A 72,089-nucleotide genomic window follows, 5' to 3' on the forward strand; every position below is an offset into this window, starting at 1 on the left:
AGGCATCAGTGTAAGATATGTACACACACACACACACACACACACACACACTTATCAATAAAAATCTGAACATTTAATGATAAAAATCCCTGCCATTTTCTTCAGAATATAACAATATATATTTTTGAAAGACCAAGCATTACATTCAAGAGCAGTTATCTGTTCTTTCTACTCCACTACGTTTTTGAACTGGACTGAAAAGTAAAAGTATTTTTTATTATGGTTTAATACTGTCAGAAGGGTGAAGCTTTATTTTTTAAACGTTCATAGTTTGAGCAAATACAAATATGCAAATAAAAACAGCTATGAAAACCTTTCACAGCTCATCCAAGCTGCTTCTTATGTTCTGGACAGATGCTGGTGGACACTGCCTTATAACCGACAGAAGGGGGAGCTAAATACACTGAAACTACTCTGAAACTAACACACTATTTACAGTGTCTGTTTGTTGTAGAACCCACAGGTGGTGGAGCAGCACAGAGAGGCCACAGGTGGGCCCCTCTGTTGAGGACACCTGGAACATGTGTCGCTCAGAGAGATGGGAGCCTGGTGCTGCTCCACATAATTATCATCTGCACCAAACTGTACAGCCGTAGTGAGTGGGTGTCCCCCTGGCGACTCATGTACATGACCACAGTCGCATTGTCTGTTTTCACCAGTACGTGTTGACCCTGGAGAAAACGTAGGAAGTGTTTCAGGGCAAGAAACACAGCCCAGAGTTCCAGCACATTGATGTGCATTTGGGCCAAATATGGGGCCCAAATACAGTTCACTGTCCTGTCGGACAGGGTGACCCCCACCCTGACAAGGAGGCGTCCATTCTCATGGTCACTCTTGATGACACTATACCCAGCGAGACCCTGCGCAGAACGCCATAACGCAGCATGAATCCACCTTCACTTTGCGTCTGGGACACAAATGTAGCACTGTGAGCCAACGCTGGAAATCTCTCATTAGTAAACCCAAATGGAGGACAGAAATGAATGAGACCAGCAAGGTGAAGGCATGTCATGAATGTGACAGTCACGCTCTGATGAAACAGTGTGAGGCACCGGGCGAGAGAGAGAGAGTTCACACCATGTGAAATGGAGTTTATGCCCAACCCCAGATATTCTGTGTGTTGTTTGGGTTTTAGCCGGCTCTTGGCATAGTTTATACTGAAACCTCTCACAGCTCGTAGCGGAGCCAGGGCTGCCTTTATATTTGCTGAACATTCTCAGTGCCAGCAACAGCCGAAGGGAATGACCTGGTACGTGTACACCTTCCTCCTGTGAGCAAAACAGAGAAATTTCCTGTGTGCTGGGTGCACAGGAATATTAAAATACGTATCTAAAATACGTATTGAGCGACAGAGCACATTTAGGTCAGCATTCTGAACTTGAATATCCAAAAGTGTTGGTTTAAAACACATGGGCCTTTCTTCAGGAACAGGAAATAGCGAGAGTAAAAGCTTCGCTAACAGTCATTTTCTGGTACAGGCCATATTGTTTGCTTGTTTAACAAAGATGTGATGAACTGGTACCAGGCCGCGAAAGCACTAACCTCCCCCCTCCCATATGTTGCGCAGATCGCATCTCCTACCGTGCGCCGTGTGGACCGTGCCTCGAACCCAGAACTGAAACCAGGACAAACCAGAACTAAATTAGAACAAAAACCAGGACTAAACCAGGACTAAACCAGGTCTAAACCAGGATTTAACCAAGACTAATTATAACTCTACAGCCTCTCTACAGCTCGAATACAGACTGGACTGGTCTGAGAATACAGACCTTTTCTACAGAAAGGGACAGAGCAGACTGTACTTTCTTAGAAGGCTGAAGTTCTTTAACATTTACCAGGAGCTAGTGCTGATTCTGGTTGGTTCTACCAGACAGTCATCTACAGTGTCATCTTCAAAGCTGTGGTCTGCTGGGAAGGAAGCCTCATGAAGAAGGACGCCAGACTCACTCACATCTGTGTCTGAGAAGAGGCCCCTACAACATGTTTTCTTCCATCTCCGTTTCTATGAATATGCTTGGATACAGCGCTCTGTGAACAAGCAGCTCCTGTAGCTATGGCCTTTTGTGGATGTCCAGTCAGCAGCCTTCCTCATGTCTGTGTAGCCCACTGATCCAGACAGAGAGAGCATTTACAGACTCAGGAAACATTTGAAGGTGTTTTAAGCTGATTGAGGTATGACGCCATATTGAACTTTTTCACAATATTCAAATTTTTAGAGACACTGAATTTTGGGTTTTCATTATGTGCAAGCCATAATCATCCAAATAAAAAAACATAAAAAATTAAAGCTATATAATATGTCGGTTTCACTTCTAAAATTAGCAGAAATATATATATATTAATTTTTTTCATCATATTCAAATTTTTCGAGATGAAATGAGTATGTTTACCACAGGTATTTCCCCACCAAGCCATAACTGGAAAAATAATTGTTTATTAGATGTTAGTTACAAAGGTGGGCACATAGTCCAGTAGGAAATATTTGCATGGCTATCAATCAATGTCCAAGGTTTGGATGGAATGACACCAAAGGCAAATTAAGAACAACAATAAACCAGATAAGAGTGAAGACAGAAACACATTTGGCATTATGCTTCAGTTCACTTCTGGGTTAAACACATTTTCATATTTAAATTCAAACTAACTTAGAATATCTACTGTAGAAGAGCGCAGAGCAGCAGAGCGCAAGAGGGGAGCAACTCAACAACAAGCAATCAACTACTGCAGGAGGTGAGACGTGTTTTTAAAGTTTAAAGAAGACCTACTGTGCTTGTGTCAGCTATATAGTTACAATCTATGACGCTCGTGGATTATTATGTTTTAATTTGTACATTTTAAATCGCAATATTGATCTAAAAAGAACTTAATGCAAGAAAGAAGCTGCCCAGTAGGAGCCGACACAACAAAGAGCCGTGTTAATCCTCTGATAGACACTGTAGCAGATTTTTTTTTTTTTCATGTATACCAAAATAACTACGCAACACTGCCCAATCCTACACGTAGCCTACCACAGATAAAGAAAATTATATTGGAGAACAAAGTAAGTAGAGAGTAGTGAAATGGCGTCTTGAAAATAAGCATTTAAAGATTGCTCAAACGTGCACCAATCTCTCCAAATACAACTTTGGGTGAGTAAATGGTGAATGGAAAGCCCTGAAAAGTCGATTTTGCTAAATAGATTTGCTTTAAATAATGGTCTGTGTAATCCTTCCGTCACCCAGATAGTTTCTGAAATATGTCCGATTGATTGAATTTTCACTAATTATCATTATTTTGTTCTTTTTTCTGTAGTCTGACTGTACTCCACAGCAGCAAACTGGACCCAAGATGATTCTGATACTGATTGGTTTGCTCAGTGAGTATTTCCTATTATTATCCAACTCATTTTATTTAATTTTTTTGTAATGCTTTTGACACTGTCTTTGGTGTTACTTAATATACTTAATGATTTGCTTTGTATCAATTTAAAAAGGTGACATACTTACAATCAGATAATCCTGAGTATCTTTTATGGTGTTGTGGAGTTAACTTGCTCCTGCGTAAAATACTATGCAAGTTAAGATGATTTAAATTAAGAATGTATTATCTTAATTTGATTTTCTTTTTCTATTTTTCTTTGGAGCATAAACAAAAGTGTGAAGTCTGTGATGCTGAGGCTTTGTTTGACCTCTGCTGTCTGTTCCACTCTCATTTTAAGAGTCTGATTACACAGAGGAAAGTCAGGTTTCTGCCTGAATCTTTTGGAGTAAATTAAGAAAAGGTCTAGTCGGTGCCCTGGGAGTGGCCTGAGAGACAGTAGACTGAGCATTTGTCAAAGCTGAAGCAGATCTCTCTAACACATGAGATTTAGAGACTTGTGATTAGGCAAAAAGAGTCCAGACGGAATTCATATCAAAATGTGTGTGTATTTTGGGGTTATTTTTGTATTTGTGGGTTTGGAGTACAAACTGGTCCAGATTCTCCTCAGAATGGTTGATTTGACTGAAAATAAGTGGGTTACAGATTTCCTTTAATGTTTTACATAACAGTAATTCCCTTTTATCAGAAGGTGGACAAACTATTATTAATGAATAAGAGAAAAGTGCATGGGCCCTCAGAATGGTAAAGGGCTTTAAAGTACAATTCACTAGCTAGGACCACATCAACAACGGCACAGTGCGAAGAAGTTTATTGATAATGTACAAAGCGAGGCAGAGATGGCTGGGTTGAGACTATGGGTGGAGGCTCCGTCTCAATCTACAATTGGCCCAGCCCGAACGGGACCCCCCTTGTACGGGTCTTATGACTGAAAGACAAAATAGGGGATGGGAGGGTGGGGTCGAGTTAGCCGAGACACTGGGATGATGGGAAAGGCTGCTACATACAGGCTTCTGGGAAATTCGAGGCGTGGTCGAGGTGAGTTGTGGTTCGCTGGTGAGAGGAGAGGGCGGCTGAGGCCTGGTCCTGCTCCTGAATCTCACTTAATCTTATTAACTACATTTATTTACCAATATAAGCCTACAAAAAGTTGTTTTATATTGGTAAAATAGTTTCACTTGGTTTTGTGGCAGGTGCAGACTGATACCTGTGTTTTTAATAAAGAGGGAGAACAGTCTGGTCCCTGCTACTCTCAGATTTGTTTATTTCAGTGACACGTGTGAAATGAAGAAACTTACTGGTCACCTATTATTTAGAACAAAGTTATATTTTAATAGATAACAACAGTAACACTTAATAACTACACCTTATTTAGCCTTAATAAAGCATGAACAAAGACTTAATTCATAATGAACAAATACTTAATTAGTCATTCACTCAGAGTCATTAAGGCTTAATAACTACCTAATTACTACTTTAATTAACACTTAACTTGCACTTAATTAGCCTGTGCTGTAAATAGTTATTGATAATTATTTCATACTTAGTTACTCATGAACCAACCATTTGTGTGTGTATTTGTAAACACATATTTAAATACACATTTGAGCATTTTTTCATCATTAGTGTTATGAGAGAATGATGCTACAATCCAGTGATAATTCAGGCATATATCTGTAAGTTCAGTCTTTTTGAGAGCTTTTCTAATTAGTTAAGACTAATTATGCTTTATTAAGTATTTCTTAAGACTGGCCTAATTCCAGAGTAATCATTATGGAATATTCACATTATTTTGTCATGTGATAATGATTAAGAAAAATCTGAATTCCACCCTGAGTTCATGATTAATTCAACCAGTAGCTAATACTTTTTTTGTAAACACTTCTGAAGTGAAAACTATTTGTACTCAGCGAAGTATTTCTTAAGGTACTAAAGGATCCATTATATAAGCCTCGAGTGTAATAACTGACTTTTCACTTCAACAGAGGTGACAACCAGCTCTACATAAAAAAAAAGCCAAAAAACATAGATACAAATTATCTGGGTGTGTATTCATTTTTTCAGATCTGTGGAGAGGCGACGCCACTCACAGTCAGAATGCCTGTTTTTTCTTTTCTTTTTGAGCTATAAAACCACGTGTATTTGAACAAATGTGAGGTAGAGCTGTTTCATGTCACACAGTGGAACATTTTAAGTCGAGCAATGACATTTCCATAGAAACAAGCAGGTGACGGACCCCAACCAAAAAGTGACACAGTGCCGCTTTAAGATAAGAAAAACACAACTCTTTGCATTTAAAATAAGAAAATCTAATAATGCTTGAAATCAGAAAAACACATCAGATCATTTTTGTCAAATTGAATCTAGTCAAATAAAGTCAAATGTTCTTAATTTAAGTCACTTTGACTTCATTGCTCTTTATTGTTCTTTATTATTATTTATTATTATCTACTGTATTTATTGGAGATTTCTAGGAGGACTGCACTTGTGTACTGGGACACTTCTTCCAGAACATTACTCCAATTAGAGAGTAGAAACAGACACAGGAACGTATTTTTGGAGCTTTAATGTCCTTCAATCTTTTTAGCTACATCTGTCAGAGATGCAGACACAAACCGGACAAACCAAAGCCACCAGCAGTTGGGACAAAAGCAGGGCCCAGAGTGTGAAACAAAAGTAGTGGCTTATAGTCCGGAAATTACGGTAAACAGCTTATGTTCTGCAGAAGCTGAATATGAAAATCATTATACTCTTAAAGTGCGTTCTCTTTCCATATTCAAAGTTCATTCATTCATTGCTCAGAGTTGCCTGTTTCATTTGCTTTACACTGGATGCCCTTCCTGGTTCATCAGCACTCTTCATTTGTCCAGGTTTGGGACTAGCTCAAAGAAACATATTGTGTTTGTGTCTGCTATATCACAATATTCATCTAAAGCAACTAAACGTCATCACAAACATCACTGTCATCATAACAAAGAGCCGTGCAGCTGTCAAAACCTCTGATGGAAAACTGTAGAGCACACGAGCAAGACGATGATTTTTAAAAAACTTAATGCCAAAAAAACTACACAAACGGTGCAATTTCGAGTATTTTATAGCATTTTAGAGGTGTACAATGCCACAAACTCAATAATATCAGCCAGTATAGCCTATACAGTGTTGGGAGTAACAGATTACATGTACCAGCGTTACGTAATCAGAGTACAAATTATGAGTAATTGTATATATGTATGTATATATATATATATATATATATATATATATATATATATTATATGTATATATATATATATATATATATATATATATATATATATATATATATATATATATATATATATATATATATATATATATATAAAGTTAAATGTCAAACCGGAGCTACTGGCGCTGGTGAAAACAACCTGCCATAGGCTCATGATGTCTGCACTACTGTCCTGTAGTGACCTGCCACACAAGAGGACACGCACACACACAAACACAAACACAAACACAAACACACACACAAACACACACACAAACACAAACACAAACACAAACACAAACACACACAAACACAAACACACACAAACACAAACACACACCTTCATCATCGTCACGTCTCCTTCCATAGTTACTGCGCGAACACCGCTGTCCTCCCGTGCGCCGCGTGTGGACTGTTTTCTCTCGTACAGGCTGCAGGTAGGACTCGCAGGCTCCCTCCTGTGAGCCTCTAAAACCAGGACTAAACCAGGTCCAGGACTAAACTAGGACTAAACCAGGACTGAACCAGGTCAGGACTCTAAAATCAGGACTAAACCAGGACTCAGGAACCAGGTCAGGACTAAACCAGGACTAAACCAGGAGGACTAAAACCAGGACTAAACCAGGACTAAAAACCAGGACTAAAACCAGGTCTCAGGACTAAACCAGGACTAAAACCAGGACTAAAACCAGGACTAAAATCAGGACTAAACCAGGACTCCAGGACTAAAACCAGGACTAAACCAGGATCAGGACTAAACCAGGACTAAAATCCAGGACTTAAACCAGGTCTAAAATTCAGGACTAAACCAGGACTAAAAATTCAGGACTAAACCAGGACTAAATCCAGGACTAAACCAGGTCTAAATTCAGGACTAAACCAGGACTAAATCCAGGACTAAACCAGGTCTAAATTCAGGACTAAACCAGGACTAACACCAGGACTAAACCAGGTCTAATATCAGGACTAAACCAGGACTAAAACCAGGACTAAACCAGATCTAAACAATATGACACCTAACAGTAGGTTAGACGTCTGTTTTGATGAATTATACTCAAAGGAATTCAATCTGTTATCTTTTTTTTGTTTTTTTTGTTTTTAGGTCTGTGTAGTTTGTCGGTGTCTCAATACTACGTGTACCACTTCATAAATGAGTCTAAATCGTGGGAAGACGCTCAGTGCTTCTGCAGAGAAAACTACTCAGACCTGGCCACAGTGGAGAGCATGACTGACATGAAGACACTCTTAAAAACTGGAGATGGAGCTGAAGCCTGGATCGGACTCAACAACAGAGCACCTGGGGAGAAGGACAAGAGAGAATGGCACTGGTCTCTGCCTGGAGTAGAGTTTAACAAGGAACAAGAAGCCTGGAAGGACGATGAACAACATGACTATGGTGGACTAGAGAACTGTGTGTATGTTGACAGTTCAAAGAAGTGGTCCGATGCTGGCTGTGAGGTTCCACGCTGTTTTATCTGCTACAACACCACCAGTGGTAAGAAGTGGGCTCTGGGCTGTAGAAATAAGGGCAGTCATTAAAAATAAGGTCATTAAAAATATATATTGACTGAATACAAAATAATAAGTACAAAATATATGGGCAGAACTTACATAAACTATCTGTGTAAGTAGATAAACTGACAGAAGTGAGGCTGCCAGTCTGCACCATGGGCCCCTCACACCAACACCAACACATGCACATACATCTTTCATATTTTCATACGCAGCAAAGTGGATGAAGTGTCTTGCCTAAGGACACAATGAGTTTTTGTCACTAGCGCCTCACTGTGGCACCTGGTGTTTCCAGTACTAACCAGACCAGACTCGGCTTAACTGAATATTATCTTTTTTTTCCAAAAAGATAATATTCAGTTTTAAATGGTTAATTAATGGAGTATAAAAAGATGAAAAGGATACTGGTGGAGCAGAGAACTGTGTGTTTGTGACAAAGATTCAAAGAAGTGTTATGATGAGACGAAGAGCAGATTTATCTGCTATAACAGTAAGAAATATAGTTACAGAGTTCATGACTAAAAATGTTATTTATTGATTTGAAACAAGGAGAGTGGACAGAAAACAATGACATCAGAGAGAAAAGATGCTCTGTGCCAGATTTAGACACAAGCTCCTTTCATCTGTAGTCCTTGGACACGTACAGAAGACATTAAAGAGCCTGTTTACTTTAAATCACCTCTAATAACATCAACAACAGTGACTCTTTAAAGGTGCACTATGTCATTTTTTGGTTGGGGCTCCATCACCTGCTTGTTTCTGTGGAGATGTCATTGCTCTGCCTGGAATGTCCCACAGTGTGACGTTAAACAGTTCTACCTTACATTTATTCAATTATTATTTTCAATTATTCAGGTGGCATAACTTGGTCTGGTTTGGTCCCGTTGGAGCCTCCACCAGAAAAGTTACACAGTGCACCTTTAAATAACTACAATCATTAAACATTTGAAACCATCAAAATAAATGAAGACTCAGTCTCATAAAGACAAAGTTTCAAATTCATCATAATGTTTTTAAAAAATACTCAAATTCACTGTCATCAAAATCCTCTAAAATGTACAATTGTCCAATTCATCACAATTATTATCCTCTAAAATACAATCATCATCAACATTACCATCAAGACAAATGTCATGAGTGAAATACAACTCTTCAAGTACACAACACATGTACATGTACACAACACATGTACACAACACATCCACATGTACAGCACAATCAGTCAGAATGTTCCAACATTTAAAGAAGTCTGATGTTGACTGTCTGCTCAGAAGCCACAGTTTCATGACAAAGTTTTAAAATCTGCAGTTGAAGCATGTTCTAGTTTTTTGCTGCTGTGTAAAGAAAGTCGACTGTGCCATTATAAAACCTTTAAAGGGGATGGTCCGATCAGAACTTACACATGAGTGAGATGTTCTAGTCATCTGCTCTGATCTTAACTGAAAGAAGGAATAAGAGAAGCATTGTGAAGAATTGTATGCAGCATCTCAGTTTATCTTTTTAAGGTCTTCTCTGCCTGGGACCAATAACGTAAACAAGAAACAACATTGCATGAAGAAAAGCCTTTAATGTCTGAGTGTCTGGGGAGTCTTGAATATGTCTACAGTTTGTAAGATTAATTTCATAACTTTATTTAGATGTTTCATTTGTTTATCAAAGGACAGAACCAAATCCAAACAACACAGCAGAAATGATAAAGACACACACATTTTATTTCATTTTAAACTCTAAAATAAAGCAATTTGCTGTACTTTTGATCTTTAATCTTTGAATTGTTTTGATTAAAAATACAGGTCCATTCATAACATACAATGATTGTAAAAACTGGACTGCGGCTCAGCACTTCTGCAGAGATCAGCACACAGACCTGATCAGTGGACCGGACCAGTTAAATCAAATGGAAATAGGGACTAAAAGCTGCACATGTGGAAACAACCAGTGGTGGATCGGTCTGTCCAGAGACACCTGGGTCTGGTCTGATGGAAGCAAATCCTCATTCAGAAAGTGGAGCATCAATGATCCACTTTTGAATAAAAGCTTCACCGATGACAACAAGAACTGTGTGAAAGTGGGACCTCAGAGAACATTTATCCGAGATTATTGTAACCAGACCAGACCCTTCATCTGCTACGACAGTAAGTTTACTTAAAGTGCATGTGACAGTTTTATGTTTTTTCTAAATATGACTTTATTTTGTGTGAGTCAAGCAGCAGTTTGTGAAGAAAAGGTGAAACAAAAAGGTTGAATTACAGGATGTAGGCAGTGATCTATGCCATCCATTTTAAAGGTGCACTATGGAGGTTTTCTGGTGGAGGGTCTTGAACCTTCTTGTCCCTAAAGATATTGTTTTGCCTGGAATGTTCCACAGTATGGCATTAAACTTATCTCCATGGAGACAAAGCAGGTGATGCCACTAAACTCAGTATTTTACAGCAATAAAAACACTTGGATATAGATTTATCCAACACAGACGTGGAACATTCCAGACGAAGCAATAACATCTCCAAGCCAATGACCCACCAGAAAAGTTCCACAATGCCCCTTTAATTACAGTCTTTCTATTACATGTGATTGTTTATTTTATCTGGGAAACACGGCCTGTTGTCTGTCCAGACCCTTTCATCCTGGTGAAAGAGAACAAAACCTGGGAGGAGGCTCTGTACTACTGCAGACGAAATCACCGTGACCTGGCCTGGTTCATCGACCACACTCACCTGAAGAACATGGCCCAGCAGAGAGCCAAGGTGGCCGACAGCGACGCCGTGTGGGTGGGGCTGCACTACACCTGCTTTCTGGAGGCTTGGATCTGGGTGAACGGTCACTACGTCTCTGACACCAATGAGAACTGGAAGGTTCCAGGAGAGAGTCAGTGTGGAGTGGCTGGAGCCATGGAGAGAGACGGAGACAACAAGTGGGTCAAGAGGAATTCCAAGGAAACACTCAACTTCATCTGTGTGCGCTAACGGACTATACCTGATTTCAAACCATGTGTGAAAAGCATGTTTTAGTTTAAACTTTTTCACCCTGTCCACTTTTCCTCCCACTGATTTATGGAGCTCAACAGTCCTGTCCACTTAAGAGTCCGTTTTGTAAATTTTCCATTCATTTTTCCTGCAGACATTTCAAAAAATTCAAATATTTACAAAAGAAAGTTCAACTCACTGCTGCTGCTCAGGCATAAATCCTTCAAATGCAAGGTTGTTTTTTCTTCTAAAATTATTCTATCAACACAGACATTTACATCAACAGTCTGGTGTAATAATAGATTTGCTTTGGGTGTTTTGTGGAGTGAGTAAGACTGTTTTTAGTGGCAGGATAACAGTGGCCATTGACATGCACTAGCCTAGCACCAGCGAACTCTGCAAATACAAGGACTGAATGGCATATTTCAAAAAGTGTCTCCACACATCTACAGTACTCTGGCTCACTAGGAAATGAGGTCCTATTTCCAAAATTCCAAACTGTCCCTTTAAATATGACATTAAGTACAATGTTCTGAAAAGTCACATTATGATCGTTTAAACAAAAGAGGATAAAAAGCTATCCTTTCCTGTCTTCTCTTTGTGCGGGAGTGCCCTCCAACTCACAGATGAGGTCAAATATCTTGGAAGTTATGTCCCCAGTGACCTCTCAGATGATAGTGAAGGCTGTATCAAGTGGTGGTCTGAATATTGGTTAATGAAGTTACACATTGAGTTGAAGCTTAAACATTGAAACCTTATCTGTTAAAAAGTACTATTGTGTGTCCTAAATAATGGGCACCCCCACCTTTGAGAATATTACTGAAAGTGCTGAGGTTCTGTAGCAAAAGTGAAATGTTTGTAAATTGTGGTGTGAGACCCTGTGCTGTCACAGTCAGATGTTTTATTTATTCATTTATGTGTAGAGCCATGAATCTGAGTAATCAAATCATTGAAGCTCTAGTGTGTCCTGTGAGGAGCTCTGTCAGATTCACTTCTAAACTGTGGAGACACTGGCGCTCTTGTCTGTAAACATTATAACATGCACTGTATTTAACTTTTTTTCTTACTATTTTCTTTTTAATACTATGCACCGGATGTTGCGTGTTCTTAATAAAGACTGAATTCACATGACAGGTTTTCATGTTTTTTCTAATTATTACATCACTGCAAAAAATCATATCTCGGCAAGTAATGACTTAAGAACATTTTACTTTATTTGTGTAGATTCAACTTGAAGTAAAATGATCTACCATTGGAATAAGCATTTTTCTTAATTCAAGCAACATTTGATTGTTTCTTATTTTAAGTGTATCAAGATATAGTTTGATATTTTACGTTCAAAAAGTCTTGTTCCACTGGTAGATAATGTTACATGTCAAGTGAAATTTATTCAAATCATGACACAACTTTCTTAATTCAAGTCATCTTAACTTGGATAGATAGTTTTTGCCATGTTAGTTTGGATAGAAGAAAGAGATATAGATATAAATAGATAAAGTTTCACTGAGTTCTAAAACAAATCCCTATAGAGGCTTTGCACCGTCACGTGACCCCTATAACAACGGTTCCTACGCTGCCATGACATCGGGCACACTATGCCATTGACTTCAGCAGCATCGGAGAAACATGAGCAGGTTTTGTTGTGTATTTGGTTGTTCTAGACGCTCTGAACGGGATAAAACGATTCGTTTCTTCACTGTTCCTCTGGAAATTACTCATGAGGGAGCTCAAACAAGAGAATTATCGAAAAAAAGGCTATGGCTATCAAAAATAAACCACGAAGAGATTTCCTATGTTACCATCAAGACACCCGAAGTTTCATCAAGGTATTTGCTATTTAAATTGTTTCATAGCTTATTTAATGAAAGAAACACATTTACTGAACTAAAATGTAAAAAGAAAACATTTGCAGTGTGAGTGGCAGTAGAAACTTTTATCCAGAAAAACCTGCACTAGTTTACGATTCAACGAACCCACACTGGGCTCCTATGATCAACATGGCGCACGAGTCGAAGAGTCTGTGAGCCGAACCTCGAAAGAATCGACCATGAAAAGATCCTCACGAATGTTAGAAAGATCCACTTGCAAAAAGTGATTAATTCTAAAAGACATAGTTGTGGATAAGCAAGACGATAAAGAAAACATGGGTCCTACGACGAGTGACATGTTTATATGTGCTGGAAGATACAGTTTCTACTGCCACTCACACTGCAAATGTTTTCTTTTTATATTTGAGTTCAGTAAATGTGCTTCTCTCATTAAATAAACTATGAAACAATTTAAATAGCAAATACCTTGGTGAAAGTGACGTGAGTGTGTCTTGATGGTACCAGAGGAAATCTCTTCACGGTTTATGTTCTCTAGCCATAATTCCCATCTTTTTTTTCGATAATTCCCTTGTTTGAGCTCCTGATGAGTCATTTCCAGAGGAACACTGAAGAAACAAATCGTTTTATCCCATTCAGAGCGTCTAGAACAACCAAATACACAACAAAACCTGCCCATGTTTCTCCGATGCTGCTGAAGTCAATGGCATAGTGTGCCCGGTGTCATGGCGCCTTAGGAACCGTTGATATAGGGGTCACGTGACGGTGCAAAGCCTCTATACACAAAATTCCATCCAACAGAGACAATTTACGCAGAAGAAACACAATTTTCAAACCATTTAAAACCTCATTTGACAAAATTCAAGTGTAACCATACAGACCCTTTAACAATACGTAAACAAAAACATTCTAAATACCAGAATAGATGCAACTGGAGGCAAAAGTGACTTGGGACATAAAGTGATTCCAATGGGGAGACCAGGATTAATCACAGAATATGATCAAATATGAAAATACAAAGGAAATTTGGCAAATGAAAACCACTCTGATAGATGTGAGTGATATCAGAGCCTGGTTTAAACACATTTACAATTGTGTTAGGCATTCTCTGTTAATGTAAGAAGAGATTATGTTAGACACTAAGCATTTTTGGCTAAGGTAAAGTCCAGATTTTGAGGTTTTACAGAAATATTGAATCCACTACAGTTTTTTTACTTCATCTACATATACATTACGTTTCATCATAAATTATACTTTTTGTGAGACTTCAGTACAGTTTTGAGGTTAGTAAATTGTAACTCAAAATTTGTTTATTTTAAGTCTTAAATCCATTAGCATTTAGATCTGTTCTGCAGTTAATCACTGAAAATATATTCTGTCTGTTTCACTTCGCCTTCAGTCGCCTCCATCCCACAATTTTGAACATTCTGATGACGTAGGATTTTAAAGGATCTATAGATTTAATTGTGCTGCCTGTGTCCAACCGGGAAGATTGTAAACTTCACCAAAATTGCTGAAATAAAGAAAGCAAGATTATTAGTGAAATCTTTAATGTGATCATGTAAACTTCAATTTAATAAAAAGTGTAAAAGTGTCAAAATGGACTCTTGTGAGCTTTAAGCCATGTTATAACGTTAATACCTTCTTTTGTTTTGTTTCATTCACACATGTTTGAGTAACCCTTTATTATTATTAGTCACTCTATATCTCCAAAGCTCAAAACACACTCAAAACACTGTATTACCAGATGACATCAAAAGGTGGAAGAGAGTGTGTAACTGTAACAGGTTATTGTATTGTTCATTGATTGATGTTTGCATCTATGCTAAATGTAAGGTTAGTTAAAAATAGTAGTAATAGTAGTTGTAGTACTAACCAGAGCTGGGACCAAGTCGTTGTTTTGCAAGTCTCAAGTAAGTCTCAAGCATTTGGCCTCAAGTCCGAGTCAAGTCCAAAGTCAAATACAGGCAAGTCTAAGTCGAGTCTCAAGTCACTGGCCCATAAGCCTAAGTCAAGTCCAAGTCGTCAGCTTCAAGTCATTTCAAGTCTTTAAACCAAAGTATGAAATAGAGCTTAGATTTTTGCAATTTATGACTTTTAAGATAAATTGTACTCATAAAGTCAAAGATATATATATATATATATATATATATATATATATATATATATATATATATATATATATATATATATATATATGAGTATTTATGGCATATGTAAGAGATGTAGAAATGTAATTTTTTCCTTTTTAAATGTCTTGACAAGTTCTTAGTGTGAATCATTACGGTCAGAATAGAAAGAATTCAGATTTAAAAGTGCTTCTCATGTCACTGACCTTCAAGTCCAATAGTCCATTTTATCAAGTCCTAAAAATAGTGACTCAAATCTGACTTGAGTTCAAGTTACTTGCATATTTTTCATCGGTAACCCTATGGCAGAAACTGTCAAAATAATAAATGAAATAAATGAAATAAAATAAAGACAGACAAATCTTTTTTATTGGTTTATTTTACAAGAACAATTGAAGGCATGTTACAATATCACCTTATATATGTTGTATTATTTCAGATATTTTGTCATATAAACTGTATCATTTAAACAGTTCTCACAAAAAGTGTAGCTATATCGATATCAAACATCAAGAATTGAAGGCATATGAAAGCAAAGTAAAATAATTATAGATAGCACTGTTAACCGTATTATGATTCATGTTGAGTAAAAGTATTTGGCATTTAATTAAATACAACAAAGGACTGATCATTAAACATTTTTAAAAGTCATATGAAGGTAAAATGTAGGATCATTATTTTTACCGACCCCACAGATTGTCAACAGAAAGCTTTTATCATGAACTTATTTAAGATGAACCAAAAACATAATAAATTAAAGAATGTAACTTCAACATAATGCTGTAAAGTTAAAAAACAAGTGCAATTCTTTTAAAAATGTTTCTCTGGTAAATTTAGTTAAAGGTTTGCATGTGCTTGTCTCCATAGAGATGTTTTCCCTTGGCCTAGAAGGTTCCATAGTATGACATTAAATATTTTCCAGCATGGAGAATAACAAGTGATGCGATCTGGCCAAGTTACAGGCCAAATCTGTGGAGAGGTGACCCTGCTCACAGTAAAAAGACATGCTTTGACAAAACTTTACAAAGGTGAGTGGATCTGGAGCTGGGTCCTGTCTCCCTAATTTCAGAGAACGTGATTGACAGGCGGATTAACCAATCAGACAGAAGCATGATTCATTTGCATAAAAAACAGCGCAGATTTTTACAGAATCAACAATCAAAAGTATTATTTATCTCAGGTAAAACAAGTTATATATTATGCTCTGGATATTGCGAGATTTTTAAGAGGTGTGTTCCGCATTCGAGAGACACACGTGACAAATTAGCAGCTGCGGTTGTATCGACTCAAGTTTGGACCGAGGTTTTTTACGCTCTATTGTCAGATTCATGTCCGTGGAACTGGCTGGTCAAGGAAAAAGTTTAATGTTATAGTGCGGAACTTTCCAGGCAAAGCACCTACACGCGTGGAGACGAGAAACCACCAGAAAAGTTACTCAGAACACTTTTAAATCACCGTTGCGATGACTTTATTTCACTTCGGTAATGACGAGGGGCTCTGCGTTTTGGCCGTTTAGTTTCAGATGTGGGCTGAAATACGGTAACATCCCGTCATCAAAGCTGCAGTTGGTGAAGGAGTAAATATGAGTTTGATTTGTGACATCGTAAAAAGACACCAGCCCTTCCTCATAGTCTAAAAACACCCCCACCTTCTGAGGCTTGTTTTTCAGCTCCACACTGAAAGGGGGCGCTGTCAGGGCCGCATACTTATCCCCCTCGAAGTGAACTAGAACCCAGTACCCGCCGTCTGGGCTCAGTGTCAGCTTGCCTTTGCGGTTCGCTTTGACCGACGCTACGCCCAGGTCCCATCCGCTCTTGGCCCCCACCTGCACCTCCCAGTAGGCCCTCCCCGACCTGACGGGACTGGCCCCTACGATGCTCTCGTACAATTCAAACCGCCCCCTGCTGACCGGGAGGTGCGGTTGACACTGTCCGCCGTCTTGGACCATCTTTCCGTCTTTGGACACCGCGAGCCATTGGTGCGCAGAGCTGTGGTCCAGCTTCACGTCCACTGAGACAGAGAGCAGAGAACTGTTACACTACAGAACGCGTTTTGATCTGATCTGTTATAATGTTTTCTACGGAAGCCGAGAGGGGTCACAACAAACGCAAACGCCGCAACAAATACAAATATGACAACACCACAAAAAGCCACAACACACCAAAAAAAGCCAAAACGGAAATGACCACGGGACTCTATTTTAATGCAAACGCCGCAACAAATACAAACGCCACAACACAAACGCAAATGCCACAACACATTAAAAAGCACACAAAACAACACATTAAAAAGCCACAACACATTAAAAAGCCACAACACATTAAAAAACCACAACACATTAAAAAGCCACAACACATTAAAAAGCCACAACAGAAGTGACCGCGGGACTCTATTTTTCGACGGACCGATCAAGCGGCAAGTGAAGAAGAAGAACTATAACGTGAAAAGTAAAGGAACGGAGAAGTTGGAAACATCAGTAAAAGTAATTTATTGTTTTATCATTATTCGTTTCACGTTTTAGTTCTTCTTCTTCACTTGCCGCTTGATCGGTTCGTCAGAAAATAGAGTCCCGCGGTCACTTCCGTTGTGGCTTTTTAATGTGTTGTGGCTTTTTAATGTGTTGCGGCATTTGCGTTTGTGTTGTGGCCTTTGTATTTGTTGGGGCGTTTACATTAAAATAGAGTCCCGCGGTCATTTCCGTTGTGGCTTTTATTGGTGTGTTGTGGCTTTTTTTGTTTTGTTGTGACTTTTTGTTCTGTCATCGCATTTGCATTTGTTGCGGTGTTTGCGTTTGTTGTGACCCCTCTCGGTTTCCGTAGTTTTCTCATCAAAAACATACCAGGAGTTTTGTTTTGTTTCACTGACACATGTTTAACACACAAACCCTGCATATTCAGCCCAGAAAACAACCTGTGCTAATTCAGAAAGTGCTCTACTGTGTTTTTAAACTCAATACATCTTCACTAGAATCATTTGGATCATTTCAGCCCTGGAACTGCCAATCTTTACTGAACAAAATGTAAAATGTAGCTGTTAACTTGAAAACTACCACTTCATGATCCCCAGGTTAGGGAGACCAATGACCATGTCCCTGTTTACTTGGGACAGTCCCAGTTTTGAGTCCTGCATCCCCTGTCCCAGCAGATTTATACAAAACCAGTAATTTGTCCCAGTTTTATACAAGAAATGTCCTAGATGTCCCTACTTTTGACCAATTTGACCCCTGCCATCAGTAAAGAGAGGCATAGATTGACATTTGTTTAGGTAAAATACAGAAAAGCTGCTTAAAAATCACCAAAACACAAAGAAAATGTGACTATACTGACACGTTAGTTCTGAATAGGCAGAACAATTTTTCTTAACTACGGTATGCACTTGTTTCACAGTTTTATTATTACCAACCACCACAAACCAAGGGTGTCCTAGTTTTTGATTCTGAAAATCTTCTCACCCTATACAAGATGGAATAGAGCATTTTAATCTTTGGAAATGTAGACTAATAAACCGGGTTTACTTAAACATGTGTGACTGAAACAAAACACCAGTTTGGATCTGTTTTTGAAGACGTAACAATGTCTTAACATGGTTACAATCTCCAAAAAATCAATTTTGCATAATATGTGCTTGCAAAGGTCTAAAGTTATTCCTTACTTTCCTGCGCTTACCTAAAATCCTAATACATGCATCACGAATTTCAGACTTCCGGTCATTGTGCAATGCATACTGGGAAGGATTTTCCAAAAAAGTGAGCATCAACCCGCCATGTTTGTTTTCCCAGTGGGATGCGTCTGTTGACAAAGCCAGTCTTTTCTAGTCTTTTGAACCATATTGAAACAGTCTGAACGGAGGTTTCACATAGGTTCACACAGATCTGATTCCCTTTTGCATTTATGGAGTTCACAAACTTTCCGAAGCCCATTTCTGGAGCCAATTTCCGGTGTTAGGACATCCAACAACCACACAATTAGAAAGTCCGAATCCCATAACGAAAAAATGTCAATATCAGAACCAGAAACAAAAGTGATATGGTTCAAAAGACTAGAAAAGACTGGCTTTGTCAATAGACGCATCCCATTGGGAAAACAAACATGGCGGTTAGATGCTCACTTTTTCGATAAATCTTTCCCAGTATGAATTGTGCAATGACCGGATGTCTGAAATTCGTGATGCATCTATTACCCTAACATCAACTAGCATGCTAACAGCGCACGTTTGGATATGCTGACAATAACCTGCTTCATAACTGCATGCAGACGGAACACAGCTGTCTTATTCTGACAAAAAGAGCTGCTTCTACAACAAAAGCTAATTCTGTTCATCTGCATGGACCTCCTGCCTCTTTCGCATAATTCAAACAAACTTTACCTGCAAACACTGGAGCTCTTTCAAGTTCTGGAAAAAAAACAACAACCACAAAGACACAAAATGAGTGACTGCATCGACAAATACAAGATTCCAAACAATGAGAAGAGCTGTAGAGACATTTTGAAATACCCAAGTCCATCTTGATCTGGTTTAGTCCTGATGTAGACTTGGTTTGGTCCTGTTCTAGTCCTGGTTTAGTTCTGGTCTAAATCGAGTTAAGTCCCAGTTTCGTTCCAGTTTTGAAACAGGTGCATGTGAGCTAACTGTAAGCACCGCTCTGTCTGAAGCGCTGTTGCTCAAGTTAGACTTAAATATGAGTTTTGTTTTAACACAGTCTGAACAGAAAGAACTGAAACTACAACATGTGAGTCAGTCTCTAACTGCTGAACATTCTACCCATAGAAATACATGCAGAACACCCCCAGCTGGCGTGTGTGTGCAGTGAACAGTTTTACGTTTGCAGATCTACAAACCTAAAGCAGAGAGTTTGTCCATTTCTTCTTGAATTTGCTCCCTCATGGTGGAAATTGTGGTTTGAAGGGTCCCGAAGGCGAAATCGGTGTTGACATTTATTGTTTTGAAGTCTTTAATCTTTAGCTTTGACAGCGTTACAGCCTGGTGATAAAAACAAAATAATAATAATAATTAGACAAACATTTTCCACACAAATACACCTGATATCAGTTTCTTTCTTACATCCAAATCTGCAGCAGTGTCCACTTCCTTTATGGCATTTTCAAGTTTTACAATGTCCTCCTGAATTTTCTGGATCAAACCTTTGGACTCTCTTTTCAGTTTTTCTCTCCTAAAATACAAAGGATGTATAAAAAACATAAAAAATGTTAAAGATATTATGCGAAATAGACTCTTGCAAACTTGTTATAATGTTGTTTCCTCCTCAAAAACAGACCTGGAGTTGTGTTTTGTTTCATTCACACATGTTTGACTAACTCCTTATTATTAGTCTGTCTACATCTACAAAGCTCAAAATGCTCTGTTCCACCTTGTGATGTCATGTTTTTAAGTTAACAGATACCTTTTATTCAGTAGAGATCTTCAATTCCAGGTCTGAAATAATCCTTATGATTTTAGTGAAGGTGTATGGAGTTTAAAAACATAGCGAAGCACTTTGGTCTGTGTACCATTCGTTCTTTTTCATTTCAATTATAAACCAGACAGAATAAAATATCAAAATACTGACGGTTTGTTTGTTTGACACTAAAATTAAATAATGAAATAACAAACTATTTTCCCATTTTATTGTTTTTCATTCTTAATTGAAATCCAAATGAATGGTACATGGACCCACTTCCTATATTACCACATGACATCACAAGGTGGAACAGAGAGTTTTCAGTTTGATAGAAGATAGCAGGGTTTGTGTGTTAAACAACTCCAGGTCTGTTGGTGATGAGGAAACAACATTATAACATAGATCAGAAAATACGGTAATACGAGCCCTTTAAGATAAGATAAACCTTTACTTGTCAATCAATAGATGCATCACAAATTTCGAACTTCCAGTCATTGCGCAATTCATACTGGAAAGGATTTTCCGAAAAATTGAGCATTAAACCACCATGTTTGTTTTCCCAGTGGGATGCGTCTATTGACAAAGCCAGTCTTTTCTAGTCTTTTGAACCATATCGCTTTTGTTTCTGGTTCTGATATTGTCATATTTTAGTTTTGGGATTCGGACATTTTAATTGTGTGGTTGTTGGATCTTCTAACAGTGGAAAACGGCTCGAGAAATGGGCTTCGGAAGTTTGCGAAGTCTATAAAAGCAAAAGGGAATCAGATGTGTGTGACTGCAAACCTCTGTTCTGTTTCCCTTCCCAATGGAATTGAAAAACAGTGAAAGGTGAAGGTGATGGGCAGTACTGATCCACAGGAAGGACCAAAAAGGAAACCTTTGACTGCCTAAATCATCCCGAGTTTGCAGCGAACATTTTGTATGTGGAGCAACATCAAAGTGGGAGCCCATTTGTTAAGCGAGAGGTACAGAAGACAAACAGACTGAGCTCAGACTTTCTTGTTCTTGTGGTTTTACAGCAACATCACGTCTTGGTCGCTTTACAGTGGAAGGTGTTTCTTGGTGAACAGCTGGTGCCTTTTGTTTTGGCGTTGACATTTTTAAATTTGTAACCAAGGTGGAGCGAGGGATCGAGATTTTGCTTTGATGTTGATCCACATACAAAATATTCACTGCAAACTCAGGATGATTTAGGCAGCCAAAGGTTTCCTTTTTCATCCTTCCTGTGGATCAATCCTGCTCATCGCTTTCACCTTTCAGTATTTTTCAATTCCATTGGGAAGGGAAACAGTTTGAACGGAGGTTTGCAGTCACACACATCTGATTCCCTTTTGCAGTTATGAAGTTCGCAAACAAATTTCTCGAGCCCGTTTTCCGGTGTTAGGACATTCAACAACCACACAATTATGATGTCCGAATCCCAAAACTAAAATATGACAATATCAGAACCAGAAACAAAAGCGACATGGTTCAAAAGACTAGAAAAGACTGGCTTTGTCAACAGACGCATCCCACTGGGAAAACAAACATGGCGGTTTGATGCTCACTTTTTCTGAAAATCCTTCCCAGTATGCATTGCGCCTTATAGTCCGGTGAGGTTTATATGTGAAAACATTTTGAAAATAGACCACTCAATGACAGTGCGCCTTATAATCCAGAGCGCCCTATAGTGCAGAAAATACGGTAGTCGTCTGTATTACTGAAGGGCTTTAGTTTGACTCACCTTTTCTCTATTGGCTGCAGAGCTCTCTGACGGGCCTCCTCCACCAAGTGAATCACATTTGAAAATACATTGTCAATCTCCAGCCACTCTTCATCCAAACTGCCCTGGAAGGTACAAAATATAGGGTAAATATTCAGGTTTGGTAAAAGGTACTTAAAGGTACAAACTTTTTGGTTGGGGGTCTGTCTCCTGCTTGTTTCTTTGGCTATGTAATTTCTCTGCCTGGAATGTTCCACAGTATGAGCTCTATTTGACGTTTATTCAATCACAGGTGGTTTTATAGCTCAAAAATACCTAGAAAAACAGACGTTCTGACTGTGAGGGGCGTCATCTCTCCACAGATCTGACCTGTAACTTGGTCTGGCTTGGTCTCCAGGAAGATAAAAAGGTTTAATCTCATACTGTAACATTCCAGACTAAGCAATAGCATCTCCATGGAGAAAAGCATTTGATGGAGCCTCCACCAGAAAAGTTACACAGTGCGCCTTTATGTAAAATTGTTGGTATCTGTACATTAATTAAAGGTGCATTGCGTAATTTTTCTCATAGTAGATGAGTCGAATTATTTATTACTACTCAAGTTCAAGTATGGCCTGGTTAGAGCTAGTTTGATCGGTCAACTTTGAGTTTCATTACTGATGTTTTTATTACACCAAAACACAGAATAACATGTCTCTTTATCCTACTTCTACTACTACTATCACTACTACTACTACTACTACTATTACTACTACTACTACTCACCTCGCAGGCCTTGACACTTGCCCTGATCTCACACAGTTTTTGGTCTCTGCATCGAATCTTCTGTTGCAGTTCGGCTTTCATCTTGTCCCGTTGAAGCTTAAACAATGCAAAACATATAATATTACTATAAAACGTGAAGCGACCTATTATAATTATAACCTATTCTGCAAAATGGAATGTTCTGAGCTTTAAGCCATGTTATAGTTGTTTCTCATTTACCCTCTGAAGTTGTATTTGGAGTGATTCGTGCATGTTTGAGTCATCTTTATTTCTCTAATCTTTGAAGACGGCAGTTTGACGTTTCATCTCCATCGGAACACGCCCACTGTTCTGGACTTACTTCGTTATCCAGTTTTATTTTCTCAATCAGTGATACGTGTAGGATTCAGCAGTGTCATGTATTCACTTTGGTACAAATAAAAAACATCTGCTACTCTTGTGTATCCATAGGAGGGGCCGATATTATGATGTTTATGGCGACGTCAGCTCCCATTGGGCACCACAGTTTTTAACGCGGAAATCAGTGGACTTGTTTCCTTTTTTAAGTTGTTTTAGCGCAATATTGCAATTTTAAATGTTGAAATGATAGCATATTAGTAATGATCCATACATTATAGGTGCCATTGACACACACGCACAATATGCCTTCTTTAAAAAAACTAAATAAAATAAATTCTCTCAATCAATCATAAAAAGTTCTGTCTATGTACATTAAAGAATTTAAATTACCTGTTGTAGTTTCTCTGCCTCCTTCTGGTCCTCCACTGGGGGCACTATAGTTTGGGGGGTGGTGGTTGGAACTGTCAAGGACGTTTGAGCCTAAAATTGAACATTCAAAAAGTTTGTGAATATGAAACAACAGTAAAATGATATACACACACACACTGTCTATGGCTGCTTTGGACTGTACCTGGGCTGCACCTGTATGGAAATTAAGCGCTCTCCTGATCCTGTTTGGTTGTGCTGCAGACTGGTCAGAGTTCTGCTTCGGGGTCTCAAAATCTGTCAACACATGTATGTAAATACTATCAGACTAAACCAGGTGTAAATCCATCTAAACCAGGTTTAAATGAGAAGTAAACCAGGTCTAAACGAGATCTAAACCAGGTCTAAACCAGGTCTAAACAAAAATTTAAAAAGGTCTAAACCAGGTCTAAACCAAGTCTAAACAAGAATTAAAAGAGGTCTAAACCAGGTCTAAACTAGCCAGGCTGGCTCACTCAATTTCATTTCTCTCCAGCAAGTAGGTCAGAAATCGGAATACAATAGATGGTTCGCAAAAACCCCAGAAGTGCGAGTTTGGGCACCAGCCAATCAGCGAAGAGTCATGTATTATGTGTTGACAACGATTCCCAAGATCGAGGATTTAAAGCCAGAACAAAGAGAATGTTTGGTGAATTTTATCAAGGGGAAAGACTTTATTGTTTTTCTTCCTACGGGGTTTGGGAAATGCTTAATATACCAGTTAGCCCCGTTAGCAGCACATTACATACATCACGACCAAATAGCAGAGACTGGTTAAATGATAAAAAGTACCTGCCTACTGTAGAGCGAACGAAATCTAACGCTGCGAGGTCAGATGGTTTTTTACGAAGTAAAACGAAGTAAAGCTAAGTAAAACCGGCTGATGAATTAGGTTAGGTCTAGACCAGGTCTAAATAAGAATTAAAAGAGGTCTAAACCAGGTCTAGACAAGAATTAAAACAGGTCTAAACCAGGTCTAAACCAGAATTAAAAGAGGTCTAAACCAGGTCTAAACAAGAATTAAAACAGGTCTAAACCAGGTCTAAACCAGAATTAAAAGAGGTCTAAACCAGGTCTAAACAAGAATTAAAACAGGTCTAAACCAGGTCTAAACCAGGTATAAACCAGACCTAAACGAGAACTAAACCAGGTCTAAATCAACTGATAGATACTGACCGCTGCACACTCCTCAAATTAGTAAATGACTGAAATATGAACGTATGAATTTGGATATCCAGTTGTCTATCCATCACAAGTTACAAGTTACTCACTTTCAAATTAAACTTCAAATACTTATATAATTCTTAACGGTCCTGTATTATGCTAAACCGACTCTTGTGATCTTTAAATCATGTTTTAATACTGTTACCTCCTCAAAAACATATCTGGAGTTGTATTTTGTTTCATTTGCACATGTCTTTATTTTACATCAACTTGTGATGTCATGAAGTGGTAGTTTTCAAATGAACAGCTACCTTTTGCTTTTAGTTCAGTAGAGATTGGCCACTTCATGTCTGCAAATTTCTAAATGATTCTAGTGAAGGTGTGTGGAGTTTAAAACTACAGTGGAGCACTTCCTGAGTGTTTTTAGTTTGCGAGAAGAACTCAGCGTCAGTATGCAGGGTTTGTGTGTTCAACAGGTGTGAATGAAACAAAACACAACCCGAGGTCAGTTTGTGATGAGGAAACAACATTATAACATAGACGAGAAAACTGTGTAATATGGGCCCTTTAATATAAAATTACAGGACAGTATATAGCCCTACATGACTCGGGTTCATGCTGAGGTGGAGTTTTTGGGCTTGCAGGTCCTGAGTGTGATTCTCTTTGGCCATTCTGTAAAAAATTAAGATTAAAAATAGATAAATGAACATGAATTTTCAGTTATGATTTGAATAAGTTCTATTTGTACATTGCTGTGATACCTGAGCGGCTCCGGTGGTATTGGCAGCAGGCGGAGTCACTGTAGAGGAGAGATAGATATTACACTATGTTCAGATCTAGATCAATACCGATTCTCAACATCATTCTAACTAAAGCTATTTAGGAAAGCTTCATTTCTGTCCTCTCAATGTGACTTTTTTAGTGTCGATACTTGCTCAAGTGAGTATCTAGTTTTGATTCTAGTTTTAGTATCGATTAGGATCTGATTTTCAATACTTGTGACAGCCCTAGTGAGCAGTAAGCGCAGTAAAAGCTCTGTTTGATTTGAACATGATTTGAACTCTTCATAACTGAGCATTAATATCTGCTTTTGTACCTATATTCTGGTTTTCTTTCACTGCAGCTCCAAATGTTTTTGGGCCTGGCTGGGATGAGGAGGGGGTCTGGAACATCGCCTGTCCAAAAAGAGTCATAAGTTTAAATAAAAGTCAATTATATCATGGCTTTATCTGTAAATAATTATGTAACATTACCTGTTGTGTACTTGTAAAGGGCAGTGGCCGCTGCGTTTGGGGAAACTCATAGTTCTGCTGCAGCTGTGGAAAACCTGCACCAAAGAAATTATTTTTTTAATTCTCTTTTTTTATTATAATGACTTTATTTTTTCTGTATCTCTGTGGGTTCCAAGTTTACATGAGAACATCTACGAATAAAAACAATTAAATATTTTATCAGAAGAGCCTTTCGTTTAGACAGTATTTTTGGGGCTTAAAAACACAAAAAAACACATCCTCCAGAGTGGAAAAGTTGAAGAAGCTCCGCCGTAGTGTTTCTGTCTACACTGCCCAAGTCGTTAAAATCTGGTCAGATCTGCTCACGTCGCGTACGCGTTTACGTCACATACATCACCACCTAGCGTCACCACCGAGCCGCCTGGCATGCATACCCAATCGAATTCCACACACATTTGCGTCACCGTATACACGCAGATTTCCTCTCGAAAACGCTCATCTAAAAGCGGAATAAAAACTAAAGAAGCGATGCCACTTTTGTGTGTTCTGTTCAGACCGTCATCATATAAACGTAGCCTTAGTTTCAATTGTAGTTTTAGTATCAATTAGGATCTGATTTTTGATACTCATGACAGCCCTAGTGAGCAGTAAGAGCAGTAAGAACTCTGTTTGATTTGAACATTTTTACTTCATATTAGAGATGGGCATGATTAGTCGATTAATTGCTAATTGATCATTAAGCATTTCATCGATTACGTTCATTTTAATCGACAAACCGAATGTAGGTTGCTGTGCGTAGCGCAGGGTGACCAAACGTCCATGTCCGGGGACAAACAGGGGTTCGTACATGTAGTTCTCTGCACTCAGAAGGAGTGAGCAAACACAAACAGTCTGTCAGCCTGCAACGTGTCGAACCGCAAATGTGTACTTAACGATGACTTGTACAAGAAATTTCACGCTTTCCATTCTGGTCGGGACAAGTGTGAGTCCATGTGCACAGTGTACAAAGCAGCACATATGTTTCGGTGTCCAGTGGGAAAAAGCTTTGCCAGGTGAAAGTAGCACAATGTCGATGACGAGTCCCCACCTCCCTCCCCCCGTACGGTGTCCTGGTTTTAACAAACGCAAATCTGGTCACACTAACCTGTATTGCACTGAGTCATGTCTTTTAATCCGACAGAAGTTGACCACATCAGCGCACAAGAGCTGTTTTTTTTTTCTTCGCTTAGTTTATGCAAATTAGCCATGTGGTTTTAAGTTTTGTTTCTGTGAGACTTGCGCAAAACTACATTAAACACATTATAATGTCAAACGGGCTGATGTGGCTCTAGAGTGGTTACAGTTTATATGTCGTAAAGTTGAATTTGTTTATGCAGATTAGTAGTGCAGATAGTAATAATAATGATGATCATTTTAATATAAAAACGTTAATGATTAATCAATAATCAATTATTTAATCAAATGCCCATCCCTACTTCATATGTAAACTCTTCATACCCGAGCATAAATATCTGTTTTGTACCTGTGTTTTGGTTTTCTTTCACTGCAGCTCCAGATGTTTTGGGGTCTGGCTGAGACGAGAAGGGGGACTGGAACATCACCTGTCACAAAAGAGTCAAAAGTTGAAATATTTATGTCCTGGCTTTAACTGTAAATTATTATCTAACATTACCTCTTGTGTACTAGTAGAGGGCAATGGCAGCTGTGCTTGAGGAAACCCAAATTGCTGCTGCATCTGTGGAAAATCTACACAAAAAAGATTGATTTATTTAATTTAATTTTATTGTTTTTAATTATAATGACTTTATTTTTTCCATATAACTGTGGGAATGTTGTTCCCTCATCACAAACATACCTAAAGTTGGGTTTTATTACATTCACACATGTTTAAGGAATCCTGGATTATAAATCTGCCTACATAAAAAATAAATAAATAAAATGCTCCATTCCACCTTGTGATGTCATCAACTGGTAGTTTTAAAGTTAGCAGTTGTATAATAGCCTCAACTGAACAGATAGACTCATTATATAGAATAACTGTACATTGTTTCTCTTGTCCAGTTGAGAGGACCACAGAAAGTCTATAATACAGTATATTCTAATGGGAGTTTCAACAATGCCAAAACAAAAGCTGTTTCTAAGTTTGACAATTCCAGGTCTATAAAATTTCCGATTTTAGTGAAAATGCATAACCTCACCAATTTGGGAGAATACATGCATCACGAATTTCAGACTTCCGGTCATTGCAAAAAGTGCGAAAAGTGAGCATCAAACCGCCATGTTTGTTTTCCCAGTGGGATGTGTCTATTGACAAAGTCTTTTCAAGTCTTTTGAACCATATCACTTTTGTTTCTGGTTCTGATATCATCATATTTTATTTTTGGGATTCGGACATCGTAATTGTGTGGTTAGTGGATGTCCTAACAGCGGAAAACGACTCAAGAAATGGGCTTCGGAAAGTTTGCAAACTCCATAAATGCAAAAGGGAATCAGATGTGTGTGACTGCAAACCTCTGTTCAAACTGTTTCTCTTCCCAACGGAATTGAAAAATAGTGAAAGGTGAAGGCGATGGGCAGGATTGATCCATAGGAAGGACAAAAAAGGAAACCTTTGACTGCCTAAATCATCCCGAGTTTGGAGCAAACATTTTGTATGTGGAGCGCTCAACCTTGGTTACGAATTTAACAAGTCAATGCCAAAGTGAAAGCTGTTTGCCAAAAAACACCTTCCACTGCAAAGCGACCAAGATGTTGATGTTGCTGTAAAACCACAAGAACAAGAAAGTGTGAGCTCAGCCTGTTCTGCACCTCTCGCTTAACAAACGGGATCCAGCTTTGATGGCGCTCCACATACAAAATGTTTACTGCAAACTCGGGATGATTTAGATAGTCAAAGTTTTCCTTTGTCGTCCTTCCTGTGGAACAGAGGTTTCACATAGATTCACACAGATCTGATTCCCTTTTACATTTATGAAGTTCGTAAACTTCCAAAGCAAATTTCTCGAGCCGTTTTCTGGTGTTCGGACATCCGACAACCACACAATTACAATGTCCGAATCCCAAAACTAAAATATGACAATATCAGAACCAGGAACAAAAGCAATATGGTTTAAAAGACTAGAAAAGACTTTGTCAATAGACGCATCCCACTGGGAAAACATGCTCACTTTTTCAGAAAATCCTTCCCAGTATGCATTGCAAATCCTTCCCAGTATGCATGACCGGAAGTCTGAAATCCGTGATGCATGTATTTGGAGACACCACTCACTGACGTCACAAGGTGGAACGGGGTGTTTTCTGTTTGAGAGAATAACTCAGCCTAAATACGCAGGGTCTAGAAACAAAACACAACTCCAGGTAACAGCATAATAACAGAGATCAGAAAATACTGTAACTTTTGCCCTTTAAGGTGACATCATCTGTTAAGTGGGCTCTTCTGTGTTCTTTTTTTTTTCCCAATAAAATGATAAAAAAAAAAAAAAAAAAACGTACTCTGGCACACAGATGAATCTCCAGAAGCTGCAGTAAAAGCGTTGTGTGGTTCATACTGTTGAGATCACACATTTGGATCAGGGTCAGTCACTCTGGGATTTAATGGAGGCACTTTATTGAATGTAAACATTACCTGGGGTTTGTTTTCACCAAATATATTCTGTGAAGCTCCAGATGCTGTAAATAAAAAAATTTTAAAAAAGAGAGAGAGAGAGAGACTAAGTCTGAGTTCACTGGTCCTAGTTTAATCAGTTTGGTCCTGTTCTAGTCTTGGTTTAGTTCTGGTCTCGTCCAGGTTTAGTTCCACACTGGTCCTGTTTCGATCCTGGTTCAGTCCTCTTGCAGACTTGGTTTGGTCCTATTCTAGTCCTGGCTTTGTTCTGGTCTAGTCTAGGTTTAGTTCCACACTGGTCCTGATTTGATCCCGGTTCAGTTGGTTTGGTCCTGTTGGTTAAGATCTGGTCTAGTCCAAGTTTAGTTCTACACTGGTCATGGTTTGATCCTGGTTCTCTTGTAGACTTGGTTTGGTCCTGTTCTAGTCCTGGTTTAGTTCTGGTCTAGTCCAGGTTTAGTTCCACACATAAAATTGTGCTTTTTGGCTCGAGAACTGTTACCTGGTCTGATTTCCATATTGACTGAAGCCTCTGTAGTAGCCAAACTTGGAACACAATTGTTAACTGACAAAAAATACACAGAAAAAAAACACAAATGTTTCAAAATAATGAAATATATAGATTTGAAAGATAGAACAGTTTGTGCTCTACCTGCACTGGAGCATCTGAGATCAGCAGATCTTCCAATAAACTGGGGACTGTTCTGTCCATTTGTAGCATGTTGTGGGCGAGCAGGTGTTGGAGCATTGAAAGATCCAGACATTGGAGAAAACAACTGGAATAAAATTATAATAAAACATAATTACATTAAATAAAATTAATGGTAAAAAGTGATACACATTTTTATATAATGCTTTTCCACCTTGAGGGCACTCAGACTATTTTACATTAAGGAACCACACAAGTATATTACACCAGTGTACACAGACACTGAGGGTGAGGAGGGTTACGTGTCTTGCCCAAGGACACAACAACAGCATTCATCTGTGAAAATTCAACCAACGATACTTGTATTAAGAGCTGGATTCGAACCACCAACCTTCAGATCAGTGGGCAAACACTCTAACACAGTGGCTAAATATACCACTTCAGAAGTTCAAGGTGCCCACTTGTCTCCATGGAGATATTAGTGCTGAAAATGTTCCACAGTATTACAGTAAAAAGATCTATCTTGCACTTCTTCAGTTACAGAAGTTTGACTTGCTTAAAAATACATTCAAAGACATTATTTTCTGTGGGGTTTGTGGGGACTCGCCTCTCCACAGATCTGACCCGTATCTTGGCCAGATGGCGTCACTAACCTGGTTGGTTTGGTTAAAGATATTCTGTGAAGAGCTGGATGCAAAAGCAAAGGTTGATGCTGGAGCTGCTCCAAACCCTGTAAACAAGTTACACAGTGCATCTTTATTAAGGCATTAGTGCACACCTTTTGTCCTGGTTTAGTCCTGACAAAAAGATCCCTGGTTTAGTCCTGGTTTACTATACTCATTGAAAGGGGGCACTGGTTTAGTCCTGGTTTAGTCCTAAATGTAGACTCTGGACTCTTGTGAGTCCTGGTTTAGTTCTGATGTAGACTTGGTTTGTGTTTTGTTTATTCACTGATGTTTAGAGTCCTGGTTTAGCTTCCTGGTCTGAAAGTCACTCTGGTCCACCTTGTGATGTTTTGAGTTTAGTCCCAGTTTAGGCCCTACTTATGATTATGATTTTGAGCAGTGGTGAAACGTAACAATGTAAAAAGTTTACATTTTAGATATTTGTATTTTACTTATTGAGTAACTTTTGTGGTGGAGTCCATAAGTCCAGTTAAAGTGTAGTTATGATAAAAAAAAAGTTACCAGAATCCACTGATGAATCTCCAGATGTCACAGTGAAAGATTCAGGCTGTCAAGAGAAACGAGGTAAATAAGGATAAGAGGAAACCAAACCTGAGTATTTATGAATAATTCATGATATAATATGTGACCTGTTTGTTTTGGTTAAAGATATTCTGTGAAGGGCTGGATGCAAAAGCAAAGGTTGGTGCTGGAACTGCTCCAAACCCTGTAAACATAGAGTTTATTAAGGCTTAGTGCACACTTTTGGTCCTGGTTTAGTCCTGATGTAGACCTGGTTTGGTCCTGGTTTAGTCCTGGTTTAGTCCTGATGTAGACCTGGTTTGGTCCTGGTTTAGTCCTGGTTTAGTCCTGATGTAGACCTGGTTTAGTCCTGGTTTAGTTATGATGTAGACTTGGTTTAGTCCTGGTTTAGTTATGATGTAGACTTGGTTTGGTATGGGTTTAGTCCTGATGTAGACCTGATTTAGTCCAGATTTGGTCCTGATGTAGACTTGGTTTGGTCCTGGTCTAGTCCTGGTTTAGTTTTGAGTTTAGTCCCAGTTTAGGCCGTATTTATGATTATGATTTTGAGCAGTGGAGAAACGTAACAATGTAAAAAGTTTACATTTTAGATATTTGTACTTTACTTAAAGATGCATTGTGTAACTTTTGTGGTGGAGTCCATAAGTCCAGTTAAAGTGTAGTTATGATAAAAAAGTTACCAGAATCCACTGATGAACCTCTAGACATCACAGTGAAAGATTCAGGCTGTCAAGAGAAAAGAGGAAGTAAATAAGGATAAGAGGAAACCAAACCTAAGTATTTATGAATAATTCATGATATAATATGTGACCTGTTTGTTTTGGTTAAAAATATTCTGTGAAGGGCTGGATGCAGAAGTAAAGGTTGGTGCTGGAACTGCTCCAAACCCTGTAAACATAGAGTTTATTAAGGCTTAGTGCACACTTTTGGTCCTGGTTTAGTCCTGATGTAGACCTGGTTTGGTCCAGGTTTAGTCCTGGTTTAGTCCTAATGTAGACTTGGTTTGGTCCAGGTTTGGTCCTGGTTTAGTTTTGAGTTTAGTCCCAGTTTAAAACGTATTTATGATTATGATTTTGAGCAGTGGGGAAACCTAATAATGTAAAGAGGTTACATTTTAGGTATTTGTACTTTACTTCAGAGACTGCAGTCAGTGGGACATACAAGTGGCAGAAAAACCACACAGGACCTGAACCGCACTGCACTTTCAGTCAGTGTACATCAGGGGTAAGGTGCACTTAGTCATTTTTTGGTGTTGGGTCCACAACCTGCTTGTCTCCATAAGTCTAATTAATGTAGAGTTATGATTAAAAGTTACCAGAATCCACTGATGAATCTCCAGATGTCACAGTGAAAGATTCAGGCTGTCAAGAGAAAAGAGGAAGTAAATAAGGATAAGAGGAAACCAAACCTAAGTATTTATGAATAATTCATGATATAATATGTGACCTGTTTGTTTTGGTTAAAGGTGTTCTGTGAAGGGCTCGGATGCAAAAGTAAAGGTTGGTGCTGCAACTGCTCCAAACCCTGTAAACATAGAGTTTATTAAGGCTTAGTGCACACTTTTGGTCCTGGTTTAGTCCTGATGTAGACCTGGTTTGGTCCTGGTTTAGTCCTGATATAGACTTGGTTTAGTCCTGATGTAGACTTGATTTAGTCCTGGTTTAAATATCTATTGCATTTATTCTTCAAAAATACCATAAAATAAATGCATTATCACAGTGAGCAGGCTTGCCTCTGCACAGATCTCACCTGTAACTTGGCTAAGCAGCATCACCTGTAGTGTCTATCATTTCAGGTAAAGCAATAAAACAAGAATGTAGGGGACCCCCCCACCAGAGAAGTTACACAGTGTAGCTTTAAATAAACTGTAACAGAACGTACTTGGCTTGTTTTCTTTTCCATCCGTCACCACATCAGCCACGTTCACAGTCTGCGAGCGCCACGTCTGATTTGAAAAAAACAACATAAAACATGAAACATAAAAGACAATGATATAGTAGGCTCATACAGACGCCTCAGTCACTGTTTGGTAACTTGACAAACTTACAAAAAATAATTATAATATAATAAATCAATGTCTTGTATTTTTCCTCAGCAGTGACATCACGCTGGGGGTGTTCTACATGTCTCTCGGTGTTTGTGCACTGATCAAAAAGCTGGCAGCTCTGGTCAGATTATGTTAAAGATTAGAATACCGTGCTTTCAGTTAGCACCACACTCCTAAGGAATGTTGATGAAAAAGAAATCCTAAAAAAATAAATAAATTTTAAAAATTTATAAATAAAAAAAAAAACCTTCTCCACTGACTTCCCAAAAAGGGTGCCAGGACTGTCCTATTTAGTCAGTGTGGCATAGGATTTTGACCCCGCGGTGAGGTGACCCCGGGGTCAACATACCATATAGTATTTTGACCCCAGGGTCAGAATCCTATTATGGTATGTTGACCCCCTATAGAATATTGACCGCTCTATGAAAATCTATCTTTTATTAATAAAGAACTTGAATATTAATACTATATCTGCAAATTAAAGCATATTGACATATGTAAAAGTGTTTTTTGGAGAACTCAGATGCATTTTTTTATGTGGATTATAACTTTTGAATGTTAAAAATGACTTAGTTGTTTAAACACATATTTGACTGAAAATGAGATAAGTAGTTATTAATGAGTTCGGAAATCAAAGTGATGTATAATGATTTGGAATCTTGTTAAAATAGACAGGGCTGATCAATTGAGTAGTTAATAGGGGAAACTTATGGCTATAGTAATCTGACCCCCCAATATGTTTATTATACCACAACATTTTTCCCTTTTGCATTTATGGAGTTCGCAAACAAATTTCTCGAGCCATTTTCCGCTGTTAGGATCCAACAACCACACAATTACAATGTCTGAATCCCAAAACTAAAATATGACAATATCAGAACCAGAGAAAAAAGTGATATGATTCAAAAGACTAGAAAAGACTTTGTCAATAGACACATCCCACTGGGAAAACAAACATAGCGGCTTGATGCTCACTTTTTCAGAAAATCCTTCCCAGTATGCACTGCGCAATGACCAGAAGTCCGAGATTCTTGATACATCTATAAAGCTTTAACTTGAAGTATCCAGATGGCTCATGTGTTTTTTACCTGTTGTTGTCCGACCATGGAATCCAGGGCATTGCGAGTTTTGCTTCCATTTTCAACCAGCTGAAGCGGTTTGTGAGCTGTGCCGAAGACTAAGCACAGACAAAAAAGGAAAAGGCCAACAGTTAAAGGTGCATTGTGTAACTTTGCAGGTGGAAGGTCTGTCAAATGCTTTTCTCCATGCAGATGTTACTGCTTTGTTTGGAATGTTTCAGAGTATGGCATTAAACCTTTCTATCTTCACGGAGACCAAACCAGAGGTCAGATCTGTGGAGAGGCAACCTCGTTCACAGTTAGAATGCCTGTTTTTCTAGGTATTTTTGATCTTTAAAACCACATGTAACTGAATACAAGTAAAGTAGAGCTGTTTAATGGCATACTGTGGAACATTTCTAACCTGCTTGTATCCATGGAGATGTTCTTGCTATACCTGGAAAGTTCCGCAACACACATATACACACAACAGACTTTTGACAACCCTTAAAGCTGAATGCTATACTGTGGAACATTCCAGGCACCATCTCCTTGGAGACAAGCAGATGGCAGACCCTCTACATGAAAAGTTACTGTACATATTGTCAATTTAAAGCAATAATATTAACTATGATTGAAAATTTCTCACATGGTCTTTGGACAGGTGCTTCAGTGGTTGCTTTTGGTTGAGGCCCAGAGATCTCTTTAAGCTTATATAAAAAGAAAATTAGGAAGGAGGAAGAAAGAATTTTGTAATTTTTAAAAATGTTTTACATGTTTTGGTTGCGAGAAAATAGTTCTAATTTCTTACCTTTGGCTGATTCATGTTTGGCGCAGGAAGACTCGGCACTTGTAAAGTTTCTGTTTCTGCAAGTACAAAAAAATGTAATAAATAACATAAATAAATAAATGACAATATGCCTGAAAGCTTAAATGGCCAATATTACGCTATTTCTGATCTATGTTATAATGTTGTTTCTTCATCACAAGCACACCTGCATCCACAACAAAAACAACTCAAATACGTACTAGTGTGGACAGGGCCTTAAAGCTCACATTATTCAGTTTTGTGTAACATTGGACCTTTACAAGTAGTAGAGGGTCCGCACCTGCTTGTCTTCATGTAAATGCTATTGCTTTGTCTAGAATGTCCCACTGTACTGCATTAAACTTATCTATTTCCATAGAGACAAGCCCACAATGCCACCAGCCCAAGTTACAGTTACAGCACTAAAACACTTGTCATTTAATATATGCAACACAGATGTGTTTAATGCCATAGTGAGGCACCTTTCAGGCAAAACAATAATATCTCCATGGAAACAAGCATGTGGTGGACCCTCTACCAGAAAAGTTACACAGGGCAGCTTTAAAGATACACGATGCGACTTCTCTGGATGACAGTCCTAACCCTAACCCAGTGATTGTCTCCATGGAGATTTTATCTGGAATGTTCCACAGTACTACAGTTCTATCCATCGTCATACAGACAATCAGGTGATAAGATAAGTTTTTACAATAAGAATAGATTGAAAAACTGAAAGAATTTTAATACCATACTTTACTTTTTTGGAACATTCCAGGAAGAAAAATGACATCCATATGACAAGTAGGTAGCGCACCCTCCACCAGAAAAAGCATATTTTTACTCACGAAACAGTTGGTTTGATGACGCACTGAGCAGGCTGGAGAGGCTTGGAAATGACAGATCGCTCTGAAAAGGTTAAAATATACAATAAAAACATTAACACAAAGCTCACATTAAGTCAGACCATGTTAAAGCAAAACTGAGATTGAAGTCTAACAAAGCTTCAGACAGAGCAGTGCTTTGGGTTAGCTTCACACGCTCAGGGACGGTTGATGAAATCAGCTCCCAAGTATCAATTCACCTAAACAGACTTTTTTCACAAAACTATGTGAATTTAGACCTAAAATTATAACAAAAATACGTTCAGATTTTCTTTTATTCGGATTCTGTGCCGACAAAAAGGCAAAAGTGAGGACTGGGGCGTGACGACCGGAGTTTTGTGAGGATTCATGTGGTGTGGAGGGGCATAGTCAAGGCGGGGGTAATTGTTGTCAAGGTGGTCGCCCTAACTATAAAGCGCTGCGGGAAACACTGCCCCAGTCACGGACAAGATCCCTCATGAATATTAAAGAGCAAAGCCTCAAATTGCGTAAATTCACTCGTGCACAGCCCCAATTTAACGTCCCGTACCGAAACAGTTCAGCACAAATACATGTACCATTACACCCCTAGTAATAATATTTATTTATCATTTTTTTACAGCTCAGTTTTACCAACACCCGGTTAGCAGACCTAACTAAAAACCTTAAAGAGCCTATACTATGCAAAAACTGACTCTTGTGAGTACGGCTGTCGCAGTTCGGGAATTTCTCCTGTGGTGCCGTATAGCAGTTCAACAGAGCGGTATGTGGTGATATCGCACCTTCTACTCCACCCCTATCCCCTGGAGTTATAATATTTCCAGCGGCACTGAAAAGTCTCTCCAATGATGTGCTTGTTGCGCAGATGCACATGTACCTTGGTTGTCGTGTGGATATAGTGTGTTTAACGTGGGCTAAGTAACATTTGGCTTTGGTACAAGTGCCACTACATCTTTCCTAGCTCTCACTGTGGCAGCTCGGGTCAGAGTCCTGCTCTAGGTCGGGTACCCGCGGACTTAAGAGAGAGAGAACCGATAGTGGATGGTAGTGGGTGGAAGATGTGGGTCTCTAAAAATGGACCCGTGCAGGACTCTGGGTCGAGTCACTTTGGTCACGTGCGGTGATCACGGTGGCTCAACATGCACTGCGGTGGGCCTCTTAGTACCGTGGTGATTCATTTTTGTGGTTATTGCAACAACTGTACTTGTGAGCTTTAAAGATGCACTTTTTTGGTTGGGGTCTGTCACCTGCTTGTTTCTTTGGATATGTCACTGCTCTGCCTGGAATGTTCTGCAGTTTGGGCTTTTATTTAAATACAGGTGGTTTTATTGCTCAAAAATGCATTTGATTTGATTGAACTGATTTGGTCACCATGAGGATAGAAAGGTTTAATGCCATACTGTGAAACATTCCAGACAAAGCAATAACATCTCCATGGAGAAAAGCATTTGATGGACCCTCCACCAGAAAAGTTCCACAATGCAAATTTAAGTCATGTTATAATGTTGTTACCTCCTCAAAAACATGCCTGGAGTTGTGTTTTGTTTCATTCATACATGTTTGAATAATCCTTTATTATTAGTCTCTTTACATCTCCAAAGCTGAAAATGCTCTGTACCACCTTGTGATGTCATGAAGTTGTAGTTTTCAAGTTAACATCTACCTATTACAATTACAAAGTGGAGCACTTCCTGTATTACCACATGACATCACAAGGTGGAACAGAGTGTTTTCAGTTTGAGAGAAGAACTCAGCCTAAATCTGCAGGTTTGTGTGTTAATGAAACAAAACATAACTCCAGGTCTGTTTGTGATGAGGAAACAACATTAGAACATAGATCAGAAAATAGAGTCATATAGGCTCTTTAAATACAATGTTTTAGTGAAAGTGAAACTTGTCTTTACCTCTGATTCTTTAATCACATCCTGTATTTGCCCTGGGAGGGAAAAAAAAGTTAGATTTCTTTATGTAAGCTTTTCAGACACTATGCTATAATTATTTTCTTTTAATTTGCAGTCACCATTATAATACCATTATAACATAAAAACTACTCACTCATCAGGAAGTTGTCACAAGGAGCGCTAGGCGCATATGTGAATTTGGGGATGTAAGTATTAAAGATGATCTGAGCTGTGCAGTCCGAGCTTCGGGTTGGGGTCGACCTTGGGGTACACCCTTTCTTCCCCTGGTGAGTTCTTAGACCATGATATGTCGTGTGTTTAGACCAGCCACAGTGGCAGATCTGCATGCTCTTCCCATCAGACATCTTTACAACCTAAAAAAAGGAAATCACAACATTAAAAGGTCCTATATTACACTAAATTGTCTCTTTGAGCTTTAAGTCCTGTTATAATGTGGTTACCTCCTCAAAAACAGACCTGAGTAACCCTTTATTATTAGTCTGTGCATTCACAAATCTCAAAATGCTCTGTTCCACCTTGTGATGTCATGAAGCAGCAGTTTTCAAGTTAATAGTTACCTTTTACCTTTTGTTCAGTGGAGATTGGCAATTTCAGGGCTGAAATCATTCAAATGATTCTAGTGAAGGTATATGGAGTTTGAAAACACAATGGAGCACTTCCTGTATTACCATGTGACATCACAAGGTGGAACAGTGTTTTCCATTAAGGAGTAGAGCCCAGTCTAAATATGCAGTGTTTAACTATTAAACATGTGTGATTGAAACAAAACACAATTCCAGGTCTGTTTGTGATGAGGCAACAATATTATAGTGTAAGAGTAGAAACAGGGAGCTGCTGGGATCCACGTGACTAACCCCACTGAGGAGCTTAATTAATGTGAACGCCGCAGACATGGCTTGTGATCACTGCAAAGATTTGTCTCTCTTGTTGTCAACTTTTGTTTTGTGATTAAAAACCCAATTCAACAATAAATACATAAACCATGTAAAAAGTTTAGTGTTTAAACGTGACAATACACAGAGTTTAGTGTTTAAACGTGACAATACACAGAGTTTAGTGTTTAAACGTGACAATACACAGAGTTTAGTGTTTAAACGTGACAATACACAGAGTTTAGTGTTTAAACGTGACAATACACAGAGTTTAGTGTTTAAACGTGACAATACACAGAGTTTAGTGTTTAAATGTGACAATACACAGACGTGCTGCTGACGCTCCTGGTGTACATTTCGGGTACTGGTGCTCGTGAAGAAGGGTGCAGTTAATTGAGAAAAAGAAAAATATCAGGCACTCACTTAGTTACAGAATATTTAAAAGCCTTTACTGTGAGTAAACAGGAAGCATTAAAAACACACCAACACATGTCGGCTTGTGCCTTCTTCAGGGTGTGATCATGAGTGAGAGGTAAGGGCCAGTTTAAGGTCACACACTGCAGGTGTGCAGGGAGGAGGATTCAGTCATTCAGTCCTTCTGATTGGGCACAAAGGCTTGTTTAACATTTCCATATTAAACTACAGGTACTATTAATATGTATGGAAATGTTAAACAAAACTATCTGCCCAAACTAAACAGTCCCTGTTAAAACAATCTGACTGCCCTCTAGTGCTCGAAGTAAAAACGATCCCTGCTAAAATAAATACACTTGTAAACTTGAGCTTTTTATAAACACCTTCAAGTTAAAGTGTAAGTCTGACCTGTGCTCAACACCGCCCTCTAGTGTCCAAATGATGAATCCATTACCTTGAGCACTACGTATTATAAAATGTAATGGAAAGTTTCCAGAGAGGGCAAGGCACACAAACAAATGTCAGCTGACAGTAGCAGCCTGATGACGTTAGCAGTTCAATATATTTTGCATCTCCACACCAGGAGGTTGTTTTAATTCACTGTCAGGAAAAAACAGTGTTGGATGGCGTTCTCAATTTTGTTACTAAATAAAATAAAGATACAAAGGTAAAAAAAAATTAAAAATTTCTCAAGTAAAATTAAAAGCATCACATGAAAAACTACACTTAAGTAAAAGTATTAAAGTACCTGTTTAAAAATTAACTTTAAGAGCAAAAGTGTTTTGCAGAGATTTTTAGGAACAATTATAGAATGAAATGAAGCAATTTTTAAAAAGAATTTAACTGATTTTAAATGATTCAACTGATTTATTAAATTTTCTAGCCTTTTTGCGTGTTTGTGTTTTTGGTTTTCTCAAAGTCAGGATGTTAATGCAAATTAAAAGTGCTAAAAATACGTTTCAGCCATTTCAGCAGGTCTCAAACCACCAAGAAAAGTACTTTTTACTTTTCAGTCCAGATTTAAAATGTAATGGAGTAGAAAGTACAGATACCTGCTCTCAAATGTAGTGAAGTAAAAGTAAAAAGTATCCCCTGTAAAACTGACTAAAGCAAAGTACAAATACCTAAAACATTTATTTAAGTGGTGTACTTTTACTTTTGTACTTTCCTACCTTCCACCACTAGTAAAAACCTTTTTGAATTTGATTCTAAAGGCAAAAAAGAAGCTCTAAAAAGGGTAATACGAGTTCATTCAAGATCAAATATTTTGAAAAAAGTGTAGTATTGTGGTGATCCAAACTTATAAAGATTATTTAAAGGTTCTATATTACACAGAATGGATTCTTTTGAGCTTTAAGCCATGTTATAATGTTGTTGTTAGCAGTGTTGGGAAGGTTCCTTTTAAAATGTATTCCCCTACAGATTACAGATTACATGCACCAATATGTAGTTTGTAACATAATCCATTAAATTACCTAAAGTGAGTAACGTAATCTGAATACTTTGGATTACTTGATTTGCTGTAGAGAAGCAAAGACTAGAATATCGTAACATAAGATGTTTTGTCTGTTAAAAGAAAATAAAAAGCCCAGACTTTACTTAACCATATTAAAAATATTATTAATAGAAGAGGAGGAGATACGTCCAAGCAGCATGATTTAGTCCTGTTTTAGTCCTGGTTTAGTCCTGGTTTAGATCTAGTTTAGATCTAGTTTAGTCCTGGTTTAGATCTAGTTTAGATCTAGTTTAGATCTAGTTTAGTCCTGGTTTAGATCTAGTTTAGATCTAGTTTAGATCTAGTTTAGTCCTGGTTTAGATCTAGTTTAGATCTAGTTTAGTCCTGGTTTAGATCTAGTTTAGATCTAGTTTAGATCTAGTTTAGTCCTGGTTTAGATCTAGTTTAGATCTAGTTTAGTCCTGTTTTAGTTCTGGTTTAGACCTGGTTTTAGACCTGTTTTAGACCTGTTTTAGATCTAGTTTAGACCTGGTTTAGTTTCCAGCAATGAGTGGAATTACCGGGGAAAAAAAAAAAAGGGGGGGTAAATAAATGTGAAAATATCTCCATGTCATCCAATTATTTCAACAAAGTAACTGTAATCCAGTTACCACTCATGGAAACAGTAACTGTAACTGAATACAGTTACTCATAATTTGTACTCTGATTACATAACTCCTGTACATGTAATCTGTTACTTCCCAACACTGTTTGTTAGAGCCGTATTAAGCCAATGCACCAGTGTTGTTGTTATTATGGATTTAGTGCTAATGCCGAGTTATGTATATAAGTATTGTGTTTTGTTTCATTCATGGTTGAGTAACTCTTTATTATCAGTCTGTCTACATCTCCAAAGCTCAAAACGCTCTGTTCCAAGCGGTAGTTTTTAAGTTAACAGCACCTTTTAATTTTCAGTCTGAGAGAAGAGCTCAGCCTAAATCTGCAGGGTTTGTGAGTTAAACATGTGAATGAAACAAAACACAACACCAGGTCTGTGTGTGATGAGGAAACAACATTAGAGCGGATCATAAAATACTGTAATATGGGCGTGTGTTGGTGTATTGTGTAACCTGTCTACTGAAGAGAATGCAGACTTGCTTTCTAGTGAAGAGCAAGCGAACGTGCTTCACCAGGAATGTACCACAGTGTGACATTAAAACTTATCTATCTCTACGGAGTCAGTTCAAGTTATTTTTCAAGTTAACTGTAATTGATATGAATGAATAAACACTATTATACTTCTATTTTACCAGGCCATATTTACCATAACATCTCCATGGAAACAGCAATCCAGAAGGTTACACAGTTACACCTTTAATGAGCCTAAAGTACACACTGAATATAAGACGTAGGGTTTCTTGCGTAACGTGCGTAAAAACCGCGGAAACTGTGAACCAAGGATAGGATTTTTTTTTATTTATTCTTGCCTTGAAAATCCTGCTCTAGTGACGTTTGGAAATGTGAATTAAACACAGATAGAAACTGAATAAAGCTGTCGAGTAACCGATCATGTTTTACGTGTTAAAGTAGCACGACAGTCTACATTTTTCATTCAGAATTTTAACAATTTATAGTTTTGTTTTGTACAGTCAAACTAGTCTGTATGATGTTTTTAAAGACAATCTAGCTGAAATCATTCTGTGAGTTGCAAAAAATAAATGACTACAAGTATAAAATTGCAGGAAGCGTAAGTTTTTTGATAACTTTACGCACGAGTAGCATAACATACAGCCGCTAAAAATGCATTAACTACCAATATTTTCACGCTTTTGCTCTTTAATTGTGGCTAATTTTGAGTTTACCGATGTGCTAAATTAGAATATGTGCATTCCCAGCGCTTACCTGTTCGTGAAGTCCTCTTCGCTGCGTCTGTCTCGCCCTCTGCGCTCTCTTTCAATACTATTCCCTAAGTTTCGCTTTCATTTCGCACAAAACGCATCCAGAGCTGTCAGTACGCGATAAATGTATGGTTGTGTTCAAGTTAAGTTTCGAGTAGATTACCGAAGAGTGCCCGAGTGGACGTAGAGACTAAAATCTAGCCAAGTTAAGATGATTTGAATTAAGAAGGTTTGCATAAATCTGGGAAAATTTCAATCTGGAACAAGACATTTTGTGCTTAAAATATGAAAATCTGCGTAACTTTTCTGATGGGGGGGGTCCGTTTTTCTTTTTATTGCTTCGTCTGGAATGTTTCACAGTATGGCATTAAACCTTTCTGTCTTCATGGAGACCAAACCAGATCTGTGCAGAGGCGACCTCACTCATACTCGTTCTTCTGGGTATTTTTGAGCAATAAAACCACCTGTAATTGAGTAAATGTAAGGCAGAGGTGTTTAATGTCATACTGTGGAACATTCCAAACAGAGTTTTGATATATCCATAGAAGGTGACGGACCCCCAACCAAAAAGTTACATAGTGCATAAGCTCACAAGAGTAAATTTTTGCACAATATAGGCTCTTTAAGGTTTTCAGTTAGGTCTGTTAACCGGGTCTTGGTAAAACTGAGCTGTAAGAAAAAGATAAATAAATATTATTACACTTTTATCACTTTTATCTGTTCCTAAACTTGACCCTGATCCTAACAAATATATTGACAAAAATGAACATCACAAGTCTAAGCACCAAGACAAAGTGAAATAAAAGAAAATCTGGACATGTTTTTGTTATAATTTTAGGTTAAAATTCACTTTGTTTTGTCAAAATGTCTGTTTTGACTTTTTGACTTTTGTCTTTTTTGACTTTTGTCTGAAGTGGTACTTCGGAGTTACAGGTAAGATCTGTGGAGAGATGACCTTATCATAAAGATGTAATTTTTTTCTTATTTCTAACAACTTAACTTGTTTCGATGGAGATGTAATTGCTATGCGTGTAATGTTCCACTGTATGACATTAAACAGCTCTGAATTATTTATTCACAGGTTGGTTAAAAGCTCAAAATACCCAAAAAAAGAGTACCGTATTTTTCGCACTATTAGGCGCTCTGGATTATAAGGCATTGAATGGTCTATTTTCAAACTTTTTTCACAAATAAAACCGCACCGGACTTTAAACCAAACACAACAGTTGGATGAAAACTGCGTGTTCGCAGTGACTTAGTTGTTTAGTTGTGTCTAGAAGTGGCACATTGCACTCGCTTTTTTGGTCCGCTCCTCCGTTCTGTTCCTCGTCGGCGTGGAGTGATGAGTGTGTCTGTGGGTGGTGCGGCTTTATAGTTTACTGAAGTCGTGCTGGGACACCTGAGTGAATTTGTGTATAGGGCGTTCTGGATTGTGGGGCTCGCAGGTGTTTTTTGATGGAGTTGGAGGCTTAAGAGAGCGCCCTATAGTGCGGAAAATACGGTACTTGTTTTTTTGGGTGTTTTGAGCTTTTAAACACCCTGTTATTGAATGAATAAGGCAGAGCTGTTTAATGTCATACTGTGGAACATTACAGGCAGAGCAATGACATCTCCATAGAAACAGGTTAAGTTGTTAGAAACTTAAATGGGAAAACAAACACGACAGTTTGATGCTCACTTTTTCAGAAAATCCTTCCCAGTATGCCTTGAGCAATGACCGAAAGTCCGAAATTCGTGATGCATCTATACTGAATAGTCCCATTTGACAGAGTAACAGTACTCTTACTTAAGTAAAAGTTTTGGTTCCTCCTCTCACTGTGAGTAAATCTACAAGTGACAAAAACTTTATGTGGACAGAAGAAAAGGGCCTCATAGTACTTATGATCTGTGTTCTAATGTTGTTTCCTCATCATATTTGTTTCATTCATACAAATCCTGCATATTTAGACTTGAGTTTTTCTCTTCTTGTACATTTTTCTTGCTCCGCTCCTTCACGTATTTATTTAAAGATTGCTTTATATATTATTGGGGGTTTGTCATTGGCAGAATACACTATACACTTTCTGGATAATTTTATTGGTTGTTTTCTGGTCTTCACTAGTATAACTTCAAGTTTCAGTTTTTTTTCTGGTTAAACCTTCTGCTACTTTCGAATCACTGTTTATCCTGTAAACACTGAGCTTCCTGTTGGGTGTGATGTGGTGAAGGATGTGCCTGTCTGTGGTTTTTTAATGTAGAACCGGTTTGATTTAATGAGGCTGATTTTGAATGACAACAAACAAACAAACAGATATACACGTTTTATTTAGTTATTACATATTTTACATGACTTTGAACTTGCATAGTGAGTGTGTTGTTTGTATAGTGAGTGTGTTGTATGTATAGTGAGTGTGTTGTTTGTATAGTGAGTGTGTTGTGTGTATAGTGAGTGTGTTGTATGTATAGTGATTGTGCTGGTGTTGTGTACTTTTGTGTGATTGTTGTACATTTCTCTGTCCTGTAGATGATTTCACATCAACCTGCTGAGGGACTGAAGATGGAAATGAGCCACACAAGCTATAATCTTTACATATTTACATTTTAAATGTCCATTAATATGTGCTGTCCCCTTTTACAAATAAATACAAATAAATAAGTATGTATAAGTAAGTATGTATTTCATCAATTTTAAAGGCTATTTTCTGATCTATAGAATGTTCTAATGTTGTTTCCTCCTCACAGTCAGACCTGGAGTTGTGTTTTGTTTCATTCACATTTTTTTTATTTATTCATTTTTATTTAACCTTTATTTAACCAGGGGAAAAAATCCACTGAGATTAAAAAACTCTTTCACCTGGCCAGGAGATCAGAGGTCAAAAAGTTATTACCTAAGGTATTTTATAACGTTAGGTAGAGAAGCAGAGAGAGCTGAATGAACTCGCCCTTTTGATTGTGTTTGTGGCTGAGCTGTCGGCATAAAGTGTCTCACCTCCTGTCTCTATGCATTATAAAGACAAGTACTGAGACATTTTACTGTTTTAAACCACAAAACTCACCACAAATCATACAACCATAATGTGGTAAATAACAATATATATAGAATATATAAAGTCATTATTTATTCTTACTTATTCTTACTGACACTGAACAGGTTTTTAATCAGCAAAATGACAGGTGAGCACGGCCCGCCCTGCCTCCCCAGAGCGCACGTCAATGCATACGTACTAGTACAGACAAGCAACAATAAAATGACATCATCACTGATTAGTAAAAGCATGATAATTGATGTTATATATTTAATTATGTATTGTATTGCATTCTGTATTATGCACTGAGTTATGTATTGTATGCTGTGTGTGAAAAACACATTTGCTTCAAGATAGTAAAGTATCAAATCTAATCTAAAGGTAAAAGGAGCTTGAAAACGTCTACTACATGACATTACAAGGTGGAATAAAGCATTCTGAGCTTTGGAGATGTAGACAAACTAATAATAAAGTGTTAATCAAACGTGTGAATGAAACAAAACACAAGTCCAGATATGTTGTGTTTTGTTGTGTATAATGTTGCTACCTTTTGAGGAGGAAACAACATAATAACATGGTTTAAAGCTCACAGGAGTCACGTTTGCGTAATATAGACCCTTTAAGATACAGCTATAAAACAAACCACAACAACCCCTCACCAGAACTCCAAACCCACATTTACACACTGAAATATGAACACACATAAACATTATTCTCACAGACAGCAGATCACTACAGACTCTTTTCTTAAGGTTATATTTAAAATGTACCAGAATGCAATATTCTTTCACAGGCGGACAGCTTCAGGCCCCTGCGACTTTGCATAACACATCCAGACTATCTCCATCCATATTCTGTGGTCTACCTGTGAAATCAACACCACACACACTGATCTGACATTGAATTATATGACTGCTCTTAGTAGCAGAGGATACAGAGGAGAAAGGATCAAAGGAGGAGAGGGTGTGATGGAGCAGAGGAGAGGGTCAGGTGGAGCAGAGGAGAGGGTCAGAGGAGTAGAGAAGAGGGTCAGATGAGGGTTAGAGGATCAGAGGAGCAGAGAAGAGGGTCAGAAGAGGGTTACAGGATCAGAGGAGAGTCAGAGGAGCAGAGAGGAGGGTCAGAGGATTAGAGGAGTAGAGGAGAGGGTCAGATGAGGGTTAGAGGATCAGAGGAGAGGGTCGGAGGATCAGAGGAGTAGAGGAGAGGGTCAGAGGAGCAGAGGAGAGGAGCAACGGAGAGGGTCAGAGGAGGAGATGGTCAGAGGAGCAGAGAAGAGGGTCAAATAGAGCAGAGGAGAGGGTCAGTTTGAGTAGAGGAGAGAAGCAGAAGAGAGGGTATGATGGAGCAGAGGAGAGGGTCAAATGGTGCAGAGGAGAGGATAAGAGGGAGGGTCAGAGAAGCAGAGAAGAGGGTCAGAGGAGCAGAGAAGAGGAGCAAAGAGGAGCAAAGGAGCAGAGGAGAGCATCAGATGGAGCAAAGCAGAGAAGCAGAGGAGAGGAGCAGAGGACAGGGTCAGAGGAGAAGAGCAGAGAGGAGCAAAGGAGCAGAGGAGAGGGTCAGAGCAGAAGATTCACTGCTCACACCTTGGAAACTGACATTTTGGCAGTTTTCCCGCTTTGTGCAAAAACATTAACGGCAGCACCACACTGCTCGGCAGGTAAAACCACGCCGCCGCCATCGTCATCAGACAGGAACTCTCAAAGTCCATCAGCTTCAGAATAAACATCGCGTACGCCGAGACGAGCACCACAAATCGCAACATCAGCACACCCATAATGGCCATCATGGTCACGAAAGCTCTGTGTTTCAATTGGTTCACCCGCTTCACGTCCCCTCCCCCTTTCGCAGGCCCTGGACGAATCAGAACGCAGAGAACTGAAACGCTACAGAAGGAGACTATACCCACGGCTACCACTGTCACACCGATAATCGACATTTTATCTATATTTGCGAAATCGGGGATGATTGAGAAACTTACAAACCCCGCGCACAGGATCCACGCAGTCGCTATGCTGACATTCCTAATCATAACCCCGCCCCTTTTCTTCAAACGCAGGTACGGGATTGGGTGAACCACGGCCAGGTAGCGCTCCACACAGGTGAGCGAGTGGATGCACATCTGCCCGGTCACACCCAAGTTAAACAGGTACGACCCGAGTCTCGAGATCCCTTCCTGCCCCGTGCGGAAGCCGAGGGAGTAGCAGGCCGCGGAGACAATGGTGAGGAGCTCCATGGCGACGATGTTGAAGGTGAAGACGTCGGAGTGGCTGGGCGGAGACTGCTGTTTCTGTTTCTGTCTGTAGCCGATGTGGAGGAGAGAGGAGGAGGAGGAGGTAACAGGCCAGCCAAGCGAGGAGAAGGTCTATCATAGCGTTGCTCGCACACATGTCGTCTGGATGAGTTGAGGAGTAGTTCACTGAGGGACCCATGGAGAAGACTGGAAACAGCTGACAAAAATAATGACTGAAAAATGTTAAAGGGCACATATTACACTATTTTCTGATCTATTAGGGCTGTCGCGGTTAGGGAATTTCACTTGCAGTGCAGCACAGCGGCTCAACAGCGTGGTAGGGTGATATCGCACCCTGTCCGATGATGCACTTGTTTCGCAGATGCACATGTACCTTGGTTGTCGTGTGGATATAGCGTGTGTAGTTTAGGAGAAATAATATTTGGCTTTGGAACAAGTGCCGCTGCATCTCTCCAACTCTCACTCCTGCACCAGGTCAGGTACCCGCGGACTTAAGAGAGAAATAACCACGAGCACGTGGAGCAGGTGTCTGCAAAGCGCAATCAGGCGAAGGCCGCATTTACCTGAGGTCACCTGACGGTCTTCGCGGGTGCACCTTGGTTTTGGGTTAGTCCTGCGTTAGTCCTGGGTTAGTCCTGAGTTAATCCTGCGTTAGTCATGGGTTAGTCTTGGGTTAGTCCTGGGTTATCACGGGCACGGATGGTAACGGGTGGAATGTTAACGGTCCGGGCAGGTGCGGGTCTCTAAAAATGGACCCGTGCAAAACTCTGGGTCGGGTCACGTTGGTCATGTGCGATAATCACGGTGGCCCAACATGCACCGCAGTGGACCTCTTAGTACCGTGGTGATTCATTGTTGCGGTTATTGCGACAGCCCTATTATCAGTGATATACTGTAGTATTGTTTCCTCGACAATAACAGACCTGGAGCTGTGTTTTGTTTCATTCACACGTTTGAGTAATCCTTCATTTTTAGTCTGTCTACGTCTCCAAAGCTCAAAATGCTCTGTTCCACCCTGTGAGCTGAGTTCTTCTCTCAAACTGAAATCTTGTAACGTCATGTTGTAATACAGGAAGGTCTCCACTGTGTTTTTAAAATCCATACACCTTCACTAGAATCATTTGCATGATTTCAGCCCTGAAAATGCAGATCTCTACAAAACTAAAAGTTAAAGGAGCTGTTCACTTAAAAACTGCAACAGCAACAGAGGTGCAACAGAGTGGGTAATGAAACTGCTTTACATAAATGGACTTTTGTAAGCTAAAAAAACACAAATAGTTCTAGACAAAAGTACATATCATTTTAAAACCCTTACTAAAATGTTTTCCTTCCCGCTCTCTTGGGGCGGGTCAATCAGACCCAAAAATGTATTTTCAAATAAATTCTCACCAGGTGAGAAAATAAGAGAGTGGGAAGGAAAAAAAATGTTTTCTTTGGGTCAGTGTGACCCCAACACAATGTCCTGACAGTTTAAATGTTCATTTAAAAGTGCACTGTGTAACTTTTTGGTTGGGGGTCAGTCACCTGCTTGTTTCTACAGAGATGTCCTTGCTTTGCCTGAAATGTCCCACGGTATGACATTAAACAGCTATACATTTACTCAATTACAGGTGGTTTTATAGCTCGAAAATACCTAGAAAAACAGACATTCTGACTGTGTGTGGGGTCGCCTCTCCACAGATCTGACCTGTAACTTGGTCTGGTTTGGTCTCCATGAAAATAGAAAGGATTAATGCCATACTGTGAAACATCCCAAACAAAGCAATAACATTTCCATGTTGAAAGTATTAGTTGTGTAATTGTTGTGTGAAGAAATTTCAACATAAAATATCAATAAATCTTACCTGTTTGTATCAACCTGATTCAAGTACTTTAACACACAAAATAAACAGCGAAACTACTCTGAAACACAGAGATAAAAATAAGTACTGACTGTTCTGAAGTCTGTCCTGTTTTGGCAGATGGAGCAGATGTTATCGTGACTGGATCGGGTCTGCGGGATGGCGTGGGATTCAATGGAACACATTAGGCAAATGTTGAGAGAGAAACAGAGCTGGGGTCAGTGATGGTGTCAAACCATCAACAGCTTCAGCACTGAGGTTCCGTCAGGTCATGCGAGGAGAGCATTTCTGAAAGTGCCACAACAGGGCCCTAGCGGTAAAAACTGTCTTTGTGTCCTTAGGCAAGATACTTCGTCGACATTGCCTAGTATGAACATGGAGTGCAGAGTGAATGAATAATGCACAAAATTGTAAAGCAACTTCGAGTGTCTGGAAAAGCACTATCGATAATTTTGCAGTGACATCTCGTTTGGGATGGACCAACAAATAACAAACTGGTTTCACGCTTCTGTCCAGATGCTTTGCACCACCTTGGAACCTGCCATAGTCCTCAAGCACAGAGGACCGGAGCAGCCCCCCCGGAGCCTCAGGACCAATCTGACCAATGCACTAGGAGGACGGCACAAGACCGAGGACCAGACCCCTGAACTCAGAGCTTCTGATCTAGGCTGATGTGCGGTGAGTTGTATACAAAGTTCTACATGCTTCTGTTTTATGAGTTCATGATGATAACTTGAGATGAGGACGGCCCCTTAACAGGGAAACATCAGTACTTGTTACAGCAATTGGATGTACCGATGTTTAAGCATTTTCTACTGTCAGTCTTGTTATTTTGTATAATATCGTGAGCCTCCCCACCATGTCGTGAGCTTTCTCACAATATCACAATAAATATCATACCATGAGGTTTATATCATGACCATATCGTATCTTGGATATTTTTACACCCCTAATAAAGGTTTACATGATCGCAGAATAAATTAATTTGGCTTTAAAATCCGAATAAACCATCCACTTACTTTGAGGAGGAAGGGCGGTTCACTCAGAGCCTACGTCACGTTTGGAGTGCTTTCTCAGGACGGGCGGGGGGATGAGCAATAGTTGGACTTTCATCGTTCCTGGTCTGTGATGCCTCCAAGAAACCAGTAAGATTTCATAACTATTGTGTAATGGATGTTCAAAACCCAAATTATGCTTGTTTATGTGCAGAAGATACAATGTGAAAATGTGAAAAGAGTTATTTTGCATGAGATGGGCCATTTAATGTCATACTATGAAACATTCCAGACAAAGCAATAACATCTCCATGAAGAAAAGCATTTGACAGACCCTCCACCAGAAAAGTTACACTTTAAGTACAGATACCTAAAATGTATTCTTAAGTACATTACTTTACTGCATTTACTTAGTTACGTTCCACCACTGGTACCAGCCCATAGAAATCAGCCACTGTTCCACTTTAAACGCTGGCACCATCCAAAGAACCGTGATGGTTTGGGCAGTTTTCCGGCTCTTTGGAGGAACAGAAGAGGTAACACCAAACTACTGGGGAACGTGAAGTAATGAGCAGATACTGACAAAACACAGGAATCACGTGGATTTAAAATGTTCAGAAGATATGTCATGTATGAAAGAATGAGCAGTATAAACCTTAAGAATAACACAGACACTATTGCTATCATGGTTGTGAAAGCTCTTCGTTTCGATTGGTCAATACGCTGATTGTCCCCGCCCCCTCCTCCAGGCCCAGGACGAAGCAGGACGCAGAGAACTGAGGCGCTAAAGAACACGACCAAAGAGAGGACACAAAACGTGGTGATGAACATGGAAATCATCTGGTACGTTTGTTGGCTGTGGTATGATGTGGTATAACTGAAACACACGATCGCGGTACTGAGCAGCCAAACTACTACAATGCTGCCATTTCTAATCATGACCCCACCCCTTTCCTTCAAACGCAGATATGTGATTGGGTGAACCACAGCCAGGTAGCGTTCCAGACAGGTGAGGACGTGAATGAACATTTGCCCGATCATACCAACACCATACAAGGTTGTTCCGCTCATTATGAGCAGAGGCAACTTCATCCCAAACGTGACCACAGCTGTGCCCAGCGAGGTGAGGAACTCCATGACGATAATGTGATAGGTGAAGATATCTGTATGACTAGTTTTTCTTTGTGTATAACCAACGTAGAAGACCCAGAAGAAGAGAGGTGTCAGCAGCAAGTACATGGTCATCCAGGAGTACATGATACTGAAGACCAAAGGGTAAACACATGCATCTCCAATGGTCTCCTTGGCAACCACAGAGGAAGAGTTTGAGGAGCTGAGCATGGTGCAGACTACAGGGAGGAAATAAACATGGTGACACAATGGACACATCAGCCAACACAGCCTAATATATATATTTTTTAGACTGTCTGGAAACTAAACTATCTGGAAAGATACAAAAATAGATATGAAGGTCCTGTAAACTGACTCTTGTGAGCTTTAAGTCATGTTAGAATGTTGTTATCTCCTCAAAAACATACCTGGAGTTGTGGTTTGTTTCATCCACATGTTTGAGTAATCCTGCATTATTAGTCTGTCTACGTAAACTGCTCTGTTCCACCTTGTGACGTCATGAAGTGGTAGTTTTCAGGTTTCAGGGTAATTGGCAATTCCACGGCTGAAATCATCAAAACTATTCTAGTACATACTAGTAGGTAAGTTTATTTATATAGCGCTTTTCACAGACATAAGTCATAAAGTCGCTTTACAGAGCATTATTCATTCACTCTACAGTCAGTAGTAGTAAACTGCTATTGTAGCCACAGCTGCTATGGGGCAGACTGACGGAAGCACGGTTGCCAAGCTGCACCATTGGCCCCCCAACCACCACCATCACTCACGCACACCACTTTCATACTAGGCAATGTGGGTAAAGTGCCTTGCCTAAGTACTAACCAGGCCCAGCCCTGCTGAGCTTCTGAGATCTGACGGAGATTAGGCTTTGACAAGCCACGTACATTCTAGAGAAGGTGACAAGACATTACAAGGTGGAACAAGTGTTTTCCAAAAGAGAAGAGAGAAGACTGCACCTAAATATGCAGGATTTGTGTTAAATGTGTGAATAACACAAAAGACATCTCCAGGTGTGTTTGTGATGAGAAAACAACGTTAGAACATAGATCAACACTAAACATTTTCAAGAGCTTGTGATGAATACGAGCATACATGGTCCTATTTAGGACTGACTAACTGAAAAACTGACAAAAACTAATACTGATGAAGAATTTGTTGAAGAAGGCAAAATGGTTGTACATGTGGTACAGTAAGTCCGTTCTTCAGTTCAGATTGTGTTAAAAAAAAAAAAAGCTCAGATTACTATGACATGTTGGTGCCAGAAGAACCATGTTGCCTCCTATTTTAGTCCTTCTCCAGTCCTGACATAGTCCTGCTGCAAACCCTTGGCCTTCTCTCTATGATCTTCTAGATGAAGTCTCCTGAAATGGTTTTTGCTTCACAGCTGTGCCTTGTCAGGGTCCAGAAAATATTTTTTGTTTACTACATTTCACACATGTCCATTCACAGTTTTAATGCTTTCAAAAGGAATTTAAAATGTTAAAAGTGATCATGTGAGTTGAGTGTGCTCCTCATTCTTTTATTTATTTTACTTCTGTGTTACAATTTTATGGTACTGCTTTTATTAGATTTTTACTGGTTTTATTGTTTTAGAACTTGTATGATCAGATTTTTAGCAACTTACCTTTTTGTTGTCTTCAATTTATGATCTCTGCGGAGCACTTTGGAAACTGCTTTGTTAGTAAAATGTGCTATAGAAATAGAGTGGATCTGGATAACAGTGCCCCGTAAGGCTTTTGGTATTACATTGTCATTATACCCCAGGTTTAAGACTTGATTTAAACAACAGTTAAGTCCATACAGAGGTAACAAACCAACAATTTAAATATAACAAAAACAGATTTCTATGTATCATTGTTATCAAGTGTTATTAAGTGCACAATTTGTATAATAATAAATAAAATAGTATAAAATATCTGTAACTCACCTTTCTTGGGATTTATCTGAACTTGTCAAACTCAAATAAAGTCACTGAGATGAGCTGGGACGCTGATCCAGAACTGACGGTATTTGCATGTTTCACACATCACCAGACCACAGTCACGACACTAGGAAAATGAATGAGTGATTTCAAGTGTGCAAATAAAGTGGCCGTTAGGGGTGGGAATCTATGGCCAGAGCTGCAGGATGACGAAAGAACTTTAATTCAACGCAATTGCTTAACTGAGGTGCATTTTGTAACTTTTCTGGTGGAGGGTCCGTCAAACGCTTTTCACCATGGAGATGTTATTGCTTTGTCTGGAATGTTTCACAGTGTGGTGTTAAAGGGACAGTCCGGAATTTTGGAGATATGATTCATTTCCTAGTTTGCCAGAGTGTTGGAGACACTTTTTGAAATATTCCACCCATTCCTTGTATTTGCTGAAGTCACTATTGCATGAGCTACATCTATCAGAGCACAACACACAGTCAAGGGCAAAGTTTACGCAGCAGCAGAATCTGATCCACCGCTCACAACAACATCAGCAAAACTACAATAAAAGGCTACGGTCACAACATGAACATACAGCAGAACAACCGGAGCAGCTCCGTCGCACACACAAGCTCATTTATGCACTATTTAACTATTAACACTGTAACACTATTAACACTATAACACTATTTACCTGTGAGGCTCTGTCCTCAGATTTGCCCCAAACTAATGAAAACCAGCCTCTTACCTTCTCCAGAGACTGAAGCAGAGCGTATCTTCTGTCCACTGTCCCATTGGTTCTGTCTCCAAAAGTCTATTGTCCAATATAAAGAGATCAAACTGGTCCATGTACAGACAGGACAGTGGCTGTCTGCAGGAGACATGCGCAGAAGAGAGCCAGTCTTGTCTCAATGATGCTCATTTCCACTAAATATTAAGGGCTCTGCTTAGCCAGGTTTTCACCTGAAACACTAAAGAAATCACTAAAGAAAATTGAACGAAGTTAAATAGAAGTGCAATGCCGTTCACAGACACCGGGACGAACACGTTCACAGCTCGTTCATCAGGCAGTAATACTTCACGTTCGCCCAAAATATGAATGCGTTCATGAACTATCTTTCAATGAACGAGTTCAGGTAAAAAACTGGTGTTAGGTGATATCAGTCCGCCACTGTCAAGCTTTCTATCAGGAAAATACAAGTCGCTGCTGCTGCTCAAACTTAAATCCTTGGTTTTATTTCTAAAATTATTCTATCAACACAGGCATTCACATGGACAGTCTGGTGTAATAACAGATTTACTTCGGGTGTTTTATGGAGTGGGTAAAACTGTTTTTAGTGACTGGATAACTATGGCCATTGGCATGTGACCTCTGTAAATACAAGGACTGGATGGAATTTTTTTTTTAAAGTGTCTCCACACGTTTCCAACATTCTGGCTTACTAGGAAATGAGGCCTTATGTCCACAATTCCAAACTGTCCCTTTAAACCTTTCTATCTTCCTGGAGACCAAACCAGACCAAGTTACTAGTCAGATCTGTGAAGAGGCGAGCCAGTTTTTCTAGGTATTTTTGAGTATAAAACCACCTGTAATTGAATAAATGTAAGGCAGAGCTGTTTAATGCCATACTGTGGAACATTCTAGACAGAGCAGTGACAAATCCACAGAAACAAGCTGGTTTCAAGGTAATGAATAAGTAGCTGTTAGCAACTAGGGATGTAATGATATTCAAATCTCTTGGCACGATATTTATTGCTTTGGAAAAGCTAACAGAATAGTAGATACTTCAGGTGCAAATCATTACTGACATAATCCCGAGAATTAAGGGAAAAACATATTTCTTCATGTTGTCTGCACTGAAATGAATCATGGGATATGTAGTTCCCTAGGTTTAGTAATTCTTGCGACTATAAAACCATGCATTTAAGCGAAGGAACTTGTGATTTGATAGATTGTGACAGCCCACGATATTACTGTAAGACAATACGACATTTCGGTTGGATACAGTGTGAAGTTATTTTGGATCAGTTCGTCTGTGACCTTCGCACTGCTGCTGCTTTTCGAGTGTGTAACATGAAGCTCTTACGGTGTGTGCTGAGTCTGTCTTGATGAATTAAAACAAGAGAGATTTTCCCAGGATTTTTGCATGTTTTGAATGATGTATTTTCATGTCTCACATAATGAGTGAGACGCGACAGCTAAAGTTCTTCTCTTTTTTTTTTTTTTTTTTTATTGTGATATGAGAGACAGTACAAACAGTAAAATACATTAGACATTTTGACTTGATGGGATAGGGAGTGTGTGCATCAAGGTATGAAGGGGTGATAAGACAAAGGTAAGTAATAAAACAGAAGAAATGTAACTGCGAGAGGGAAAACAAAATAAAATAAAATAATAATAATATAATAATCACAATAATAATTAGTCCTGTTCATTCTGTTTTCCTGTCCTGTTTTCATTCTCTTCTTCTCCTTTCATCAACCCTTTGTTCCTTTGTTAATTATTTATTTTTTATTGATTTAAAACTGACTTAAACTGCGACTTTTGCACTACAGACTGAACCAGAACTGAATCAGGATTAAACAGGACTAAACCAGGACTAAACAGTTTCCAGTACTGGTCTCGTCCCAGTCTCAGTCCTGGTCTCATTCCCGGTCTGGTACCAGTCTGGCCCCGGTGTCATTCCTGGTCTGGGCCCGGTCTCAGTCCCGGTCTGGTCCCCGGACCTGGTTTAGTCCTGGTTCAGTCCATATGCGGCGCAAAAGTCACAGTTTCAGTCACGAAAATGGGAAACAGCCAAATCCTATATTTTAGTTCCAATTTGTTGTGTTATATTAAATTTGTACTTTTAAAAGCTTAACATGGACTTTTAAATATCACTGCTAAATAAAGAATTGTAATTTTTCCACTATTTACTGTTCCTGATTGAGCACTTGGGAAGTTTTCCATATTTTTGCAGAAACATGACCGGTAACACCAGACTACTGGGCAGATTAAAATAACTTGCAGAAAATGAGAACAGACAGGAATCATATTGGTCTAAGAGATCCAGTATGTCCATGAAGTAATCTAAAAAAAATATAACAAATCTTACAAACAATATTCCCATAATGACCATAATTATAACAAAAGCTCTCTGTTTTGATTGGTCAGTGCGTCTCGAGTCTTTGCCTCCTTCTCCAGGCCCTGGACGAATCAGGACACAGAGAACAGAGACGCTACAGAAGATGACTACAGCAAAAAAGAAAAATGCCAAACTGAGATCTAATATTCCACCATCACCTTGCTGTAAAAAAATGTGGAGAACAGTTTTTAATCCAACGCTAATCACCCATGAACCTGCGACGGCAATGTTTCTGATCTTAACCCCGCCCCTTTCCTTCAAACGCAGGTACGTGATTGGGTGGGCCACAGCCAGGTAGCGGTCCACACAGGTGAGACAGTGGAAACACATCTGTCCAATGATGCCACTGGGGAACAAGTTATTTCCCATGGGACTGCTAACCCCAGTCTTAACCCCGATGATGAAACTGACACTGCCAATTGTTGCCACGATCTCCATGGCGATGATGTTATAGGTGAAGACGTCGGAGTGACTGGGCGGAGACTGGTGCTGCTTCTTCTGTCTGTAGCCGATGTAGAGGACGAAGATGAAGAGCGGGATGAGGAGGAGGTTCAGGCTTAAGAATCCTATGACCATGTTCCCTATGATCACATAGTCACACAGCCCCGCGCGGCTGTCTGAAGAAAGGTTTGTCTGGACCTCCATTTTAACAACTAGAATCGAACAAAACAGACGTTAAAAGGTCCTACAGTAAGCAACATTGACTCTTGTGAGCTTTAAGTTGTTATGATGTTGTTACTTCCTCAAAAATATACCTATAACCAGTGTTGGGAAGGTTACTTTTAAAATGTAATCCCCTACAGATTACAGATTACATACCCCAAAATGTAGTTTGTAACGTAATCCATTAAATTACTTAAAGTGAGTAATGTAATCTGAATACTTTGGATTACTTGACTTGCTGTAAAGAAGCAAAGATGAGGAAATCTTCACATAAGAAGTTTTGTCTGTTAAAAGACAATAAAAAGCCCTGACTTTAGTTAACTGTATTAAAAATATTATTGATAGAAGAAGAGGAGGAGACACGGTCATGGTTTAGTCCTGTTAAATCCTGGTTTAGACCTTGGTTAGACCTGGTTTTAGACCTGGTTTATACCTGGTTTTAGTCCTGGTTTGGTCCTGGTTTAGTCCTGGTTTAGTCCTGGTTTAGTTTTAGACCTGGTTTAGACCTAGTTTTAGACCTGGTTTTAGACCTGGTTTAGTCCTGGTTTAGACCTGGTTTAGACCTTGGTTAGACCTGGTTTTAGACCTGGTTTATATCTGGTTTGTACCTGGTTTTAGTCCTGGTTTAGTCCTGGTTTTAGACCTGGTTTAGACCTGGTTTTAGACCTGGTTTATACCTGGTTTGTACCTGGTTTTAGTCCTGGTTTAGTTCTAGTTTAGTCCTGGTTTAGACCTGGTTTTAGACCTGGTTTAGACCTGGTTTAGACCTGGTTTTAGTTTTAGACCTGGTTTTAGACCTGGTTTAGACCTGGTTTTATACCTGGTTTTTGTACCTGGTTTTAGTCCTGGTTTAGTTCTAGTTTAGTCCTGGTTTAGACCTGGTTTAGACCTGGTTTTAGACCTGGTTTAGACCTGGTTTAGACCTGGTTTAGACCTGGTTATTGTCCAGCAATGAGTGGAATTACAGGAAAAAATATAAAAGGGGGATATAGCTCAAAATGTAAAAACAGAAAAATACCACCGTGTAATCCATTTATTTCAGCAAAGTAACTGTAATCCAATCACTACTCACTGAAACAGTAACTGTAACCGAATACAGTTACTCATAATTTGTACTCTGATTACATAACTCTGGTACATGTAATCTGTTACTCCCCAACACTGATATAACAGATGAAACATATGAAAAGATTAGATAGTACTGCACTGCACTGCACTCTCCTCAAACTGCCCTGACACAAAATCCTCTGTCTCTACCTGATCAGACCTTCAGTTAACCTCCTATTAACAAAGTACTTCATTAAAAAAGTAGAAAACCAACCTTACAAAATGACACTTTTTTACATTTGGTAGGTTCTTACATGTGCTTTGGTACAGATTTAGTAGTTCTGTCTCTCTCAAACTTTGTACACCAAGAACCTACAAGGAAAATATTTGGATTTCCACCAGATCTAAACCTGAAAAGTTACATACTGCATCTGTTTTATGAATGCTGCAAACAATAAAACAAGAATCTGAAATCTTTGTACTTACAGAGACAGAGTTAGGGTTAGCGCTGCGTCTTTTCTGAATGAATGAAAGTGAGAATGAGTGATTTCCAACCAAACACAAACAAAGCAGCTACAGGCGATTTTTGCATGATTTATTTCAAGAATTTTCATGGTGCTCACAATGCAATCATTAGGCAAATACACTTTATTTGTCATTAGACTCTCTGCTACTTTACCTGACCAGCCAAACCTTTACAAAGACAAATGAATCTGGAGCTGTGTCTTGTCTCCCTGAGTTCAGAGGGAGTGATTGACAGCGCAGATTAACCAATCAAAGATGCAAAAAACAAATATAGCGGCTTATATGTAAAAAGGGGGAAAAAATATCAGAAAGGACTGAGAAAGGGGTGGATTTTCTCAGAATCAACAATCAAATCACCAAACTATTATTTATCTCAGTTATAAGAAGTTATATATTTTCTTCAGAATGATGTAGAGTTTTGGAGAGATGTCATGTGATACAAATGAACAGTCTCAAGTCTGATTGGAGGATTTTCACGCTCTGTGGTTCAATTCCAGACCCTTTTGGATTTGAACATTCTGTACAATGGACTGGCAGGTCAGGCAATCTGCGACTCGGGGGGCATCAGGTCTAAAAACAGAATGGTTTAAGCACATTAGGCTCTATTCATGTTTACAGAAGACATTTGGAAACATGCGGATGACGACCAACAATGTAGTTACCAACACTGGGCATCTGATAAAACCATGGATTCTGCAGTGTCTTCACAACCTGCCAAAGCTTTCCATGGGGGATGGGACTCTAATCACGTCTTCAGTGTCACTCACAGGCAGCTGGTTATAACTGGGGATCTACTAAACATAATGGAACACTATAGTTCAATAAGATTCATTTGGTCTTCCGATATTTTATGTTATTAGGTTTTTTTTCAGACCAAAAGTTTTGTTTCATACCTGTATAAATCAGCTGACCGGACACGTCACAGCAACATCACGTGACCACCCTGAGGAAGACGCGTTAGTGAGCAGTCGAAACTGTCAGGTATGAAACAAAACTCTTGGTCTGAAAAAAGAACCTAGTAATACATCTTTTATTACTATTGTTCTAAATTAAGTTAGACAAATTAATAGGCAATTACAAATACAATGGCATCCATCCATTTCTGAAATTTACAACTGCCAACAGAGCCTGCGGGAAGTCGTCATCCGCATGTTTCCAAACGTCTTCTGATTTTATGGCGTAAGCGTGAATAGAGCCTTTCTGCTGTTTAACATTAACATCTCTTATGCATGAATCATCACAGTGTTTGAGGGCAAACCATGAAATACAAAACACTTAAATGCTTCAACTAAACACATGAATGTGTTTCACAGCTGTCTTTATCAGGGCTTAGTTACAGTGCTGTACATTCTAACAGGATAGAGTAATATTACATACTACACTATAGCATCTGAGACAAAAGTGATGAAATGGAAGCAGCTCAGAAATTGTAATATTTTATTTATTAACAACATATTTAAGTCATACAATTCAAATGTTTTCTCCAAAAAATTACAGAAAAAATAGAATGATTTAAAGGTTTACCCCAAATAACCCTCACCTAAGAGAACACACCCAAAACATATTATAATGTTTAGAAATAGAAAGCAAAAGTGTTTGATTTTTATTTAACTTGCAGCTTATAGTTCAGTACAGAGATGCTACAGAAGGTGAAGGAAAATGCCAAGAAATCTGAATTTCCTTTAATAAATGGTACAATCTCCTATCTATGGTTACATTTATGCTGAAACGAATCACCGTATCGGAAACGATTTGTGTCCATACACGTCGTTTCTGTGTTCGATCAAAGCCTTCCGTAACGTGAAACTCCCTGAAACACTAGTCACACGACAAGGCTGGCGTCACAACGTTACACGGGCGGTAAAAACAAGGAAATGGAGCACTGTGTCTCAAGTTGCAGCAGCCGATTTCAAGCCGAGGAAGATGGCTGGCGTGAAAGTAGTAAGTTGTTCTAGCTACGCTGTTTCTCATTTGTCTATGGTTTGTTTAAACTGTTTTCCGAAATAGCGTCACATGACCAATCAGGAAGGTGCAAGTCACAGTGACGTGGTCCAATAAGGACGCAACTAGAGTATCAACGTTTTCAGGCGTCCACACAGCACCAGATCAGATCCACACTCAGATGAATTCGTGGGAGCTGGCGGCACCAGATCGTTCTATCTCTGGAGCCGTTTTCCATCGGATTAGTGTGGATGAACACTGCATCCACAACGAAAACCACTCGAATATGTACTATTGTGGATGGGACCTATGCTATAATGTCATTTCCTCATCAAAAACATACATGGACTTGTGTTTTATTTCATTCACACGTTTGAGTAACTCTTTATTATTAGTCTGTCTACATCTCCAAAGCTCCAAATGCTCTGCAAAATATGTAAGCAACTCCAAAAAAGTGTTAAATTTTTAGATTTGAATTGCAGCTTGCAGTTCATGATCGACCTCTTTGGAAGTTTTTTGTATTTTTGCAGGAACATGAGGGGTAAAACCAGACTGCTGGGGTAATTTAACAAAGATGCTGTTACTGAGACCATACAATAACCATAGTAATTTAAACTATCAAGTACTCTGACGAGGTAGCCAGCCGAGAAAAAACTAATTTTAAAAGTAACAGTGCCATAATGATCACGATCTTGACGAAAGCTCTCTGTTTTGATTGGTCAATGCGTCTCAAGTCCCCAGGCCCTGGACGAATCAGAACACAGAGTACAGAGATGCTACAGAAGACGACTACAGCAAAAAACAAAAACGACAAAATGATTTCGGATATCATGTCAGAATTCTCTTTAGTAAATAGTTCTAAAATCCCAAACCCAACGCTAATCACCCATGAACCTACGACGCCGATGTTTCTGATCTTGACCCCGCCCCTTTCCTTCAAACGCAGGTACGTGACTGGGTGAGCCACGGCCAGGTAGCGGTCCACACAGGTGAGACAGTGGAAACACAACTGTCCAATTGCGCCGATAGAGAATACGTGACCTCCTATGTCAAATACTTCCTTAAACTTGAGTCCAATTATATACGCGGTACTGCTGGATATGGCCACGATCTCCATGGCGATGATGTTATAGGTGAAGACGTCGGAGTGACTGGGAGGAGACTGTTTTTGATGCTGTTGGTAGCCCACGTAGAGGACAAAAACAAAAAGTGGGATAAGGGTGAGGTAGAGAAAGAGCCAGGGTTGAAGCAAATAATCCACATTCTTGAACCTACACTGAGCATCTGAAGAACCATTAGTTGATGTGTCCATTGCTAATTCTGCAAATACAAAACAAAAAAGGAACATTTTTTTGGCATCGAGAGTTCTGAAATATGTTATAATGTTGTTTCCTCATGAAATACAGACCTGGAGTTGTGTTTTGTTTCATTCACACATGTTTGAATAAACCTTTATTATTATTCTGTCTATATCTCCAAAGCTCAAAATGCTCTGTTCCACCGTGTGATGTCATGAAGGGGTAGTTTTCAAGTTAACAGTTGCGTTTTAACCTTTTGTTTATCCAAATGATTCTATTGAAGATGTATGGAGCTTACAAACACAGTGGAGCACTTCCTGTATTACCACATGACATCACAAGGAGTATTTTCTGTTTGAGAGAAGAACTCAGTCTAAATATGCAGGGTTTGTGTGTTAAACATGTGTGAATGAAACAAAAGATCAGAAAATAGAGGCTACATTCAGACTGCAGGGCTTAATGCTCAATTCAGGTTTTTTGTGAAATCCAATTTTTTTGCAAGGTCGTTCACATTTCCAGTTAAATGCGATTTGTATGTGATTTCCAGTGTGAACTTTAAATGCCCCAAAAGTGTCCCGCATGCGCATTGGAGGACACGACGACATCACATGCAGTGAGTGTGCTCAGTGTTTACGGAAGTCGCCTAAACGCTGGGCTTTTCACTTCATTGAAACCTTCTGACCTCGCAGTGTTCGCGCGACGGTAGACGGGTACTTTTTTCATTCAACCAATCCCTGCTATTTGGTCGTGATGTATATCATGCGCCACTAAGGAGGCTAACAGGTATAATAAGCTTTTTCCAAATCCCGTAGGAAGAAGGGCAATAACGTCTTTCCCCTGGATAGCATTCACCAAACATTCTTTTTATTCCTGGCTTTAAATCCTCAATCTCGGCAATCATTCACAACACAGAATATATGTCTCTTTGCTGATTGTCTGGTGCCCGAACTCGCACTTCCGGGGTTTTTGCAAACTGTCTAGTGTATTCTGATTCTTCACCTAGTCACTGTAGAGAAATTAAATTGAGCAGGGACACGAGTTGGCGCCACCCTGGCTACCTGCATACAGTGATCCCCCAAATATTAATTAACTCCCTAACCTCGCTTTCCCTCGATTGATTAGACTTGAGCCTGACGTGTAGGTGGGATGAATGTGGCCTGGCCGTTCAGACTTGAGTCACATGTCAAAAGATCGGATATGTATCGGTTTTAGGAGCACATGTCCAAGTGGCCTGGGTCACATTTGAAAAACATTGGATCTGTGTCATTCAGACTGTCATTAAAAGATCAGATACAGGTCTCTTAGGGGCAAAAAATGCCCCTAATAATGCAACTTGTAACCATCAAAATTTGCAAGTGAAGTAGACTTGGCAACAATGAAATTACCATTAAAATGTATTATTTACTGTGATTTAGAATTCTTAAACCAAAACGTGTAAAAGTCTTATCAAATGGGGCTGTAGCTCATTTAATATTCTATGAAGTTTTACATGTAAAATTCATGCTTGCTTTCTGCACTGTCAAAGGTGCACTGTGTAACTTTTCTGGTGGAGAATCCGTCATCTGCTTTTCTCCACAAAGATGTAATTGCTTTGTCTGGAATGTTTCACAGTGTGGTATTAAATCTTTCTATCTTCATGGAGACCAAACCAGACCGAGTTACAGGTCAGATCTGTAGAGAGTCAGAATGCCTGTTTTTCTAGCTATTTTTGAGCTGTAACACCAACTGTAATTGAACCATAAACAATGTGGAACATTCCAGGCAAAGCAGTGACATATTAATAGAAACAAACAGGAAACTGACCCGCAACTGAAAAGTTACACTTACACTTAACTTAAATATAATTTTGAATAAGACAAAGTCAGAAAACCTACCTGTTTAGATCTAATAACACACACACTGCTCCAACACTTTTGCATTTATTAGATGATGGATTTGGTGTGACTCATATTGAAATCAGGAAAATCCATCACAGTTAAATGTCCACTCATGCACTCAGTATATGAGTAGAACTTTAGACACAAAGGTTGTGTTCATGTTCTAGAAATAGATGTTCTATTTTCAGATGGAGGACAGCGGCGCTTTTGCAAGAATCATCCAAACTTAAGATTCACAAATACTGAATCTTGTTTTTATTTGTTAAGAATTGAGCTGCACAAACTTGCTGTATTAATCTTAAAATCATTTCAACTGATAACAATCACAGAGAAAATATTGAACTATGTGGTAGTTTGTATTTCGTATGGACAGGGCCAGTAATTACTAAAGCTTAAGACAGGTCAATAAATATTCAATTTGACAGAACTCTGACTTGTCCTCGTGCTTAATTACATTGTTCTGTGAGGTACAGGTGTAACATTTGGAACTTTACACACATACATTAGCAAATGCATATGAAATGGATATGAGACACCCCTAAGTGTTAAGTGAGATGTCATATAATAGTTAGAACAACTATTTTAACTCGAATGATTCCTAAAATAAATAATTATTTTTTAATAAAACTGGAACCCTGCATCTGTTGTAATCAAGACTGAAACTGTGTATCTTTCAAGGATCCTTCTGGGTCGAGAGAAGTATGTTAGTAAGTCTTGCTATGTTTGGTTTGGTTCGCTTGGGTGCTTCACCTTTGACACTGCTCAAAACCCAAAGCTGCTCTGTGATTGGTCCAGTCTCTGGCAGAGTCCTGCACAGGTTCATTTTTGGAGACCACCACCCGCACCCACACAGTACAGCACCACATCCACACCCGCCCGTTAAACAATGATTATATTAAAGTTAAACCCGCACCCACCTGGACCTGTTAACATTCCACCCGTTACCCGCCCATGCCTGTGATAAACTGGCCCATTAGTCTGACAGCCCAATAGTCCAGGACTAAACCAGGACTAAATCTATGCCGTGTCATTAGCGGATTATAAATATATACATGCCCTAACCGCAGAGCCGATCACCCGGACTACACCAAGACTGGACCAAAACTACACCAGGACTGAACCAGGTCTTAATCAGGTCTAAACCAGGACTAAACCACAACTGAATCTACGCCATGTTATTCGTGGATTATAAATATACACATGCCCCAACCACAGAGCCGATCACCAGGACTACACCAGGGCTGGATCAGGACTGAACTAGGGTTGAACCAGGTCTAACCAGGTCTAAACTAGGACTTAACCAGGTCTAAACCAGGACTTAACTAGGTCTAAACTAGGACTTAACCAGGACTAAACCAGGACTTAACCAGGTCTAAACCAGGACTAACCAGGTCTAAACCAGGACTTAACCAGGTCTAAACCAGGACTAAACCAGGTCTAAACCAGGACTTAACTAGGTCTAAACTAGGACTTAACCAGGTCTAAACCAGGACTAAACCAGGTCCAGGACTAAACCAGGTCTAAACAGGACTTAACCAGGTCTAAACCAGGACTAAACCTAAACAGGACTTAACCAGGTCTAAACCAGGACTAAACCAGGTCTAAACCAGGACTTAACCAGGTCTAAAGGACTAAACTAGGACTAAACCAGGACTTAACCAGGTCTACACCAGGTCTAAACCAGGAGCACAGCCGTCAAGCCGATCACCTCCGCTGATGGTTTTATGTTATAAATACACTAAAGTCTCTCTCAGCCTGGTCTGCTGTCGTTCCGGTAAAGACCAGGAAATGGCACTTGTTTCCAGGGCAACGGACGTCCTGGAAGCGCATTAAGTATTTTTCTCCTGTTTGTCGTTCATTTGAACAACTGACTCGCCCGTGTATAATCACTACCTGCCCGCATACCCGCCCGTAAAATTCCGAAACATTAAAACCTGCCCGTTTTAGCAACTATTTGCAGGTACCCAACCCAGTGCAAGACTTTGATCTCTGGCCCACAGGTGGCTAGGCCCTATTGCTCCAGCAAAAGCGGGGATGAATTCTATGAGTTTGTGAACACACAAACGCACAAACGTTGGCAGAACTCATCTTGTGTGCAAGATTATGGAACTACTTCTGTATGTTTCTGGGTTAAAGCTCAGTGACTGTTTTGGTTTAGTTATTATAATTTTACTATAACATCATTCTGGAACATCCCCCCTGCTCTTGCCACATCTACAGTCTCTGTAACAGTTACCAGAGAAGCAGAACTGAAAACTCTGTGTCCTGGTGTGACTCACAGAAACATAAACAGGTCATGGACCACATGTTTTACATAAAAGAAATCTAACCAAATCTGACGCACTTTAGGTAAATCTGTCTGTCCATACGTTTTGAAGTGTGAACTATTAGCACCGTTCCTAAACACATTTGCATTAAATTCCTTTTAAATACACCTGAGTCATGTTTTTTTCTTATACCTTGACATGTTTTGGTTTTAAAGACAGAAAAAAGACTGATTTTCATTTTAGGTTGATATATTTTAATAATTTACAGCACAGCAATTACAAAACCTTGAATGCTTCCAGTTAAAACTAGTACAGCATATTGAAAAAGCTTCACATGAACAGAAATTCACTAGCCAGCAAAACTCACACTGAACATGGACAAGTAGAGCTCTTGTCCGGTGATTTTAATCAGATTTCTCTCTGGAGCCCTAAACACACAACTAAATAAATATGTTGGGTTATCTCAGTTAAAAATACACATTTTGCCACAGATCATATGCAAACATGTTCAAATCTTATCTTTTTATTAAACAGTTGACAAACCTTCAAATAGCAAGATACAAATGTGTCCACACAAATGCAAAAAATAGCCATTTCTGTAAAAAAAAAAAAAAAATCCAAAAGAAAAAGTCCAAAATATCCAAATCCAAATAATATCAAAAAAGTAATATCACTGTGACATTCAAACTACATTGACTTAAACACAGTGTACAGCTTCAGTGACAAATAAAGGCGGAATATCAGATTTGTAAAAGATTTGCCTATAATAAATAAACATGTCTCATTCAACAGGATCCATTAGCAAATCAAACCCCAAACCACATGATTTATTTTGCTCATAGTTCTGTAGTCATATAAATATAGTTAAGCAAACCCGTCACACGCTACAGGAATTTGTCCAATTAAGGCCCTGATTTGCTTCTCTCGACTTACAGCCAATCAAACAAAGCATTGGGGCAGAAAGAGAGATGGGCTTTAAGGAAAAAAAAAAATTCTGTAATTCTCAGACTGCTACTGTATATGAACACTAGTCCAGAGGTGAGGCTAAATTGTTGTTTTGCAAGTCTCAAATAAGTCTCAAATCTTTGGCCTTAAGTTCAAGTCAAGTCCCAAGTCCTCTGTTTGAGTTTTCAAGTCATTTCAAGTCCTTAAACTGAATGCAGCTTGCATTTTTACTATTTATTTGCTTTTAAAACTAAATTGTACTACCGTATTTTTCTGACTATAAGGCGCATTTAAAATGCTTTATTTTTCTCAAAACTCGACAGTGCGCTTTATAATCCGGTGTGCCTTATGTATTAATTCTATATTAATTCAAAAATCTGTCAAAATGTTTTACTACGACTTTGGTAAGCCACAAAGCCACACCACTTGATGGACTGTTGGAGTAGTCAGGAGGCAAGGCAAGACAAATATATTTGTACACCACAATTCGTACAGAAACTAATTTAAAGTGCTTTACACAATAAGAAATACATTAAAATCACAATAAAAACTAATCAAACCATAAATAATCATCATAAAATTAAAGATTAAAATTCAAAAAGAGAGAGAGACATTAATTACATAAATTAGAGAGAAGAGAGCGGAATGAAAACCTTTCAGTCATATGCACAGTGAAACAGAACCGTTTTGAACCTGGATTTAAACAGTGTCAAAGAAGAGGCCTCACTCACATGTTCAGGAAGACTGTTGCAGGTTTTAGCTGCATGAACCTGATACGCTGACTCCCCGTGTTTAGTCGTGACTCTGGGCACCAGCAGGAGGCCGGTCCCTGAGCTCCTCAAAGTATGAGATGGTTCATATGGCACTAACATGTCACAGATGTACTTTGGTGCTTGGGCATGAAGAGACTTGTACACAAACAGAGCTGCTTTAAAGTCTCTGAGCCACAGGAAGCCAGTGCAGAGACCTGAGCACAGGACTTATGTGCTCGTACTTCCTAGTCTGAGTAAGGACCCGAGCCTCAGCGTTCTGGATGTTGTCAGAGTTTAGCTGGAGAAAGTTGTTTTGCATCCACACACTGATCTGTTGGATGCAGTGACAAAGTGAGTCCACTGGTCCATAGTCTCCTGCTGCCAGTGAGACATAGATCTGAGTGTCGTCTGCATAACTGTGGTAGGACACATTATTGCTGCTTATTAAATGGCTTAATGGCAGCATGTAGAGATTGAACAAAAGGGGGTCCAGGATTGACCCTTGAGGCACCCCACAGGTCATGGCCATGTGATCTGAGACAGTTAACAATTTCAACAAAATACTTCCTGTCTTCTAGATAGGGTTTGAACCAGTTTAGTGCAGTACCAGAGATGCCCACCCGGTCCTCTAGTCTCTGGAGCCTCACGGAGTATAATCTTTATATGATGACGGTCTGAACAGAAGACATTAAAGTGGTGTCGCGAGTTCACTTTTAATTCCCCATTTAGACGAGCACTTTCGAGAGGAAATCTGCATGCACATGGTGACTCAAAAGTGTGTGGAATTCGATTGGGTATGCATGTCAGGCAGCTCGGTGGTGACGCTAGGTGATGATATATGTGATATAAACGAGTACACGACGTGAGCAGATCTGACCAGAGTTTTGTATCTTGGGCAGTGTAGACGGAAACTCTACAGCGGAGTATATTTAACTTTTCCACTCTGGAGGGTGGTTTGAGATTTTTGTGGTTTTAAGCTCCAGAAACACTGTCACCATCTAAACAAAAGGCACTTCCAATAAAATATTTTGTTTTTACCCACAAGCGTTCTCGTGTAAACAGGACTTAGAAGAGTTTGTGTACATTTGTGATGTGTAGGTTGGATGAATGCGATCTGGCTGTTCAGTCTGAAGTTGTATGTCAAATAATCGTATAGTTATCGGTTTAAGGACCCCATATCCAAGTGGCCTGGGTCGCATAGGGGTGAAAAAACTGGATTTGGGTCACTTCAGGCCGCAGTCCGAACATAGCCTTAGTCACAGCTGTATTTATGTTGCAGTTTCTTTCATTAAAAAATCTCTCACTTCCACTTGGGCAGTTTTCCAGCTCGGTGCAGAAACAGCAGCGGTAACATGAGGCTACTGGGGAGGGCACACCAACACGCAAGTAACATCACATTGCATTTTATTTCCAAATCCCAGTTTGGAAGAAAGAATATACAATAAGATAAAAGTATGCTTATAAGCCTTGATAACAGCACTGCCAGGGTGGTTATCATTGTGTTAAAAGCCTTACGTTTTGATTGGTCTAAAGCTTTCTTGTCCCGGCCCACTTCACCCGGCCGTGGACGAATAAGGACGCAGAGGACAGACGCAGTACAGAAACACACAATATGGATGGACACACTGTGCAGTAACGTAATGTAAACAAACTCAAAGCTTTCTGATTCTGTAAAATATGTAACCATCACGAGGACAATGCTCATCACCCATGCGCAGCCACTACGAATTTTTCCAACTTTGACTCCACCCCATTTCTTAAAGTGCAGATACGTGATTGGATGAACCACGGCCAGGTAGCGCTCCCCACAGGTGAGGTTGTGGAAAACTACCTGCCCTGTTGTAGCCACCAAGCCAAGGTATCTTCCCATGGACTTAATATGGAGATTTTTAGAGTAGAACCCACTAAAGTAAACATATGCAGCTATAATATTTAAAATCTCCATTATAGTTATGTTTATGGTGAAGACGTCAAAGTTGCTTGTAGCTGAAGTTTTGGATCTGAACTGCTGAAAACCCACAAACAAAACAAAAATGAAAAGTGGGACAAACAGTGTGTAAACACAGACCCAGGCCGTGAGCAGAGAGTACGTCGTGACGCTGCATTGTGGCTCTGATTGATTGATGAACATTTTCCTATGAGCTGATGAGGGAAAATAAAATAAAACATTAACACTATTTAGTGCAGTTATTCACTCCTCATTTAATTTAATTAATTTAAATACTGCTATAATTCCAGAGTATGACAGTAAAGTTATCTACATGAGACAGTGATGCAGCCAAACCAAGTTACAGGCTCACAATAAAGATTTATACAGATTTATCTTCTGAAATGCATGGACTATATATATGCAGGACTATATATAGATAAATAAATAATAATTAAACAAAACAAAAAACAAAGACTTACAAAAAGCATAGCATAAAATATAAAACTAAAACTATATTTTGAGGTTTGAAAATATATATTTATTGAGCACATAGTTAAAACTGTTAGCAGCTATTTTTAAACTCAGAACAAACTGGGAAAACACTTTTGAACAATGCAGTAACAGAAACATTTATGGAAAAAGAACTAACCTGGACAGAGTGCAGGGTGTCGAGCTTTTACCTGGAGTCTGATGACTTGTAAATGGGGCTTGCTGTATAAGGTTTTGCATAAAAATCTAATGAACCATGTGAGCAGGTGTGAACACAAATTTCACTGTGTTTTGTATGCACCAATGCTTTTTCTATGAGCTGAAGGATGGGGAAAATGCAACAATAAACTTATCCAGACGTTGTGTTCAATATTTTCCTATACAATGGCTAAATGTGAAAATTCATCATGCAATGTGAACTGTGTTTAACCATTTTAGAAAGGAAATGGAATTGTACTTCAAAGAAAGGAAGAAATGCAAAGTTCCTCTGTGCTATTTACACAAATCATCTCAAGACTCATTTTGAGCATTTCTTACATCTAATCAATAACTGATTGTGTCAATAATTCAGTGGTTCAATCCAAGTGCTGCCAGTAAGAGGAACATTACTTTTAATTACTACTTCATAAATATAGCAGACTGGGCATTCTCCTGAATATTTCCTCTGGAAGGTCTCATAGTATTTCCTCTGGAAGGTCTTCTGGCACACTTGCTGACACATATAGCATAAAAAACCTAAAGCCTCTCAAATGTCCATAGTGAGCATGTAACCCTTTTGCACGGTCTCCATGGATACGGGAAAAACAAACATTTCATTTCACACAATCCAACAAGTCTTTTACTTGTGTCCATGGAACTGCACATGCTGCACTACTTAGTTTGGTTAAAATCCTCAAATATGATCTTAAAAACTGAGCTGAAAATAAACAAAACAAAAACTGCTCAGTGTGTGAGCCAGATAGCCACAAAAGCAGACAGTTACTGCAATTAACAATTTACTTCACATTGACCTACACTTCTCACTAACTGCTGCAGTGAGCCTCATCATTTTAGTCTTAAAATGTACATATTTACCCACTCTATGACCCTGGTGTTTTTTATTTTGCTGTTTGGTCTGTAAATGAATTCCTATTCCTAATTTAGAACTTGGCTCCAAATTTGCTGCTGTAACTGTGACATTTACCTGGAGCTGAACACTATGTGTGACGTCGCACTCCCTTAGTCCACTTCTTCAAAGAGTCTGTGGTTAAACTTTAGTGAAGATTTTGGTTTTTTGGAACA

At 39.1% G+C, this 72,089-nt stretch overlaps 2 protein-coding genes across 5 annotated transcripts; one reads left to right on the forward strand and one right to left on the reverse strand.

The window, feature by feature from the left end:
• The first annotated feature begins 2,713 nt into the window (after positions 1–2,713).
• Positions 2,714–11,336, forward strand: LOC129409700 (macrophage mannose receptor 1-like). Its single transcript, XM_055156204.1, has 5 exons — positions 2,714–2,730; positions 3,292–3,355; positions 7,704–8,096; positions 9,907–10,248; positions 10,727–11,336. The coding sequence occupies exons 2-5, from the start codon at positions 3,328–3,330 to the stop codon at positions 11,074–11,076; spliced, it is 1,113 nt and encodes a 370-aa protein (XP_055012179.1). The 5' UTR covers positions 2,714–2,730; positions 3,292–3,327; the 3' UTR covers positions 11,077–11,336.
• A 4,056-nt stretch (positions 11,337–15,392) lies between these two features.
• On the reverse strand, positions 15,393–42,967 carry LOC110153848 (uncharacterized). Of its 4 annotated transcripts, XM_055156344.1 has the most exons (29): positions 42,816–42,967; positions 38,326–38,545; positions 38,175–38,206; positions 36,256–36,316; positions 35,414–35,469; positions 35,252–35,312; positions 34,633–34,721; positions 33,379–33,442; positions 31,605–31,681; positions 31,477–31,522; positions 30,943–31,019; positions 30,293–30,416; positions 30,143–30,205; positions 29,662–29,705; positions 29,529–29,583; positions 27,709–27,782; positions 27,559–27,637; positions 26,058–26,131; positions 25,901–25,979; positions 25,566–25,603; positions 25,407–25,476; positions 23,807–23,898; positions 23,626–23,715; positions 22,897–22,992; positions 22,153–22,256; positions 20,093–20,201; positions 19,870–20,011; positions 19,397–19,423; positions 15,393–17,041 (listed from the first exon to the last, which is right to left on the reverse strand). In XM_055156344.1, the coding sequence occupies exons 2-29, from the start codon at positions 38,534–38,536 to the stop codon at positions 16,500–16,502; spliced, it is 2,676 nt and encodes an 891-aa protein (XP_055012319.1). In that variant the 5' UTR covers positions 38,537–38,545; positions 42,816–42,967; the 3' UTR covers positions 15,393–16,499. The 4 variants fall into 4 exon arrangements, with proteins under 4 accessions (XP_055012319.1, XP_055012320.1, XP_055012321.1 ...); XM_055156345.1 differs by lacking the exons at positions 30,943–31,019; positions 31,477–31,522; XM_055156346.1 differs by lacking the exons at positions 31,605–31,681; positions 35,252–35,312; positions 35,414–35,469; ... (2 more) ...; positions 38,326–38,545; positions 42,816–42,967 and adding exons at positions 32,309–32,385; positions 32,813–32,858; positions 32,944–33,021.
• Between the last annotated feature and the right edge of the window lie 29,122 nt (positions 42,968–72,089).

The sequence above is a fragment of the Boleophthalmus pectinirostris genome, unplaced genomic scaffold (genome assembly GCF_026225935.1).
Source record: "Boleophthalmus pectinirostris isolate CB_2022bp ecotype Guang Dong unplaced genomic scaffold, ASM2622593v1 HiC_scaffold_20, whole genome shotgun sequence".
NCBI classification, from domain to species: domain Eukaryota; kingdom Metazoa; phylum Chordata; class Actinopteri; order Gobiiformes; family Gobiidae; genus Boleophthalmus; species Boleophthalmus pectinirostris.

Bases quoted from the DNA above. Each gene is read 5' to 3' on its own strand.
- LOC129409700 (XM_055156204.1), top strand. From the start codon at position 3,328: ATGATTCTGATACTGATTGGTTTGCTCA. The intron at 3,356-7,703 runs GTGAGTATTTCC...TTTTGTTTTTAG, and splicing joins GATACTGATTGGTTTGCTCA to GTCTGTGTAGTTTGTCGGTG. The intron at 10,249-10,726 runs GTAAGTTTACTT...TTGTCTGTCCAG, and splicing joins ACCCTTCATCTGCTACGACA to ACCCTTTCATCCTGGTGAAA.
- LOC110153848 (XM_055156344.1), bottom strand. From the start codon at position 38,536: ATGTCTGATGGGAAGAGCATGCAGATCTGCCACTGTGGCTGGTCTAAA. The intron at 27,783-29,528 runs GTACGTTTTTTT...TTTTTTGTGTAG, and splicing joins AGATTCATCTGTGTGCCAGA to ATTTTCCACAGATGCAGCAG. The intron at 22,993-23,625 runs GTAATTTAAATT...GCATTGTTTAAG, and splicing joins AGGCAGAGAAACTACAACAG to CTTCAACGGGACAAGATGAA.